General features: G+C 35.0%; 1 pseudogene; it reads left to right on the forward strand.

Moving 5' to 3' along the window:
• The first annotated feature begins 31,486 nt into the window (after window positions 1–31,486).
• LOC101715411 (eukaryotic translation initiation factor 5-like) lies at window positions 31,487–37,978 on the forward strand (annotated as a pseudogene).
• Window positions 37,979–72,089: the final 34,111 nt, after the last annotated feature.

Genomic DNA, 72,089 nt, shown 5'->3' on the forward strand with positions numbered 1-72,089 from the left:
GCTCCTCTCTAGATTTATTAATCATGTCTTGCACTAGGAGCACAATTTCTCCTGTTATCTGAGAAATTATTTCTGATTACATTTTTTCCAGATCCCCTTTTGTTGCCAGTTCAGTGGGTCCAGGTGGTTGAGTATCAGAGTGTTCCATCTCATTTCCCTTGGTGGTTGCTGTAGGTGTTCTGGAAGTCTGGTTTTGAGACTTATTTATGTATTTTCTCATTTCAACTGGTCAGGGGGCTGTTGGCACCTGCCCGGATTACCTCCTCTGAGCTGGGTGAGGTAGGACAGGGGCCAGGAGCAGCAGTAGGGATGGTGGCCCAAAAGCCCTTTCCTCTGGTCCAGGAGCAGTGGGATGGCGGCTCAGAAGCCCCTACTTCTGGGCCCGGAGCGGTGGGAGGGTTGGTGTCCCAGAAGCCCCTTCCTCTGGGCCAGGAGCTGTGGGACAGAAGGTAGCCCAAAAGCCCTATCCTCTGGGCTGGGGGCAGTGGGAGGGATGGTGGCCAGGAAGCCCCTTCCTCTGGACCGGGAGCAGTGGGATGGCGGCTCAGAAGCCCCTACCTCTGGGCCGGGAGCAGCAGGACTCAGTACCGTGTTCTGGTGGTCTGGTGTCCTCTGCATCTTTGTAGTGTGGAACCAGGTGGCTGTACAGAGGAGCAGGGGTGGGTGTCCAGTGGACTGTTGCTGGAGCGTGGGCTGATTCGGCATGTTCCGTGCAACTGGGGACTTCAGTAGGGAGTGCGCAGACCTGCCTGTCTGCAGCAGGCTGATTCGGTGTGTTCCACGAGACTCGCTCCTGACAATTAATCAAAATTCACTTATAGCAACTCATTGAATCCATCTACAGTGTTGTGAGATAATATTTTAAAGTTTGGTTTTACTGATGAAACCAAAGCTCCAGATAAGGATGTATCTTGTATGACTTTTAAGAAAGATTTTTAGAGGCAAATCCAGTCATCTTTCCAGGCACCACAGCCCTTTCCACATAGTGTTTACTTCTATGTAAATAATGGTTCTCAAGTGCTTGAAAATCATTTGTTCCCTTAATATTCAAACATTTTTCTTTCAATTGTATTAATTTACTCAGCAAACTTAATTCTCAATTTCAAGCCAGCTGAAGTTGACTTATCAGAAATTTCACACCCTTTAGCTCTTAATTAATGAAGCTTGTCTTTATTCTTCTGGAGTGAGCCTTGGCTTTTTAGTGAAAGTAATGCCTAGACTCTGCTGGAAGTTTATGCAGATTATGAGGAATTGTACTTTTTAGCTGGACTAGAAATGGAATTCATGTGTTAATTGAACTCTCTATTTCAGCTCATAACATAAAAGACACTTGTCTTTACTTTAATGCAGATTCATATATATCAGTGCAGAAACATTAAAAACAGAAAAGGTGCACATATAACTATTTAGAATATTTTGTATTCCTTTTATGGAAAATGATTCAATACATCCTATGACAAAATATCAAATTGACTACTGGGTATTTTAACATTTGACAAATCACATTCCCTTACCACTTTATTCCCTTGGGAGTATGCCTTCAATTGTAAGCTCTTTTTTTAGGCCATGACAAACTGCCTATGTTTTTATAGTTTAATAAAGTATGAAGAGACTTTGGCAGATATTACTGAACCTGTCAGTTTTAAATGCTTGTAAATTCAATTAGTTGGGGGGAAAGTGGCTCTAGAGAATATATCAAAATTCAATTAGTCATTCAATTGGGGTTGTTAGCCTACTCTTTAAAGTAATCTATCAAGAGGGAAAGGGTACTTGACATCTATGATCAACTAATTAAATGCATTAAGTCTTGATGGGATAGTTTTTTTTTTATATTCACCACCATCTCAAGTACATTTGGCCAGAAAACCTGGTATGAAAGTGTCTCAGCAGTAGGTATTATATAAATAAGTGTGCACAAGTAGAATGGCCAAGGTATAGGCAGAAGGTATTTGCTTGCCACCTACCTTCCTATAATTTATTGAAAGAGCCTGACACTAAATTTTATACATTGTAATAACTATACCAGGTAATGCTAGCATGGCTATTTTATTGTATAGTTAATACTTCATTATGAAAGTCTTATTGATCACAAATGAATATATTTTTAAATGCAAATAAATATAACTGAGTGAAGTACTTATACAAGGACATGACCAAATAACTGTGTAATTTTATAAATATCTTTCTTTAAAACAAAAAAACTAATTTCCTGCTCAAATTATCAATTCTAATAATTCTGTAGTTGTTGGAGTTTCAATTTTCACATAGAGAAGTTTGAAATTCAGAAATATATTTTGATCAGCAAAATTATGTGGCAAATGGTGTGCAGACTCATTCCTGGATGCTCTTATGTTCTCTCTGGACAATAGCTAAAGCAAGATATCTTGGTTCTATAACTATTCTTGTCTAGATTTTTGGCAATACAATTTCCTTACCTTGAGCATAGTACCTTGTTTAGTTCCCTGCCAAGCATTAGCCCTATCTATTCCTACTCCTGATGAAAGAGAGTAACTGTTCATAGTAGGGCTCTGAAAAGATTTTCCATAGAGAAAAATAGTAAATAGTTTTATAAGCCATAAGTCTTTATTAAAATTATTCAGTCCTGCCATTGTAGCATAAAAGCAGCCATGCACAATATGTTAACAAATGAGCTAGCTGTGTTACAATAAAATGTTATTTATGTGCACAGAAATTTGAATTTCATATCATTTTCACATGTGAAATATTCTCCTTTTAGTTTCTATTTAGGTAGTTAAAAGTGTGAAAAGAAATTCTCAGCTCATGGGCCATAAAAAAATAGGATAGACTGAATTTGACCTGCTGGTGCAATTTTTGAGCCTCTGGATTATAGTAAGGCTATCAAAAAGGAGAAAGATCTATGTTTATGCTTCACTCTACTTCCTTTGCTTAGTGTGCTCTTAAATTGTGAATATCAGACTTCTTTGATAGTTATGTTTCCTCACTTAAGGTGATAACTGTGTCCATGTGTTCAAAATATGAGTAAACCTTGACTTGAAAAAACTAGAGGAGGCAGTTTCTATTTTGTCTCTCATATTATTTTTTTAGTAGTATTCAAAGGATATTTGAAAAAACATGAATGTTTAAACTAAAAAATTATAGTAAAAGGTACATTGCCATTAATGACTGCCTCAGCTTCCTGAGTGCTGGGATTACAAATGTGCACTACCATGCCTGGCTTGAACTCTTTTCAATTGTTAATGGTGCTATATTTGTTACTTTTAGTAGAGATTTATTATATGTTAATATTCAGTGTGACTTTGTGCCTATGTTGTTATTGTAGATCTCTTTTCTATTGTTAATTATGTTTAGTTGTAGCTATTATTTGTTCTTTGGTATGTCAATATCAGTTTATTTGACTATTATTATTGCTGAATTTTTATTGTTAATGGCTGTTGCTTTTAATTGGCTTTTACTGTATGCCAATATTTGTTATGTATTTGTGTTGTCAACATTACTGTGGTTTGTTTTCTCTTTTCTGAGTGGTGCTAGGGATTAAACCCTATATGTTGAAGATGTGTAAAACACTAAAATATAATCAAACCCAAGGAGACAACACAAGAAGCCAGAATCTAACTAAAGAGGACTCCACAGTAATGACAATTTCTCTACCCTAACTGATCTTCAAGGCACAGTTTAAAAACTTTAGAAATATGAGATAATGAGTTTAGAAGATGCCTCCTCAAACTCCTAACTCCCCAAAAGCTGATCTCATGGACACTTAGGAAGCTATAGGCAAAGCCCCAAAAATGAAATGCTCAATATACTTGAAGAGATAAATGAAACATATAAGAAAATACATAAGATGTTTAATCAATTCAAGGGAACTTAAACAGATAAGGTATTTTACCAATGAAAGGTTTGATGAGCTTAAAGAAGAAACAAGCAATAAGGCTAACTGAGCTAAGTAAGACAATATAAGACATGAATGATCACTTTACAAAATAATTAGAAAGTATGAAAAGAAAGCAAGTAGAGATAGATGATATGAAAAATTCAATGGGAAGTATGGATAGCAGATTAAACAATGTAAAGACAGAGTGTAAGAAATAGAGAATAAGGTGGATGTATTAAATGATAAACTCAATGATACCTTAAAAATGACAAGACACTCTGCAAGCTAGATCCAACAGCTGCTATATGACTCAAAAAAAAGGTCAATATCAGGATTATAGGAATACAGGAAAAATTAGAAGATAACTCAGAAGGTATCAATAATTTCTTCATTGAAATTATAGCAGAAATTCTTCCAATTCTAAGGGAAGAATTCAATATTCAAGTATGAGAGGCATCTAGAACCCCATATGCCACAATCAGGAAAAAAACCTCTTCACAACACATCCTAATCAAATTTCCAGAAATTCAACAGGAGAGAACACTAAAAGCTATTAGAGAACAGCAAGTAACCTATAAAGGCAAGCCCATCAAAATAACTGTGATTTCTAAGCACAAGCCTTAAAGGTCAGGAGACCCTGTAGCAAAATTTTTCAAGCCCAGAAAGAAAACAGCTGTTGATTCAGACTTTTATATCTTGCAAACTTAGCATTGAAATTTGACAGAAAATAATTTCCATAACAAAGAAATACATGATCACTAAATCAGTTTTGCAGAAAATAGTTAAGGGAATCCTAGGCAGAGAAAGGGAGGCAACCAGCACAGAAGAGCCCAAAGGAAAGCATGAGTAGTTAAACATAAAAAAAAATAATCAGCACTAGAAAAGTAATGCAATGACAGGATTCAATAAAGACTTTACAATAACAAGTCTCAATGTCAATGGTCTCAATTCCCCAGTCCAAAGACACAGACTGGCAGATTGGATAAAAAGAAATGAAGCCATATGTTGCCTATAGGAGATACGTTATATCCAAAAGGAAGTAAATAGAATGAAAGGATGAAAAACAATACACCATTCAACCAGAACTCAGAAACAAGCAAGAGTAGCTGTATTTTCAGACATAGCATACTTCAAACCAAAACTGATCAGAAGAGAAAAAGACGATCACTTCATAGTGGTAAAAAAAAAATAATAATAATTACAGGCCCGGGGATTTAGCTCAGTGGTTCTGCCACCTGCCTTGCAAGTGCAAGGTCCTGAGTTCAATCCTCAGTACAAAAAAAAAAAAAAAAAAGTTAAAAAAAATAATTACACAGGAAGAGATAACAATTGTAAATATCTATGCTTTGAATGTTGGCACATGCAGCATCATAAAACAAAGTAACTCAACTGAAAAGGACAGATAGATGTCAATATAATTATACTGGAGGACTTCAATAGTCCACTCTCACAATTTGATAGATGCACCAGACAAAAAAACAACAAAGAAACAGACTTAAACTACACCATTGAACAAATGCATTTAACTGTTATCTGTAGTGTTTCATCCAAAAACAACAGAACACACATTTTTCTCTGTAGCACATGGCACTTTTTCCAAAATAGACCATATTTTAGGTCATAAAGCATGCTTAAATAAATTAAATTAATATAAAAATTGAAATAAGTCCCTTCATATTATCAGCTCATAACAGAATGAAGCTAGAAATCAAAACAAAAAAGCCACAGAAACTATTCAAACACTTGGAGGTTAGATAATATGATATTGAATAAACAAATGTTCACAGAAAAAATCAGGGAAGAAATAAAAAGCTCCTAGAACCAAATGAACATGGAAACATGATATACCAAAACCTATTGGACACGATGAAAGCAATTCTATGGGGGATGTTTACAGCTGTGGTTACACATATAAAAAGAATACAGTGATCCCAATTAAATAACCAATTAAATAATGTATCTCAAGGTCCTAGAAAGACAATAACAATCCGTATCTGAAGCTAATAGAAGAAATCATAAAGACAGAGAAGAAATTAGTGAAATTGACACTAAAAATTAATGCAAAGGATCAATGAATCAAAGGTATTTGAAAGAATGGGAAATTGATCTTGGAATGGGGGAGACAGGAAAGAGGGGAGGGAAAAAGTTGGAAAGGATCATGATGTGAAATATATATATATATTTATATTTCATATATATATATTTCACCATGATGAATGTATTTACTATGTATTGCAAGCATATACAATAAAAAGCAGGTTCCCTTTTTTTTAGGTTCCCATTTTTATTAGTATAAATATTTACTGAGCACTTATTACATGACACAAGGGAGGCATGCGATGTGATCACTGTCCTGCCAATAGCCTTTATAATCTATTGAGGAAGAGAATAGTAACATACAAAACAACAGCTAACTACAGAAAATGTCATCACTATAAATATATAGCCACAACTGTAAGTGTTGTAGTTTAATCAATGATGACTTCATGGACAAGAGAGGTTTGGATTGGGCCTTTCAGGATTGGGAATAATGTAGAAAAGTGGGAGAGAATCCCAACATAAGGAAAAATAAATATGTGTGGAGGGAAGAAAGAACTCAGTTTGCTTCTAGAACAGTGATGGCAAAACTTTTAGAGCTTTCAGTCATAACAGCCTACTGTGGCACACATACCATAAGTTCACCACCGCTGTTGTAGGACAATGAGGAAGCCAGACCTACTACAGAAAATGGTGTTTCATGGAAAAGTAGTAATGAGTTTGGATAGAATAGGTCACAATATGAAGCATAATTCACCGAAGATACTGAGGATGCAAATTTGACACAATAATAACAGTGTCTGAGAAAGATGCCACAATTGTCAGCTATACAAAGTTCTATCCTGAACAACATATTCTCATTCCCTGACTGCTAATTTAGTCATGTTCAATTCCTTTGGTGTAATTGTCATTTCAGAAGTCAAAATATGTGAAATGTGGACAGATAGTGAGGAAAGAATGAATCAGTCAAGCATAATGAATCACAATACACTTGGTAATAAATGGAAGAGAAGAGCAATATTAAAGGGGAGAGTGCACATTATTTAAATTTGACCTGGCAGGTTGGAGTAGTTGGTTATAGACTTATATTCTCTGCCTAATTCCTTCTACTTGAACTTAATATCATTTCACTTTAATTGTTAACAAATAATTCCATTAATTCCAATTGTTACAATAATAATTCCACAAAGGATAACTAGTTCATTCCCCTATTAAAGAAGTAAAATAATAAAAGTTAATTTTAAGGAAATAAGCAAAATAGCTGCAATTCAATTCAGAGTGCCAATGAACTTTGGAGATAAATTAAAACTTTAAAAATAGATTTTGTTTCCCATCTTATATTTTAAAAACATCTTTGCATTTTGATAATAAATGGACTACCATAATGAAACAGAAGTAATTATTGATTGTTCTGTTTGTCTAGTTGACCCAGAACTGAATATCCAACCCTGTTAAGCCAATATTAAAATGGAAAAAGAAAAATGCTGTGCTATAATAACAATGTTTCTCAACAGTATGGAGGAATCAAGTTTAGAGTATCAAGTGACCTCAATAAAATACTGGCAAAAAAAATCAGCAATATATAAAAAGCATTATATACTATTACCAACTGGATTTACCCCAGGGATTTAAGGGCATTTAATATTTAAAAAAAACAATTATTTCAGTACATCACAGCAATAGAACAAAAATAATAATTGCATTATAACCATCTTAGGAAAACATTTGATACAGTAACCTATCATGATAACACAAATTTTTTAAAAGCTAGCAACAGCAGGAAATTTCCTCAATCTGATAAAGGACATCTACAAACCACAACTAACATAATATTTAGTGGTGAAACACTGGATGCTTTTCCCTAAGATTGTAGCTGTAAGAGAGAGATAAAGAGATAGAGGATAATATCTAAAGAGTACAATATCTCTTTTCAAATTGATTAAAATGATCTAAAATCTAAAACCAATGGTAATGATTATACATGCATGTGAATATACTAAAACACTGAATTATAAAATTTAAGTGGATAAATCGTATAATAGATGAATTATATCTTAATAAAATATTTTTAGGAAAGGGTACCAAATAAAAGAAAACAAAAATGAAAGATCATTGTGATAGCTGACATAAGAACTGTGTCTTTTTTTTCTTCAGCGGAGTTGAGGTAGAGTAAGGATGCTGACTATTACAATGGAGAAAAGCCTCCCTTTCATTGTGTTGACTGCACTGGGAGCATTCAAAACAACTTGTAGCCATGGGAAAAATATATCATTAAAAAAATCTGCAAATGGAAAGTAGAATAAAGTCTGTCCCTAAAGTTTTCATATGAGAATTGCATTTAATAAAACTCTCCGTCTTCTTCCTGTCAGAGAAAACCAGCACGTCACATTACTGAACTGAATCTTTTTTTTTTTTTTAATGAGAACCTAATCCAGGATATATTTGACACTAATGACATAGTCTTTTTTCCCATTAAAGCACTGGATGACAATAATATATCCTAGTCTGTGTGGCTAGTGTGTCTGTAATTTCTTTCTCTGAATTAGGGTAATAGTAGTTTTCTTTTTCAAGAGGGTAATTAGTCATGTAATTGCCAGGCACAGACTTATTTATCAAATGCCATTCATAAGTACTAGAGAATGAAGTAGCTTAAGAACAGTTACAGGATAAGTGATATTAGTGCCTACCATTTTGCTTTTTAGCAACACAAAAGGACCACCAACCTTTCCAATCACCTATTTTCCTCAGTTAGTGTTGAGTTCTAACATAGATATAAGTTACTAATCAAAGGCACTTTCTTTTCTTCCCATTGAGAGTGACCTTGTACTTGTTCTGGAAAATTTATTTTTATATTTGTCAAATTTACTTCAACTGAAGCCACTGTTCCTTTCTTCTCCCTCTCCAAAGGAAAGTGAATATACCCTGCAAGTTCTATCCTACTCAGTATGAATGGTAAGCAAAAGCAATATTCTCTTTAAATTTCTTTACATGCCTTACAGTGAAAATGAATGGTTTCCTATTTAAGGTGGGCATATAATTTACAGTTCAAGCCAGACATTTTGAGACTAACACTATTAAATATTATACCAGGGCAAAAGCATAAAAAGGCTGCTTGAGGCAAGCTAAGATGCATAATCATTCCTCTGGCATTACACATATCTTTCATTTTATAAAGTAATCTTTAAATTTCTAAATTAACTTACAATGAAATTGACTTTTTATTATATAGTTCTATGAATTTTAATACATGCATATATTCACATGGACAGCACCATAATGAGGATACAGAACAGTCCCATCATTCCAAAATCTACCTCATGCTATTCTTTTGTAATCACTCTTCCTCAATTTCTTTTTTTTTCTTTTTTTATTTATATATATATTTATTGGTACATTTTAGGTATAAAATACATTCACATTTATCATTGGGTGTTTGTACCAGAACATGATATATCTTAGTTCTTATTTTTTCTCCCATTACGTGTGCACCCTTCACCCCCTCTGCCCTTTCCTATTTACACAGAGTTTGATTCCATTTTTCTTTCTTTCTCATAATTTTTCCTTTCCCTTCTTCCCTTTACCCTTCCCCTCCCACCGTATCCAAACCTGTGGAACATTTCTTATTTCAAATTATCAATTATTCATTATAATCACTTTCATCCTTATTTACAATTTCAATTTCTCACACTAGAGAAACTATTCGTTATTTACACATGTGTGTCCTATTTATTTCACTTGAGTATGGCCTCAATATGCATCCATTTAGCTATAAACGTCTCTAGTTTCTCATTCTTTATGGCTGAGTAGTACTCCATTTTATAAAAAAAACACATCTTCTTTATCCAGTTTCCAGTCAATGGGCACTTGGGCTGTTTCCAAGCTTTAGCTATTACAAACTCTACCGCTATAAACATGGGTGCACATATATCACTGTGGTATGATTCTTTTAATTCTTTGGGGAAGATTCCCAGTAGGGAAAGAGCTGGCTCAAATGGGACCTGTAGTCCTAGTTCTTTGAGGTATCACCATACTGATTTCCACAGTGGTTGCACCAGTCTGCACTCCCCCCAGCAATGGAGAAGGGTTCCTTTCTCTCCACACCCCTGCCAGCATTTGTTATTGGTTGATTTCTTGATAGCAGCCATTCTTTGTGGGGTGAGGTGGAATCTCAGTGTTGTTTTCATCTGCATCTCTTGAATGACCAGTGATATTGAACACTTTTTCATATATTTGTTTGCTGCTTTTACTTATTTGTCTGAGAAATATCTGTTCATTTCAGATGCCTATTTTTGAATTGGGTCTTTAAATTTGGGGGGTCTGATTTTTTTAAGATCTTTATATATTCCAGATAGTAGCCGTTTATCTGAGGTACAGTTGCTAAACAATTTTTTTCCACATTGTAGGTTGTCTGTTAGCTCTGTTGGTGGTTTCTCTTGCAGTGCAGAAGCTTTTTAATAAGATGAGATCCCAGTTGTTGATTCTTTGTGCTAGTTCCCATCCTACTGAGGTTTTGTTCATAAAGTCTTTTCCTATGCCAATGTCTTCAAGAGTTCTACCTAACTTATCTTCCAGCAAGTTTAGTGTTTCTGACTAAATATTTAGATCTTTAATCCACTTCGATCTTAGTTTAGTGCATGGTGATAGTTATGGGTCTAGATTTAATCTTTGGTAGGTTGAAATCCAGCTTTTCCAACACCATTTATTAAATCGGCTATCTTTCCTCCAATGAGGGTGGTTGACTCCTTTGTCAAAGATAAGGTGGCTTAGTATGTCTGGAGTTGTTTCTGCATCTTCTAATTTATTCCACTGAGCTTCGGGTCTGTTTCTTTGCCAGAACCATGCTGTTTTTATCACAGTAGCTTTGTAGTATAGTTTCCAGCCACGACTCTGTTGCCTAGAATTGCTTTTGCTATTCTAGGTTTCTTCTGTTTCCAAATGAATTTTTGGATCATTTTCTCTAGTTCTGTGAAGTATATTGTCAGAACTTCAATTGACATTGCATTGAATCTATATAGTAGTTTTGGAAGTATGGCCATTTTCACTATATTGGTTCTTCCTACCCAGGAATAAGGGATATCTTTCCATTTTCTTATATCCTCTTCGATCTCCTTTTTCAGGTTGCTGTAGTTTTCAGTGTAGAGGTCTTTTGCTTCCTTTGTTAGGTTGATTCCTACATATTTCATTTTTTTAGATGCTATTGTAAAAGGAATTATTTCCTGAATTTCTCTCTCTATGGGTCTGCTATTTGTGTATAAGAAGGCTATTGATTTCTGAGTGTTGACCTTGTATCCAGCTACTCTACTGAATCTGTCAATTAGGTCTAGAAGACTTTTGACTGAGTTTTTTGGATCTTCTATGTAAAGTATCATATCATCAGCAAATAATGACAGTTTCACTTCTTCCTTTCCTATCTTTATTCCTTTTATTTCTTTGTCTTTTCTAATTGCTATGGCTAATGTTTCCAGAACAGTATTGAACAGGAGTGGTGATAGTGGGCATCCTTGTCTTGTTCCTGATTTTAGCATGAAAGTTTTCAGTTTTGACCATTTAGTATGATGTTGGCTGCTGGGTTTTCATAGATAGCCTTAGGTTGAGACAAAGACCTTCTTTTCCAATTTTCTGTAGCGTTTTTATCATGAATGGGTGTTGGATTTTGTCAAATGCTTTTTCTGCATCTATTGAGATGATCATGTGGTTTTTGTCCTTGACTCTGTCAATATAGTGTATTACATTTATTAATTTACGGATGTTGAACCATCCTTGCATACCTGGGATAAATCCACCTTGGTCAGGGTGTATGATCTTCTTGATGATCCTCTGTATTCTGTTTGCCAGTATCTTGATGAGGATTTTTGCATCTATGTTCATTAGGGAGATTGGACTGTAGTTCTCTTTTTGGGTTGGGTCTTTCCCTGGTTTGGGGATCAAAGTAATGCTTGGCACCAGGAATGAATTTGGAATCCTTGCTTCCCTTTCAATTTCCTTGATGTGTTTAAAGAGTAATGGCATTAGTTCTTCTTTAAATGTCTTGTAGAATTCAGCAGTGAAGCCATCAGGACCTGGGCTTTTCTTTGTTGGTAAGTTTTTTATTACATTTTCAATTTCACTCATTGTAATTGGGGTGTTTAGAATTTCTATATCTTCTTCATTTAATATTAGCAATTCATATTTATCTAGGAATCTGTCCATTTCTTCTGTGTTTTCCATTTTATTAGAGTACACATTCTCAAAGTAGGTATTGATGATTCTCTGGATTTCTGCTGCATTTGTTGTGGCTTCACCTTTTTCATTCTTAATTACACGGATGTGAGCCTTTTCTTTCCTTTTTTTGATAAGGTTTGCTAAAGGTTTATCGATTTTATTTATTCTTTCAAAAAACCAACTCTTTGATTCATTGATTTTTCGTAACGTTCTCTTAGTCTCCATTGCATTGATTTCTTCTCAGATCTTTATAATTTCTTTTCTTGTAAGAGTTTTGGGTTTGTTATGTTCTTCTTTTGCTAGGAGCTTAAGGTTCTGCATTAGGTTATTCAACTGAGTTCTCTCTGTTGTCCTAATATGGGCATTCACTGCTATGAATTAACCACATTGAACAGCTTTCATTGTGTTTTCCTGTATGTTGTACTGGCATTATCATTTACTTGTAGAAACTGTCTAATTTCTTCTTTAATTTCCTCTGTCACCCATTGGTTGTTCAGGAGGGTGTTGTTCAATTTCCATGTGTTTGTGGGAGTTTTGCGATTTCTTATGTTATTGATTTCCAAGTGTATTGCACTATGGTCTGATAATATACAGGGGATAACTTTGATTCTTTTACATTTACTTAGATATGTTCTATGAGCTAGCATGTGATCTATTTTGGAGAATGACCCGTGTGTAGTTGAGAAGAATGTGTATTCTGATTTTGTGGGGTGGAACACTCTGTAAACATCTATTAAGTCCATTTGTTCAATAGCTTGGTTCAGTTATAGAATTTCATTGTTAATTTTTTTTCTAGTTGATCTGTCTATTTGTGATAGAGGGGTGTTGAGGTCCCCCACTACAACTGTATTAGTGCTTATTTGGTTTTTCTTTTCCATTAATATTTGTTTTATATAGTTGGGGGCATTCGTATTTGGTGCATATATATTTAGGATTGTCATCTCTTCCTCTTGGATTCTTCCCTTCAGAAGGATGTAGTGACCATCTTTGTCTCTCTTAATTAGTTTTGGTTTGACTTCTACTTAGCAAATAAGATTGCTACGTCTGCTTTTTTCTGGGTTCCTCTCATGTGGAGAACTGTTTTCCATCCTTTTACTTTCAGTCTATGGATTTCCTTTTGAGTTAGGTGTGTTTCTTGTTTACAGCATATTGCTGGGTTTTGCTTCTTAATCCATTCTGTCAGTCTATTTCTTTTGATTGGTGAATTGAGGCCATTAACATTGATAGTTATAATTGACAAATATTGACTCATCCTTGTCATGATGTTTTACTGTTTTTGGCTCTTTTAGTTCTTATTTTCCCCCCTTTCACTTTAGTGTCTTAGCTTCTGTGGTGCCTTCTCTGTGCTGGGCCTCATGGAGTTGTGACCTTCATTGTCTTTTTCTAGGATATTGCTTAAAATTGTTTGGAGTGCTGGTTTGGCGGTCACAAAATTTCTCAGGTGTTCTTTGTTGTGAAGGTATCTAATTTCCCCATGGATTTTGAAAGATAATTTTGCTGGATACAACAGTCTAGTTTGGAAGTTATGTTCTTTTAGGACTTGAAATACTTCACTCCAGGCTCTCCTTGATTTGAGGGTTTGTGTTGAGAAGTCTGCTGTGATTCTGATGGGCTTTCCTTTGTAGGTGATTTGTTTCTTTTCTCTAACTGCCTGTAGAATTTTGTTCTTCTGTTGGGTTTCTGGAATCTTGTCTATTATATGTTTAGGTATAGATTTATTTTTGGTCATGGCTGGTTGGAGTTCTATATGCCTCACTTATCTGTATGTGCAATTATCTACCTCTGTCTGGGAAGTTTTCTACTATTACTTCTGTGAACAGTTTTTTTATGTCAGTTGTACTTTCTTCTGTTTTTTTCGTGGACTCCTATGAGTCTTATGTTATTCTTCTTTGCATCATCTAGAAGCTGTTGGGTTGATTTCTCATGGTCCCTTACTATCTTTAAGAAATCTCTGTTTTTATGGTCCTTAGCCACAATCCTGTCTTCTATATCTGATATTCTATCTTCAGATTCTCTTAATCTGCTCTGCATGTTTTCAATGGAGTTTTTAATCTCCTGAATATCTGTTTGAATCTGTTTCATGGATTCCATTTCTTTCTTATGTTGGATGATCATGTTTTCCATTTCTTTCTTATGCTGGTCATTCATGGTTTCCAACATGTTTCTGATCTCATTTATTTTCTTACCTGTTTCTGCTCTAGAGCCTCTAATCATGTCTTTCACTCTGCTCACCATGTCTGTATTTATCTGGGAGATTATTTCTGTTTTCAATTTTTCTAGAGCCCCATGCCTCTGCTTCGTTACTTCCTGTGCTATCATTTCAGGGTGTCCAAGTGGTTGCTTATCAGACTTTTCCCCCTCATTTCCACCAGAATTTCCTTTTTGTGGAATGGAAGCCTGTGTTTGTGCCTTGCTTAAGTGTCTTCTCATTTTTGTTTTTGGTACTGTCCTTGGTTTAATTCCTGGGTTGATATTTCAAAATTGCTTAATGTAGGTATCTTTGTTGCTTATGTTTAAAACCCTTGTGGAATGATTGCTTTTCACAGGTGTCTTCCAGATATAGCTTGTGTTTGGGTTTTGAGACTCTAATGACTCTGAGGCTATTTTATTTTCCTTATACAAGGAAGGAAAACTAATTAGATCCATCACAACATGTTAGCCCAGATGACATAGTCAGCAATACCATAGCATCAAGTGCAGCTTAGAAAATGACCATTTGTGGTAGTTATTAATCTATCCCATTTAACTATGTGAGTTAAATTTAAACCTAGGACCAACCCAACATAAGTTTATAATGAATAAACTCTTCAATATAACAATTTTCCCCTTTGGGGTGGGGGGTTAAAAGGAGTTGGGGAGGGAGGGAGAGGTAGAATGAACAGGTAAGATTAGTGGTGAAGCCAGAAGACACAGAAAGATCACAAAACTCTAAGAAGTTGTTAAAGGCAAGAGAAAAAAGCAGAATGAAAGAACAAAGTTGTGAATAGAATCACCTAACAGCAACAGGGAGGCTAGATTCTAAATTTACTTTCCTTTAAACTTAATGATAAGAGAAGGAAAAAAAGAAGAAAAAAACAATAAGAGAGAAATCTGAATTCAATACAGAAAGGAACAAATGGGGAGATGAGGATCAATGTGGAAAAGCTAGATAATGAGTGAGAGAGAAAAAGAAAAGATAAAAGAAAGAAAAGAAAGAAAAGTAAAAAATTGAAGAGTAAAAAAGGTAAAAATTAAGAATTAAAAATAAGCGAAAAAAATTTTTTTTTCTTTTTTGCAAATAGCACTCGAAATTATGGGCCTCCTTCAGGGTATGTCTCTGCTGTTACAGTAGGCAATATAGGAATCCGTGTGCATATATGAGTCAATGAGTCTCAGCAAGCCAGCAGCAGACCAAGTACAGTGGTCTGATGTGCCTTTATTATAGAGATTCTCTTTACTTTTCTGCTGAGCTTCAGTTTTCATGGAGGAGCCTGAGAAGCTCTCTTTCTGTTACTAACTTCTGCTCTATCTTGTGGCGCTCAGGACAAGGGTCTTTAAAATCTCCTGTGCCTCTGTAGTGTGTGACCAGGTAGCAGAAAAGCCAGAAGGCCAGAGGCGCACATGGTGGTGGTGGTGGGGGGTCTGGGCCTTGAAGGCACCCGCATGGCTAAGTGGACCTCACCTTGTCATGGGCAGGGCCTGGGACCACCACGGAGCTTCAAGCTGCTTGTCTCACCTGGCCGGTCCCAGCTTGGAGAGCCTCTTCCTCAATTTCTAAGCCCTAGCAACAACTCTGTCATTGTAGCTTCATCTTTTTGAGAATGTCATACAAATAGAATCATAAAGTATATAATCTTTTGAGATGGGATTCTTTATTTCTGCACATTCCCTTTGCTATTCATCCAATGTGAAATGTAAATCAAAAGTTTACTTTTTTCTTGTCCCTGAGTAGTATCCCATTATGTGGATATACCGCAGTATGCTTTACCCATTCATCTGTTCATAGAAATTTGGGTTCCTTCCAAGTTGGTGTCATTAGAAAGAAAGCTGTTATACACATTTGTTTACAGGTTTGTGTGTACACATAAGTTTTCATTTCTCTTGGGTAAATGCCCAGAAGTGAAATTGCTGGATTGTATGGGACTAACGTGTAGTTTTACGAGAAACTGCCAAAGTGTTTTCTAGAGTAGCTATATATTACCGCTGACAATGCATGCAACTTTCAGTTGCTCTGTATTCTACCTTGCACTAATATTCTATTTTTATTATTACTTATTTAATTTTTATTTCATAGTCATAAACTTAACTCAGCAACCCAGGTAGACTTGAACGGGAATAAGGGAAATACAAAATATGAAGAACTGCAGCAAATGTATAAAGACTATAGAATATTTTGAGCAGACAGGGGGGAAGAGCACTCCCCCGAGCTACAGAAAGAGTGATCTAGTAGATAAGATAAAATACAAGTCAAATATATTAGTCTTTAGTCAGAAATTGTGATTGCCCTGCTGGTCTTGCCATTCCTAGACACACAGTACTTTATGACTTCTACAATATTCATGTCCTCTCTTACTTTCCCGAAGAGCATAAACTTGCCATCCAAGCACTCCATCTTGACAGTACTTGGTCTAACATGTGTCATGGATAAGATGCCAGGATCTGTATGCCTCAAAGACAAAGTTCATATCATGAAATTTCTCTCCATATTATGAGCTTGCCGCAATTACCATCATGGTACCTGACATCACCATCTAGCACATAAACCCTGGCATAATTTTGTGAAAAGAGGAATCCATATAACCAAATCTTTTCTTTTCAGTGCTCAGAGTATGAATGTTTTCTGATGTCTTTGGAACGCAGTCCACAAACTGCTCTAAGAAGATACACCCTAAGGAAGTAAACTTGACAACAAGGCAAAGAACATAGATTTACCATAGGTGATGTGGGCAGCTCTGGATGAAAACAGCATTTGCAAAGTACTGATGTGATAATTTTAGTTAATGTTGTAGACATTTTGATGGATATGTAGTGGTACTGCAATACAAGTTTAGTTCATATTTCCCTATTATCTAATGAAGTTGATAATGTTTCATGTATTTATTTGCCATCTTCAAATCAACAGTGGTAAAGTATTCAAATATTTTGCTTATTTTTAGTCAGGTCTTTGGTTTTCTTATTGAGTTTTGAGAATTAATTATATATTCAGGATTCAAGTCCTATGTTAGATATGTGACATGCAAATATTTGTCCTATGCAGAGGCTTGTTTTTTTATTCCTCTCACAGCATCCTTCCCAAAGTAAAATTAATTTTTAGGAAGAACTCTTTCCCTAATCCTAGATCATAGAAATAAACTCCTGTGTTATTCTGGAAGATTTATAATGCTGTGTTTTCTACTTAATATCCAGAAATGGTACTGAATTATATTTCATATTAATAGCATGCCTGAAAATTATTTGAAGATTTCTAAATTTTTTTCTCATTCTCTGTAATTTTGGGGTTGTTTTTGTACCCAATACTCATAACTTATTGTTCTTTGCATAGAGCTAATGATATCAGGCAATATTTTTTGTTGCAAATGGCTATTGATAAATTACATTATCTTGAATTGAAAAGTTGTTTTGTATTCCTAGATTACTAGTAGTTTTTAAACATAAAATATTATTGAAATATATTAAATGCCTTTTAAATCTGTTGATATGACTATGATTTTTCTCTTTAAGGTGATCAAAACCAATAATTTTTAAAAAGTTAAACCATTCTTAAATACTTCTGGTATAAATCCAAAATGGTATGACCTAGGGCAGAGAAGGTGAGCTAGTGCCAGCACCCAGAAGGAAGCTCCTCCACTGCCATCCCAAGCTCCTAGGGAAGAGAAGCTGAGCTGGTCCCAGCACCTGGAAGGAAGATCCCCCACTGCCATCCCATGCTCCTAGGGCAGAGAAGGTGAGCCGGTCCCATCACCCGGAAGGAAGCTCCCCTGCCACCATCCCAAGCTCCTAGGGCAGAGAAGGTGAGCCGGTCCCATCACCCAGAAGGAAGCTCCCCTGCTGCCATACCACACTGCTAGGGCAGAGAAGGTGAGTTGCACAGGTGCCAGAAGCACCCTCCCCTCTGCGTGGAAATGAGAAGACACGTAAACAATCCTCAAAAAAAGATTTCCAGATCACCTACAGCAACCCCAAAGGGAAACGAGATGGAACAATCTGATACTCAACCACCTGGACTCTCTGAACTGGCAACAAAAGAGGATCTGGGAAAAATGAAATAAGAAATAATTACTCAGATAACAGCAAAGATTGTGCTCATATTGCAAGACATGATTGATAAATCTATAGAGGACCCAGATAAAAAATAGAGGATCTGAGGAACATGATGGAATCCCAACATAGAAAATAAATAGAATCCATAAAACAGATGCAAATAGATTTCCAAGAGATTAAAAACTCCATCGAAAGTCGGCACAGCAGAATGAATCAATGTGAGGAAAGTATTTCAGATATAGAAGATAAGATTGCAATTAGTGAGGAGGAAAAGAAAAACTGCTTTAAAATTGTAAGGGAACACTAGAAATCAATCCAGCAGCTGCTAGACGATGCAGAGAGCAATAACATAAGACTGACTGGAGTGAATGAAGAAAGAGGAGAGAGTGCAGATGACATAAAAAACTCTTGACAGAAGTGATGGCAGAAAACTTCCCAAGGAGGGGGAAAGAACTTGACATACAGATAAGTGAGGCATATAGGACTCCAGCTAGCCTTGATCAAAAAAAGTCTACACATAGGCATGTAATAGTTAGGATTCCAGAAATCCAACAGAAGAACAAAATTCTACAAGCAGTGAGAGAAAAGAAACAAATCACATACAAAGAAAAGCCCATCAGAATCACAGCAGACTTCTCAATGCAAACCCTCAAGGCAAGAAGAGCTTGGAGTGATGTATTTCAAGCCCTAAAGGAAAACAGCCTCCAACCCAGATTGATGTACCCTGCAAAACTATCTTTCAAAATTGATGGAGAAATAAGATACTTTCATGATGAAGAGCACCTCAGGAATTTCATGAATACCAAACCGGCATTCCAAAAAATTTTGGACAATACCCTAGGAAAAGACAATGAGGATCACAACCCCAGGAAGCCCACCAGAATGAATTTGTTGGGCATGACAAATTAGACACAAAGGGGGAGAATCCAACAAAAAGAAAAAGTCATGACAAGGCTTTTAAAACTTTGAACTTCATCTCCCTAATGAGTGTATAATTCAATCTTGTTATTGTACTGATTAGTATTTTTCTGATTCTAGAGTTGCACACCTTTCCTTGTGCTATACTGGCTATTTATCATCTTATGTCTACTTTTTAATTGGGTTGTCTATGAATGAGCTGCTAGAGTTCTTTATATATTCTGGTCATAGGTTATATGCATTGGAAATATGGTCTGTTTAAGGACTACTTTTCATTTTAATGATGTCATTTAAAGTTCTAAATTTGGATGGAATCTCATTTATCAATATTTTTCTTTTATACATCATGTTTTTTGTATCCTAGGAAGTTCTTGCCTACCCTAAATTCATAAACATTTTCCCTTATAATTTCTTCTTAAAGTTTCATGCCTTTAGGCTTTCATATTTAGGTTCATAGATCCCTTCCAGTTATTTCCATGTATGGAAATAAAAGGTTGAGGTTAATTTTTTATATACAGATGCCAGATGTTCTAGTGCCATTTGCTGAAAACACTATCTCTTCCTTGGTTCTTGAATTGAGTTTATATTCTATAAAATGCTAATGTTAAATAATCTTTCAAAACTCAGTGGACCATATATGTGTGGTTCTATTTCTAGATTCTCTGTTTTATTCCAATGATGTATATGTCTTTCCTTACACCAACATGGCCTTGATTACTGTAGCTTTAGAAGAAGTCTTAAAATTAGGTACTAAATGCCTTTCAAAACTGTTTTTTGTCTTTTGTCTTTTTTTTTTAACTTTTCTAGGTCCTTTGTACTCCTACATGACTTTTAAATTTCAATATTCAATTCTTCATTTATAGCAAGTATACACAGACCTGAATTTTTATATATACCTTGTGTTTTCTAATCCTGCTAAATTCAAATACAAGTTCTAGGGTCTCCTAGAGATTTCTTAGTAATTTCTCTGTAGATGGTCATTTCATCTATATATAAAGATTTTACTTCTACCTTGCCAATCCTATCCTAATTGTGTCATTTTGTTGCCAGACTATTTTGGTGAGGCCTAGGTTTCAAAGTTTAATGGACAGATGAAGAGTAGGCATATCTGCCCTTGTTCCCCACCTTAAGGAGAAAACATTGTATCTTCTCCATTCATATAAGGCATTCTTGCTGGAAGTATGGAGTACATATCTTTAATCTGTTGAGAAGGTTCTGTTCTATTTCTAGTCTCCTGATACCTTTTACCATGAACAGCTGTAGAATTTTGTCCAATACTTTTTCTCCAACTACTGACAGGATCATATGGCTTTTTCCTTTCCTCTGTTAAAACGATGACTTATGGGGGTGGATCTTCCAATGCTGAACCAACACTGCCATCCCTATAACAAAACCACTTTCTATATACTACCAGATCTGACTTCTAATAGTTTGTTTTGTTAAACAAATTTCTATCTATGTTCATACATTTTTCTTCTATTATCTTTATCCAGTTTTAGGATTAGCACAATGTTGATTTCCTAAAATGAGGGGAGAAGTGTTCCTTCTTTTTTCTGCTTTAATTGTTTGATATAATTTATCAGTTAAAGTGTATATGAGCCTGCTGTTGTCATATAGGTAGGTTTTCAAGCTAGGAATATACTTTCTTTAATAGGTGCTATTGAAATTTTATATTTCCTCTGTAGTTTCATTAATCTCTCTTCCAACGTACTTCTTAGAAGTTTTCAAATTTATTTCAAAAAAGATTTTTGTAATATGCTTTCTATATCCTTTTAAATTCTGTAAAATCTGTGGTGATGTCTCCTAGATCTTGATAATGTAATTTAAAAATGTATAATTGATAATGTATAATAGGAAGAAAAGGTCTAAAGGAGCAGGGGAAGTGGGAGGGGTAGGGGAAAGGAATGAAGGGAAAGGGAAAAATATGAGAAAAGAAAAAAAATGGAAACAAGTCTTTGCAAATAGGGAAGGGTGGAGGGGGTGAAGGGAGGGCAGGGGAAGGGAAAAAAAAAAAAAGAACCAAGATACTCATGTAATGGTACAAGATCCCAATGATGAATGTAACTGTATTTTATACCTAAAATCTACCAAAAAACTTAATGAGGGAAAAAAACCCAAATTGATATGAGTTGATATTTCATTAATGAACTTCTTTAGTTCATTTAATCTTTTAATATTATATTTATGATTCTTTGCTTCTGTGTAAGTAACTGAGATAATTCTATAATTTATCTTTTCAACGTATGTATCTCTCATATATTCTGTAGATAGATGATAGCTAGATAACAAGACTATATAACTAAAAATTGGCTGAGGGAAAGTTTTCTGCTTTCTATTGTATGAAAGAATTTATAATTTAAAATAGAGACTTATTTAAAAATTTGATAAGGTGATTTATAAAATCAGCTACACGTGAGGATATTTTGTGTATAGTTTTTTTTTTACTCTTAATACAATTCTTTGCTGTTTATAGATGTATCCACATCATTTGTTTCTTACTGAGACAGTGTTAAAAATGTTTATTTTTGAATGAAAATACCCATTGGTCTAATTGTAACCAATTTATTTAGTTATTTTGATATTATTATTATGCTTTTAAATCTGTCCTCATGGTAATATCTCCTTGTTCATTTCTAATAACAGTGATTTGTGAGTTCTCTTTTTCAGATTAATATAGCAAGTTTATTTTATTAGTCTCATTTGTCATTCTTTTCAAAGGTGGGATTTTGGTTTTGTTTGTTCCTTTGCTATTTGTTTTTTAATCTCATTTATTTCTGCTTCTACTTTATTTCCTTCCTTTTTTGGAGGGAGATCAACTCTGCTGTTTCTTTTCTAACTACTTAAAGTGGACACAATTCTTTATGTTAGTATTCCACATTTTTAATTTAATTTATTTTATTAGTAGTACATGTTTGCAGTGCATTTTACAATAATCTTGGGAGTGGGTACATGTAATTAATACAGCTTGATTCACTTTTTAATCCCCTTTCCTCCTGCCTCCCTCCCTCCTCTTCTAACTTGCATTTCCCCATTTTTATTCTTATTGATATTACTAATCTTATCTCATGTTCATTGAGGTTATTGGTTTGTGAACATGGTATGTCAATATTCTACTCATTTCTACTTCCTCTCCCCCTTGGTCTTCAGGACTTCTTCCCATTTGCAAGAAATCTATCTCCTTGTCACTCTCTATCCATTCTTTTTTGTGCTCTTTGTCCCTTGTCTTATTTGAATGAGAGATACTATTTAACCTTGTGCTTTTGATTTATTTCAGTTGACATACTTTCCAGGTACATCCATTTTCCTACAAATGTTGTGAATCTGTCCTTCTTTATAGCTGTGTAGTATTCTATTATGTACAGATACCACATTTTCTTTATCCAACCATCTGTTGATGGATATGCAGGTTGCTTCTAGGATTAAGCTATTATGAATGGTGCTGTTATAAACATTAGTGTGCATGCTTTGCTGTAGTATGATGCCTTTAGCTCTTTGGGGAAGAACCACAGAAGGGGAGTATCTGGGTCATGTAGAATTTCTAATTCTAATTCTTTGAGGAGCTTCTGCACTGATTTCCATAATAGTTGAACTAGTTTACATTCCCACCCAAAATATGGGAGGTTTCCTTTTTCATTTTAGCCATGCCAATATTTGTTATTTATTGACATCTTGATGATTACCATTCATCCTGCTGTAAAATGGAATCCTACCATTGTTTTAATTTGCATTATTCTAACAGCCAGCGATGTTGAACATTTTTTTATATATTTGTGGGCCATTTGTACTTCCTCTGAGAAGTGTCCATTTCATTTGCCCATTTCTTGATTGCATCTTTTATTTTACATGGTGTAATATATTCTAGACATTATATATTGGATTTCTTTATATAGTCTAGACATTAGTCTTCTGTCTGAAGAATAGCTGGAAAAAAATTTTCCCATTCTGTAGGTTGTCTCATCACTCTACTAATTGACTTCTTTTCTGTACAGAAGCTTTTTGACTTGATGTAATTCCACTTGTTTATTCTTGCTGTTATTTCTTGTGAAATTATAATCCTATTTAGGAAATCCTTTCCTTACACCTATGACTTCAAGTTGTTCTTATCTATTTTATCTTCCAGTAGGCTCAATGCTTCTGTTTTAATGTTTAGATTTTCATCAATTTTGACTTTAGTTTAGTATATGGTGAGAGATATGGGTCCAGTTTTAATCTTCTGCAAACAGATATCCAGTTTTCATAGTATCATTTATTGAATTAGTTCTTTCCTCCAACATATGCTTTTGGCACCTTTATCAAAGATCAAATAGCTGAATGTGTTTGTACATGTTTCTGTATCATATATTCATTCCATTGATCATTGTGTCTGTTTTTGTTCTAGTACCATGCTGTTTTTATCACTGTTGCTTTGTAGTGTAGCCTGATGTTAGGTAATGTGATACCTGCTGCTTTGCTCTTGTTTTCCCAAGATTGCTTTTGCTATTCTGGGTCCACTTGAATTTCAGATCCATTTCTCTAGATGTGTGAAGTATGCTATTGGTATTTTGCTTGGGACTGCATTGAATCTATACACAACTGGACTATGATCATTTTTACAATATTAGTTCTGTCTATCCATGAGCAGGGGACATCTTTACATTTTATGATGTTCTCTTCAATCTCCTTTTTCAGAGTACCGTAGTTTTCGTTGTAGTGGTATTTCACTTCTTTGGTAAGGTTAATTCCTAGGTATTTTTTTATGGTATCATGAATGATATTGTTTTCATAATTTCCTTCTTATTGAGTTCATTATTGGTATACACAAAGGCTATTGATTTTTTTTTTTTTTTGGTACCAGGGATCGAACTCAGGTCCTTGAACTTGCAAGGCAAGCAACGGAACTACTGAGCTAAATCCCTGGCCCAGGCTATTGATTTTTATGTGTTGATTTTGTATCTTGCTATTTTGCTGAAGGTTGTTATTAATCCTAAGAGTCTCTTGGTGGAATTCTTTGAGTATGCTATATAGAGTGTCATGTCATCATCAAGTAATGATAGCTTGTTTTTTTCCTTTCCTATATGTATCACTTTTATTTCTTTTTCTTGCCTGACTACTTTGGATATTCTTTTGAGTACTATGTTGAATAGAAGTGGTGATAGTGGGCATTCTTGCTTTCTTTCTGAGTTTACAGAAAATATTTTTAGTTCTCTTTCCCATTTAATATATTGTTGATTGTCATAAATACCTTTTATCAAGTTCAGCTATGGTCTTTCTATAACTATTTTCTTTAAGGTTCTTATTATGACAGGATATTAGACTTTGCCAAAAGTCTTTTCTGCATCTACAGACATTCCTCATTTAATGACTATGTTCTGTTTCTGTGATTAGATCACTAAATGAAGAATTGTATGTAGTATGTATCATACAATATTCAGAACAAAGGAATGGTCAAAGGAAACTCTGACTTGATATCTTTGTTTTATTTGCATTATGATACTATAATTTATAACAGAATATAAAACTACAGTACTGTGCTATACCGTACAATCAGCAGAAATCAGTTCTACTATACTGTAGAAGAAACCACCATCAGACCACACTGCTGCTCATGTTCCTCCATTGTAAGTTTGAATGCAGGTTGTAAATCCAAGAGGCAAGTGATAAGCCTGAAGAGCGCACCTTGGTTGTAAGTCCAAACAGTTGTTAAACAGATGGCTCATTAAATGAGGAATATCTGTATTGATATAATCATGTGATTTTTCAACCTTGCTTCTATTTATGTGTGATATTACTTTTATTGATTTGGTTATATTTAACCATCCTTGCATGTCTGGGATGAAACCTACTTGGTCAAGATGTATGATCTTTTTGATGATGTGCTACATTCTATCACTAATATCTTGTTGAGGATTTTTGTATCTATTGTCATTAAAATAATTGGTCTATGGTTTTCTTTTTTAGTTAGGTCTTTATCTGGTTTTGGAATCAATGTGATGCTTTCTTCCATAAATGAATTTGGAAGCACTCCATCCCTTTTAATTTCTTTGAAAAACTTGAGGAGTATAGGTGGCATAGTATCCTTAAAAGTTTTGTTGAATTTAGCAGTGAATCCATTGGGTCTTGGAATTTTTTTAGTTGGTAGATTATTTATTACTGTTTCAATATCATTGCTTGTTATTTAGCTTTTCAGTATTTTTGTATTTCCTTGGGCTAGCTTTGGTAATTTATATTAGTCAATTCTGTAAAATTTTCCCATTTGTTGGAATACAATTTTTCACAGTAGTTACTATCTTCTGGATTTTGACAATGTCTGTTATGATTTTGTCTTTTTCATTTCTAATTGCATTGATGTGAGTCTTTCTCTTTTGCTTTTGGTAAGTTTGGCTAAGGGTTTATCTATTTTGTTTATTCTTTTGAAGAATCAGCTGTTCAATTTTTTGATTTTGTGTGCATGTGTGCGTGCATGTATGCGTACATATGTTTGTGTGTGTGTGTGTGTGTGTGTGTGTCTCAATTTCATTGATTTCTGTTCTATTTTCCTTATTTCAGTTCAGGCTTGGATTGTTGTTGTTTTTTAAGCATGTTAAAGTTTCTCATAAGGTTATTTATTGGAGCTCACTCTGCTTTCCTAATTTGAGCATTGACTGCAATGAATTTACCTCTTAAGACTGCTTTCATAGGGCCACAGAGGTTCCAGTGATTTGTACTGGCATTGTCATTAACTTCTAAACATTTTTTAAATGTTTTCCTTGGTTTCTTCTCTGATCCACTGATTGTTGAGGAGTGTATTATTAATTCTCCAGGTGTTTCTACATTTTTCTTGATTTCTTCTGTTGTTAATTTCCATTTTCATTGCATAGTGGTCTTACAGTAGACATGGGTGATTGTGATTCTTTTATATTTATTTAAGCAGGCTTTGTAGACTAGCATGTGATTTATTTTGGAGAAAATTCCATGTGCTGTAAGAATGAATGCATACTCTGTTGTAGTGGCATGAAATACTCTGTAAATATTTATCAAGTCCACCTTTTCAAGGATGTGGTTAATCTCTGATTTCCTTTGTTCATTTTTTGTTTAATTTATCTCTTTGCAAAAATGGGGTGTTAAGATTTCTCACTATTAATTTGTTAGTATTTATTTGATCTTTTATGTTTAACAGTGTTTATTTTATGAAGATAAGTGCTCCAGTATTTTGTGTATAAATAATTATAAGCATTATTACTTCTTGTTAGATTGTTCCCTTAACTAGTATATAATGACCTTCTTTATCTCTGCTAATCAGTTTTACCTTGATGTTTACCATATCTGAGATTAAAATTGCTGTCTCTACTTGTTTTGGGATTCCTGGTGCATGAAGTATTGTTTTCCATCCTTTTGAATTTTAGTATATGAATATCTTTTTGGGTTACATAATTTTTTTTGTATTAAATTCTTTTATTGGTACATTGTAGGTATACAACACAATTACATTTCTCATTGGGAATTGAAGGTTACATAATTTTTTTAAATGCAGGAGACTGTATTCTGGGTTTTTTTTTAATCCAATCTACTAGTCTATGGCTTTTAACTGAAGAACTGAGGCCATTAACATTGATGATCATTTACTATCATTGCACTCTTTCTCTGTTGGTGACTCCTTTGTTTTTCTTTTCCTGTCATTTGTTGTTGATGTTTATCCATTGATCTTGCCTGGTGTTTTTATTTCATCTGGGATTTTTAACTTCATTGGTTTTGTCATTCCTGTCTGGGATATTCTTGGAGTATTTTCTGAAGTGCTGGTTTAGTATTCATATATCTTTTGATTTTTTTTCTCCATGAAATGTCCTTATGTCTCCATCAATTTAGAAGGAAAGCTTTGCTGGGTATGCCAATCTTGGTTGAAAGTTGTTTACTCTCAAGGCTTAAAATACTTCATTCCCAGGTCTTCTGGCCTCCAAAGTTTGGGTTAAGGAGTCTGTTATAATTCTAGTGGGTTTACCTTTATATGTGATTTTTTGTGTTCTTCAAGCAGGTTTCAAAATTCTGTTTTTTTATTGGATAGCTGGTAATTTAATAAGGATATGCCTTGGTAAGCTTCTATTTTTAGCAGAGTTGTTTGGTGTTCTGAAAGCCTCACTTTCTTATTTGTTGAACTCTGTCCTCATATTTGGGAAATGTTTTGCAATGATTTCTGTAAACAAATTGAAAATTCCATCTGTATAATCTACTTTTCTGTAACTCCAGTTACCCTTAGGTTGGTCTTCCTAGTGATATCTATTAGCTGTTAGGTGGTCTTTCCTTGTTCTCTTTGCTTTTTGTGTGTGTCTCTGTTGATACTTCTTCATAATGTACCACTTTATCCTCAATTTTAGATACTCTGAATTCACATTAGTCATTTCTGCAATTTATGGATTCTATACATTTTGATTTCAGATATTTCCATATGATATATGATATCTATTTGGGGATTTGATATCTTTGTTGAATTTGTCATTCGTGGTTTGAAGCATTTTGATCTGCTCATCCAATTTTTTACTTATTTCTCCCAAATCCACATTGGGCATTTTGAGTAATATTTTCATGAAATTTTGGTTCATTTCCTCTTTGAAGTCAAGTTTCTTCATCTTCTCTATAACCTTTTCATAGAGTTTGACTGCCTGTTGGTTTCCTCTCTATTTGTGCCTCCTTGATCTGGCTTAAGAGAGTTGGGAGACCTTGAGGTTCTTCTCTTACCTTGGTTTCCCACGATTCTTTTTGTTTATCCATTTTTTATTGTTTATGTACCCTAGGCAATGCGATATTGACATAGAGAGAAGGCCAATTGTTAGCTACCCCTATGTTATCTTGGCTATAGTGGTAAATTCAGTGACAACTATGACATTGAATGTTAACTGGATATTGACAAACCCTAGGAACCACTCACAAATATCCCTTAGAAGAACAAAGAGGAATATAATTTTAGTGAAGACAATTAGACCACCATACATCAGTCCACAAATTTTTGCTAGATGTAGGCATTAGTGCCAGAACTCAAATATACCACTAGACTAAATGCCTTCTTCTGGACTCCCCCTCTGATGATTACACTCTCCAAACCTGGCCTCTCACAACAGAATACAGGTTCTGTGATCTTCCTGGTCTGATCCTGCACCTTCCAGGGGATCCCAAGAGTTCCCTGTTTAGTTCTCACCAACTCTGGCCCTATTTCCCAAGGCTGTCTCTCACACAGTTTCTGTGGTGGGGTAACACTTGTGTCCTGAGGTGAAATTCTCCTCCTGGGTGTTGGTCTATTCTTCTATCAGGTCAGTCATTTGGTTGTTACCTCTATTGTCCTTTGCTATGGAGGTCCCTGAAGCAGTGGGCGACATCTGCTGGGGTCCTGAGTCCCTCTTGGGTCAGCAAACAGGGTGTCCTTCTATCTTCTTTTAAACATTCATTTGGGCCTGAAATTTTTTTCTAAAAATTTCTTTAAGGCCATACTATCTGTTTTGTAGTATCACTGTTCATATCTAAGTAGTCTCTAAATTCCCATATGATTTTTTCTTAATGACATACTATTTTTTTTTAATTTCAAAACTTTCAAGCACCTTTTGCCATTTTTAAATTGATTTTCTCTTTATTGCAGTGTATTCAGAAAAAAAATTATTTTTTTCTAGATCTGTAGGAAAACTTTTTGAGATTTGTAATCTAGTATACAGTCAATTTTCAGAAATATTTCATGCATAAATGAAACTTAAAAATAATTTTATCTAATTTTAAAGCCCAGAGTACTATTCATGTCTATTAGATCTACAGTATATCTCCATAAAGTTGTGGTTCAGTGTTTGTGGCCTCAGTCGTTTGTGGATTTTTCTTTAGAATCTAACTAAAAATTGTTTGTGGAAACACTTTCAATTTCATGGAAAGTGCAAATATCCTCCACAATTGTTTTTTTGGCAGGAAGTTTGCAAGTAGCCAATCCAAGTGTTATTTAGTTTTCCTTGCTACTGATTGGCTACTGCTCTGTATTCCATCTCCGACAGATGCACCAGCATTCCCCTAACATAACAGATTGATGTACCATGTGTAGCTATCTCAAGTGTTCTTGGTTTTGTTCTTAAAGCTCAAAGAGCCCTAAGATGCCACCAAAATGCTCTGTACCTTCTGAGGCTTTACTAATATGGTATTTTATTAGGTTAAATTACATAACTGCAGGAGACATAGCATATTTAGGGTTTAAACTATAAAAATAGGCATTTTTCTGACCATATCTGAAATTTGCAGTTTTTCACAATTCACAGGTACTCTAGGAATGTAACCCTAGCAAATTTTGAAGGTCCACTGTAAGTCTATACTAATGTTTCTTTTTACTGCTTATTCTATTGATTATTGAAAGAGGTATATAAAAATCTTCAAAGATATTAATCTAGCAATGTTTCCTAGTATTTATTTTAAAGCTTGTGTTATATATTTAAAGCTAATTTGCTTCTAACATATATTTTTCAACTGAATTTTGCCCTTTACCATTAAGTAGTGATTTTTCTGATTACTAATGCTTTATTGCATTAAATACTTTTTCTTATATTACCATTGTAATGTCAGATTTCTTTTACTTTGTGCATGCCTCATCTCTTTTCAATCATTTATTTTCAAGTCTTCTGTATTATATTTTGTTTCCCTTCTCAATAGATTATAGTTAATTTTTATAGTTCAATATAAGCTTCTACACTTTTATTATAAATTTAGATCTTTTACATGTTGAACTTAATTATATACTCATTATTTCTCTCATTGTATCTTGTCCTTTTTATCATTATTTTTCTTTCCTTCTTATTCTCTCTTCTTGCTTTATTAATAAGTTGATTAAGTTTTTGCAATACCCTTTACTGGTTTAGAAGTAAATATTTTATATACACTATTTTTTATTCCTCCTCAACTTTTAAAATGCATACTTAAAGAGCAAGTTGATCAACATCTCTGTTTTTCCTCCTAGCCTATAATAAAGAAGATTTAGAAAAAATGTAACTCTTGATTGCTCTTACTGGTTATAGTTTTGTGTGTTTTAATTCATTTTAAACTTTATATCAGATTCTAGTCCTATTATAAGAATAATTGAATGGTATAAAATAGAAATTTATTGTTTTACACTTCTGGATAGAAGTCTTAAGGTCAAGGTATCAGCAGGGTCATTCTTTCTCTGCAGTCTCTAGGAAAGTATCAGCGCCTAGTCCTTCTCCTAGCTTATTGTGATTCCCATGACAAATTATGTGGTATATAATTATAGTCATCACATGGCATTATCTGTGTGTGTGTGTGTGTGTGTGTGTGTGTATGTGTTTCTGTGTGCATAACCAAATTTATCCTTTTTATAAGGACACTCTCAGATTAGGGGCCCACCCTGTCCAACATGAGTTAACCTCATCTCAACTAATTATGTGTGTAGCAAGCCTATTTCCTATAAATAAGTTCACATTAAGAAGTACTGGGACTTAGAGCTTCAACATATGAATTTGGGAAGGGGATACGACTCAAACCATAACATAACTGGCAATTTAATTGTTAATGTTACTATTGTTTTACAGTCAGTACTTGTTTATAATTACCTGTGTTTACCAATTTTACTGTTTACTATTCAAGTGAGTATGAGGCCAGCTTGGATTACATAGGGAGACAAAAACCCATAAAAAATAGTTTAGCAATAATAGCATGCAATATACTACATAGCTAAATTTAATAGTTTGATAGCAATAAGAATACAGCTGGGGGAGAGGAAAAATTAAAAACTGAAACAGAAAGAAAAAGATGAGGAGGGCAGAAAAGTGAGATAAAGGTGAGTCTGTGGGAGGCTGCAGCCAGCACCCCTGCCCTGTGCTCTTACACCTCCACCCACAGGCGACCCATGTCCAGGTGTCCCTCAGTAGTCCACAGCTGTGCTGTGTCCCCACCAGGTTGCCAGGCTCCATGCTGCCAGTGTAGACATGAAAGTTGCTAAGATAGCCCTTCCCACTGCTCTGCAGCATCTGCCAAGCTGCCTCTCCACTTGCCCCCTACTCCACCACTCCAGACCCAGTTTCCAGCATCTCTTCCTCACAGTCCTGGGTGAGCCACATTGGGTTTATCTCTGTATTTGATGAAAACAAGCTGTTGCATTACCACAGTGCCTGTATTGGTGAAACAACATACAAGCAAGAAGCTTTCAGCCTCAATGGTGAAAATTTTTCATGTCAGAGACAGAGAATTCTTCCAGTTCTTTATATCATTCCTTCTATTCTAGACAGAAGATACCAAAAAGTTGCAATCAAAGATCTCTTCATCTTATTGATAAAGTCATTAATAAGCCAAAATGTCGGTCAATGTCAACCATAGCATTTCTGACCAGTTCTATTACTGGAAGGTGCCATATCTGATTGCCAAGTTTGAGGGAAATGGAAATGGAATCAAGACAGTTATAGTCATCATGGTAGATGTTGCAAAGGTGCTTATTTGGCCTCCAACATATCCCACCAAATACTTTGCTTGTGATCTGGGAGGACAGACACAATTTGATATAAAGAATGACCAATACATTGACAATGGATCTCATGAGGCAAATGAGCAGCAAGACATGTCGGGTGGATTCATTAAAAAATTTGTTCTCATCGCTACTTGGCCTTTTGGCTAGAATGAAGTGTAAAAAATTTGTTCTCTGTTTTGAATGTGAAAATCCTGAAGCAGATCTGTATGTGAACTTAAAGAAGCACACAACAGGTAATTCTTGTAAGGCCTGTGGCTTTTGAGACATGCTTGACACACACCTTAAACTTTGCACATTCATTCTCAAAAACTCACCACAGAATAGTAACTGTGGTACAGGAAAGAAAAAAAAGGAAAAAAAAAATAGAAAGGGCAAAGACAAGGAAAATGGCTCCATATCCAGCAGCGAGACACCATCTTCACCACCCCCAGGTGAAATCTGTCCAGAAGAAGAAGAGGAAGAAGAAGGAGGAGAAGGAGAAGGAAGATTGGGGTGAGGATATAACTGAGGAAGCTCAGAGTGCAAAATAGATGAAATCAGTGACCATACAAAAGTCCTGACACTCAGTCATGATTTGGATAGAATCATAGAAGAGCACATGAATATCCTGTTTGATTTTGTTAAGAAAAAGAAGACAGGAGGAGAAAAATGGTGGAGCAGAGTGTCAGCTACTCAGCTTCTCCAGGACAAAGTATCTACAGTGCGGAAAACAATAGTGTGGAAAGGAATCAAAGTGAGTCGAGGGTACTTGGGAACCACAAGGGAACTGACAGAGGAAAAGAAAATGGGATTAAGTAATACAGAAGAAATAGAGCATTGCAGAGGAAAAATCATGTGGCGCTGCGGACAGGAGGCAAAGTGAAAAATAACAACTTCTCATGGAGAAACAGAGATCTGCACCAGGACCAAGGGACTCTTATGCAGTTGGATACAGCAAGGAAGAACATGAGACAGTGTTTCCTGGCTTTACAGAGTCAACAGTTCATGAATGACTAGATACAAATGCCCAAGAAGAGTCTGCCAAGTTCGCAGAGTGGGTGAGGGAAGGACAGTCACAGAAGATTGCAGGCAGTTGGAGAGCACACTGGGGAAATCCCACTGAAAGGCAGGGACTGGGTGATCACAGACTTGGCTCCTGTGATTAAAAGCCAGTTTTAGCCTGAGCCACACAGGAAAGGAAGCTCACAATAGTGGCTTGTTCCCACTGTAAGTGGACCTCTATAACCAGCACTGTTCTGGCCACAGACTGCCACCTTATATTTCCAGGGAGAATAAAGACACATCTTACCTGGAGCTCTGCTCCCTAACATGAGCCTGAGGAAAGGAGTCATGTGTCCTACACAATAGAAAATTTTCTTTCAGTATTCTTTATTTGTTGTATTATTTTTTCATTTTGTATTTTTATTGTACTTTCAATTTTTTTGGTTTTTATTCTTTGCTGTTTTCCTCCTCCTATACATTATCCACCACACTTTTATCCCATTATTTTACACTATTCTGTTTTATAAGTGTGTCTGTGTATCTGTTCTTTGCCTACACTTACTTTTCTTTTTCCTCCCAATATAAGTAATAGAGGGTGAGGGAACCCTCCCCAGTTCATTTATATGCCTTCCTACTTTTACCCATATCTCTTCACCTGAACTCTTTCTCCTGTGTTTTATGCATTCTCAATTTTACTTTTCTCTCCTCTCCCCTTTTTAAATTTTCTCCCTTTAATTTTCTCTAATTTTGTACACAGTTTTCCCTGTTATCCCTCTCTAAATATATAACAACATACCCTTAACATCAGTAGGACCTGCCCCAATTTCCATACCACAGAGCAGAGGCCTTAACATTTTTTTTTCTATTTCTCTTCTCTTCCCCCCTCTGGCATTACCCAATCTCCCAACTCCTTGGGCTTTAAATAACTGATTCTATAAAATTACTGGTGAATGCAGTTTTTCATCAGGAGGAGAGACACAGCCATTGCATTTAGTGCATATTAACTATGGATAAAGACTTGAGTTGTTATGATGCTTTACACTATAGCTGTGGATTTCTTCTCTAGACTAATGGGAGACCCAAAACAGGGTCTCATGGTGTGTTATTTCTCAACTAGTCCTCATAGATTCCACAGTAATGGATTAGCCTGTTACTGCTGTAATTGAATTGATTCCATAAGAATAATCCTGATTCAGGGAACAATTGAGTTCCAGTGAACTTGTCACCATCACATCCAGGGAGAGGGACAGCAAGAGTTCCTAACCCAAGAATTCAGACTTGATCAGACTCCAAGAATCTCTGAAACATGGCACAAAGGAGGTCTTGAGTCTGAGTTAACTTCAGTATTGCAGTTGAGGGATCAGAGGAATTACTAGGGTATGAGCACTCAGATTCTCTGGTAAAGACACTACTTGGGAATCACTTATGCAGTGTCTCATTTGACTATTTAATTTATGTTCCTATGGACATCTTATTGGTTTAAGTTTTTGCATGTTTCTTGATTTATTTAGAAATGTGGGGTTATGTTATGTTCCTTTATGATTTCGTGTATTCATGAAGTTATTATTACTCTTGTATATTTGTCCATTGGCTCTGATATAACAGGTGTCTAGGTTCTTCCCTTGCCTCAGCTCTTTCTCTAGTTTCCTCTCCTCAACCCTCCAAGACAATATTATTAACTTATTTCTTTTTTCTTTTTCCAAACACAAAAACTACTCCTCACGATTTCTTTCTTTTTAAAAATAATACATTAAGTTTATTGGTATATTTTAGGTATACAATATGATGATATTCATTGTTGGGAATTTGTACCTTTATATAATCTCTCTTGGTTCTTATTTTTTCCCCATTCCCCTGCCCTCCGTTCAATCCCTCCACCCCTCCCTATTTATAAAGACTATGTTTCTGTTTTTTCTTTTCTCATATTTATTCCTTTCCCTTCTTTTCTTTCCCCTACCCCTCCCACTTCCCCTTCTCCTTTGCAACTTTTCTTCCTATTTCACATTATCTATTATACAATTTGATCTTCATTTACACTTTCAGTTTCTCACACCAGAGAAACTATTTGGTATTTACATGTCTGTCCTATTTATTTCACTTAATATGGCCTCAATGTGCATCCATTTAGGTCCATAAATGTCTCTAGTTTCTCATTCTTTATGGCTGAGTAGTACTCCATTTTTTATTTTAAAAAACCCCACATATTCTTTATCCAGTCACCAGTTGATGGGTATTAGGGATCTTTCCAAGGTTTGGTTATTACAAACTGTGCTGCTATGAACATGGGTGTGCATATATTGCTGTGGTGTGACGCTTTTAATTCTTTTGGGAAGATAACCAGCAGGGGAATAGTTGGGTCAAATAGTACCTCTAATCCTAGCCTTTTGAGGTATCTCCATACTGATTTCCACAGTGATTGCACTAGTATACTCTCCCACCAGCAGTGGAGAAGGGTTTCCTTTTCCACACAACCCTACCAGCATTTGTTATTGGTTGATTTCTTGATAGCAAACATACTTTCTGGAGTGAGGTGGAATCTCAACGTTGTTTTCATTTGCAGCTCTCAAATAACAAGTGATGTTGAACATTTTTTCATATGTGTATTTGCTCTTTCTACTTCTTTGTGTGAGAAATATCTCTTCATTTCAGATACCCATATTTGGACTGGGCCTTTAAATTTGGGAGGTGTAATTTTTTAAAGTTCTTTATAGATTCTAGATAGTAGACCTTTGTCTGAGGAATAGCTGGTGAAATTTTTTTCCCATATTGTGGTTGTCTCTTTACTCTTTTGGTGGTTTCTCTTGCAGTGCAGAAGCTTTTTAATAAGATGAGATCCCAGGTGTTGATTCTTTGTGCTAGTTCACATGTGACTGGGGTTTTGTTCATAAAGTCCTTTCCTATGCCAATGTCTTCAAAAGTTCTACCTAACTTCGCTTCCAGCAGATTTAGTGTTTCTGTTTTAACATTTGGATCTTTGGTCCATTTCCATTTTAGTTTAGTGCATGGTGAGAGATATGGGTCTACTTTTAATCTTTGGCAAGTTGAAACCCAGTTTTTCCAGCATCATTTATTAAAGAGGCTATCTTTCCTCCGGTGAGGCTGGTTGGCTCCTTTGTTAAAGATGAGGTGGCTGAGTGTGTCTGGAGTTGTTTCTGCATCTTCTAATTTGTTCCAATGATTCTCAGGTCTGTTTATTTGCCAGTATCATGCAGTTTTTACCACAGTAGTTTTGTATAGTTTCAAGTTGGGGATTATGATACCCCCTGCCTTGTCTTTGTTGCCCAGAATTGCTTTTGCTATTGTAGGTCTTTTCTGGTTCTGAATGAATTTTTGGATTGTTTTCTCAAGTTCTGTGAAATATGCTATTGGAATTTCAATTGGGTTTAGATTGAATCTATATAGCAGTTTTGGAAGTATACCCATTTTCACTATATTTGTTCTTCCTTCCCAGGAGCAAGGGATGTCTTTTCATTTTCTGATATCCTCTTTGATCTCTTTCTTCAGAGTACTGTAGTTTTCAGAGTAGAGGTCTTTTATTTCTCTGGTTAAATTGATTCCTAGGTATTTCATTTTTTTTGGATGCTATTGTGAAAGGAGTTTTTCTCCAGTTCCTCTCTTAGTGAGTCTGTTGTTTGTGTACAGGAAGGCTATTGATTTTAATGTGTTGACCTTGTATCCAGCTACTCTACTGATTTGCTGATTAAGTCTAGAAGACTTTTGTTGGAGTTCTTATGGTCTTCTATATAGAACATCATGTCATCTGCAAATAATGACTATTTAACTTCTTCATTGCCTGTCTTTATTCCTTTTATTTCTTTCTCTTTACTAACTGCTGTGGCTAATGTTTCCAGAACTATATTGAACAGGAGTGGTGATAGTGGACATCCTTGTCTTGTTCCTGATTTTAGCATAAAGGATTTCAAATTTTGACCATTTATCATGATATTGGCTGTTGGTTTTTCATACATGGTTTTTATCAGGTTGAGGTACAGACCATCTATTCCAATTTTTGTAGGTTTTTTATCATGAATGCATGTTGGATTTTGTTAAATGCTTTTTCTACATCTATTGAGGTGATCACATGGTTTTTGTCCTTGGCTCTATTGATATAGTGTATTACATTAATTGATTTGTGTATGTTGAACCATCCCTGCATCCCTGGGATGAATCCCACTTGGTCAGGGTGTATGATCTTTTTGATGATCTGCATTATTTTGCCAGTATCTTATTGAGGATTTTTGCATCTATATTCATTAGTGAGATTGGCCTATAGTTCTCTTTTTTGGTTGGGTCTTTCTCTGCTTTGGTGATCAAGGCGATGCTTGCTTCCAGGAATGAATTTGGGAGTATTGCTTCCCTTTCAGTTTCATTGAAGAGTTTAAACAGTAGTGGCAGTAGTTCTTCTCTAAATGTCTTGTAGAATTTAGCAGTTCTCAATTTCTTAAATCTACCATACTTAGCTCCCTCTCAGTTACTTCTATCTTTACTATTATAATTCCTTGATCCTCCCTATCCTAAGCCTTTGGCTCTTCCATATCTTACTGACCTCCCTATATGCAAGGTCTGATAACTACATAGCTTATCATAACAACAAAGGGAAGACAGAAGAGGGAATTATTGACTCATCTGACAGAGGAATTGTTTCTGAAGCAGAAAGACTAGATGTAAAACCCATGGGCCCTCTTCTTCTAATTGAAGGTCGTTTTAATGAGATTACACAACAAATTAAGAAATACAGACACTATTTCCTCAGATTCTGCCACAACAGCAAAAAATCTCAGTGGTACTTTCTTCATGGTTTAGAATGTGAGGTGGCAATGCATTAAGCTCAGCTGTTCTCCAAGATCCCACATGTCTTGAAGGAGATGCACGATGCAAACCTTTTAGAAGAGAAGGTCACCATCAGCTGGTTTGAAAAGGCCTCTAAGAAGTAAGTTTCAAAAGAACATGCCAAAGAGATTCATGTCAAAGTGGAACCATTTAAAAAATGGTTGAAAGAGGTAGAGGAAGAAACTTCTAGTGGTAAAGAAGAAGATGAAGATGAGAACATTGAGATGGTATATTTGAAGACTGACAGTGTACAGAAAGTTAAAACTGTGAAGTCTGACCATAAGATCAATGACATTGATATTGATACCATTTGAAAGGATGGCTGCAACCTACTTTTAACAGTACTCAATAATTCTGAAAATTTTTCTCCATTATCAGCCACAAGTGCAACATATATTTACAGAAGCTAAAATGGCTTAACATCATGCTACACTTTATACTAAAAATCTATATCTGTGAGTGGTCTATAATTAAGCCCAGTAGGACATTTAGGGAGTCCAAACACACATCAATGAGCAGATATATTTTGCTTATTTATAGCATGTTTCTTTTGGAAAAACTAGTGGTGGACATGTTTGGATCACATTTATGCAGTTACAAAAATAAAGATTTGATTTTGGTCATTCTTCAGATTTGGGGCTCTGAATGACACTAAGTAATTGGCTCCTGTTTAAAATGTTGCACCATCATTTATCTTGATGGAGTCCTTGGAGCCTGGTAGATGCTACTAAATACTGAGACCATACAGAGGTGTTCAGGTATAAACACAGACTAACTTGGAATTACTTTACCCAGCCATTTAGAAAGATAGTATTTCCAGTGTTTTATTTCCAGTCCCTCAAATTGATATATGGTATTTCTTGTGCTGAGGTACACTGATAATCAGATGAGACTGCAACATCTTAACTGAAGGGTAAAAATGACGTGTGTGTACTATGTATAATTTTAAGAGCGAGTTTTAACACTTGGAATTGTGGTTTTTCAGCTCACGTACACTTGTCCCAATTGTAGTCTTCAGAGTTGTGTGCATTGCACATTGAGTGAGCCAGGGAAGTTATATATTAACAAACAAGTGTTCTATATGTACATAGTGGTTGTTTTGTACCGAGAGAAAATTCAAACATTTGGGAGTGGGTAAATAAACTTATGATTTTTGTTGGAGGGGAAAGAAAAATGAGATTAAAAATCTAATTAAAGTATAAAATAATGTTAATAGAATTAGGTAAAAGTAATGGAAAAATACAAATAAAAAGAGATAAAAATAAGAAAAAATAAAAACAAAGAGCAAAAGATAGGAAAAAAGAAATGGAGGAAAAAATAAAAAGAAATGAGTTTTTAAAAAGTTCCTCTGTGTGTTTGGGTGAGTGGTTTCTTTCCAGGGCCTGTGTTTTTGGAATACAGCAGATATGGATAGGGAATAGTGGATCACAACTGGGACCCATTTTGTTTCCATACATACTTTTTGCTGTGGAAATGCTGAGTCTTGCCCTGCCTTTCCTTCTGAGCATGTTCAGTCAATGGTGTGATATCTGCTGTAAAGTTGCATTTACTTCAGCGCAGCTCTTAATGTTTGTGTAACCCAACTTGCTGCTATCTCTGATGAGCTTTCTGGCCTATGGGCTTGTGATGTATTCCTCTTGCCCCAGAGGTCCCTCTGCCTATACTGTACATCCCAGGATTTGGAAACCACTCAAGTCAAGGTATATCCCTGATCATATTGGCAGATGGAAAAAGCAAACAGACCCTGAGCTCTGTGCTGGAAGTAGGCAGACAGTAGGCCCAAGCAGTCCACCAGATTTAATGTACTTTCAGACTCTGTTCCCTCAGCAAGACCATACAGGACTAGCCTGGTCTGTCTCTGCAGAGGAAGGGACTTCTGTGTTCTTCACAACCTGCGGTAACTCCTGTTGAAATTTTCCAGAGGGTTTACAACTAGCTCTCCTCTTCATGACTGTCTCTTGTGGCTGGCTCTCACCAGTCATTGTGGTAGGGTGACCTCAGAGACCCCAACATGTAGTTGTTCTGTGACATCTGATTCTCAAAATAGCTCAATCTTAAAAAATAAACTCCTTTCTCAAATGGCTTTTGATTATATCTCTTCTAACTATGGCAGACTACAATGAATTTCCTCTCAAAATCTAGCCTGCCATGAAGAAAGAATCACATGTCACAGTAAAACTGTATGCTGTATGTGCAGCAACCATGGGTTTTTCTTGGGACTAGCACTGCTTGTCCATCATTTCTCCCTGGGAGCTGGGGTTAGCATTGTACACTGCTTCATTCTTTTCTCTCTGTTGTCTTCAGTTTCTCTGTAGTTTCTACTTTTCTGGTCAGATGTTTCTTGATTCCTGGATCTCTACTTCTTTTTCTCTTCACAAAGTTGTTATTTTTCAGGTTTCTTGATTCCAGATCCTGGAGAGATGGTATTTTGGTCCTGTCTTTACTCTTCCATTTTTAGTGTCCCACAGTAAGTATTTCTGATTGATTGAAATATCCATTCAAAATTTGATTTCTCTGTTTTAAACAATTACTTAGAAACAGGTATTCCATGAAATTATTTTCTTGATTTTCACTCTTCAGTTAAAAGTCAAATGTGTTTTAAAGATATGAGACCAAGATACTATATCCACCACAAAGCCATTATACAGTTTTAGGCCCTGATCTGAGTTTCCTGGGGTCTGTCTATTTCTCTCTCTCTCTCTCTCTCTTTCTCTCTCTCTCTCTCATAAAAAACAAGCACCAAAAGCAATTGTGACTTTATGAAGCATTAAAAAATTACATTTTGTCCTTCAAGACAGTATAACCTCTGCTCAAGGACAAGTAAGTAACTTCAAATTTGGGTCAAAGTTTTGCCAAGAGCCTGTAGCTCCTTCAAGCTTCATGCCATAATCATACTAGTGGTTGTGGTGATTGTGATGTTAGCAAACTTGACCTGAAAATGTGTTAATGTAGACATAGTGAACTTTGAAGTGTGCCGAAACAGTGGATGGTTATAAGTGATAGAGGAAAAGTAAGAGGTCAAAAACCAACTTAAGATCTTGGCTGAACCAAGAGATCCTCTGAAGGTTTGAGTCATTACAACTTGGCAATTAAAATCCAACCAGTGTTTCAGGTATAGCAGAAATCACAGAGGTCTTCAAAACAGCAACAAGGAGACCTTCATATTGGAATAGAGTTCACTTCATTCAAAACTATTTCATTTACTTTCCATTTGGGTAAGAGCCAATCTAAGTTCTAACCAGTTCAAGCATATATAAAATCAAGGTATGTGTCACAATGTGTTTGTAATGGTATTATGAAATCACAGAAAAAAACCCTTTGCATTGTAGCAAAAGAGCATTCTAACAAGATAATAAGAATAGACTGCTGCAAGCAATATGTATATGCAAGCACAATATATTGTAAATTGGAATGCAGAGTTTCTGTTCTGTAGCAGATCCAATGACTATTGATTTGATACTGCTGAAATAAGAAGTTATTCATGCATATAGGTTTTGTTTGGTGCAATTCACAACCCAATTGATTAGCTTCTAATAAAGCAGAAAAACAGGGGGAGGGGAGACTCTGCTTTAAATAATCAAAAATCATTACAGCTTATTAAGATATGTATTATTCTGGCTTGAGAATTGAATATTTCTTAACATTTCTGCCAGCATAGAAAAGCAGACCATCTGAGAACAAAAATCATGTTAGAGTGGGTGAATAGATGGCAGTTACTGTACACAGTACTCTAATGGTAACATTTGGTAGATATTCAAGACCTGTCAGGACTTGGTCTTTCAGCCAGTGAGATGTCTATTGACCCTCTCAAGCAAGGGTGAGAAGCTTCTTATTATTCTTTGGCACTAGGCAGTGTCTGTGTGTTCATGAATCCTTTAGCTTGTTCTTTTTTTCTTGTTTTTTTTTTTGGCAGCCTTTTTCTTATTCTTCTACAGGGTACCACTGCTCATATTTTTCTCCCTTCCCATCCTAGATACTTTCTCACTTCTTGTCTACAAATCCAAGATTTTCTCATCCTTTAAGGCTAAGTAGAAGTCTGAATCTCAAATCACTGTATGATTATTTCTATGTGTTCTGCATTCTCCTTGTTCTAATCTTCTAGTCTGCTTTGACAGGAAAGTATTGATCAGCATTCAGTCATTGAAATTTTTGTTTCATAAATATCCTCACTTAATTGAACTTTAAGGTGAATATTTAAACTCACTCATATTTTTGTCCAATGCTTCCACAGTTCTAGGAACCACCATAATTACATAGCTATTTACACACACACACACACACACACACACACACACAGACACACCCCACACCCCAGGTTTGTTTTGGGCATAGGATTATTCCTATTCCCAAGGATTTGTGAAGGATTTGTTGTCAAAGCCAAGATACTTTTTACAGTAAGAGTGGGTGGCATTAGTAATTGTGCTGGTCTTCCTCTGAAATGCTTGTAGAAATATGATGGGCCAAAAGATGGGTAGAGAAAGGATAGCTCTCTGCACTTGTGTGATGAAGCAAGTGCAGTTGCATGATAATGGAAGATTTTAGGTGATGGTCACAGTAGAATCATTTCAACTTTTCTGTATGCTTGAAATGTTTCATGAGACAATATTTCAGAAATTTAATTAGGCTGGGACAACACGGATAAACTGAGGTGCCTGGTCAACCCTAGCACAGAGCTGCTATAGCATTGATCTCAGAAAGAAAAACATGAGTATTTAGAGGGAGGAAAAAGAATAAATGGAAGGAAATGTAGCTAGTTGGGTTGGCATGTTATAAACTGACAGATTAATTTAAGACCTGAGATTAGAAATCTGCATCTAACTTCAGGAGTGACATTCCATCCTACTGAACCAGAGTTAGGAGGTTTTGGTTGTTATATTTTGATGAGTTGTAAGAGGAAGCAATAATATTACCAGGGAAAAGAACCTGGAAGAAGAAATTACATTAGTCCCCAACTTTGCACTAGTTGTGCAGTGCCATACCTCTGTGAAGCACCTGTCCTCAGAAAGAAAACCTTTTGGTATGTTGAGTTTAGTAGTGACAAGTGGCTTATCAGGTGGTTAGAGTAAAAATATTTTTATTGAAAATCTCCAGGAAATCCTAGCTAGCTTCTTTCTTACTTTGCTTTATCTGGCAGGTGTGTTTGTGAAAAGAAATATATAGATTTTATGTATTTTTAAAAACCAGGGTGCATTTTCCTAAGAACTCATTCAGTGATTCTCAAACTTGGTTTCATATTGTAAACATCTTGATAGTTTCATCAAATTCTGGTGCCTGGACTCACACCCACCCCCTTTAGATTGTGGTGTAATTGGGTGTGGGTTATGGCCTGGGAAATATGATTTTTTAAGTCTCCCCAAGTGATTCTTAAGTATAAGAACCAACCCTTAATGTTACTCAGAGATGCTGACAGGTCTTCAATTTGAAGGACCTCTTGACCATATGAATAGCTATCCAATAAGGCTAGAATTTTTACTTGGGGGAGAAAGTGGGTCCAAAGAGAAGGTGTTCCTGTTTCTGGGGGAGAATGTATGAAGAAAGAGAATTGTGTGAATTTTTTCCATGGACCAAAATTTAAACTATAGCACTGCTTCTATCAATTTACACATGTCTTTTATCCTACCTCCTACAATCTGTAGTCAAAAGTAATCATTTAATTATGATGTTACACTCCCAATTTTTTCCTTCTTGTATATTTGAATATTAATTGCTTGGATTTTCTCAGACTGAGACCCACCCATTGTTTGAAAGCATTATTTATCTAATTAGCGAATGCAATGCAATACACCTGTTTCTTATCATGGCTAATGATGAAACATGGCTAGAGGAAGTGGTGAGGAACATTGTACTGTCCTGTTTGATCCTTTTGCTGGAGTTGTCTTAAGAAGTGGATAAAGGTATTATTTTATTAGAAACTATCAACAGAAAGCAGATAGTAAACAGTTTGTTTTGGGCACCTATATTTTTCTCCTCCCTGGATCAGTACTACCAGTCACTACTTACATTACCTATTGTTTATTTATTATTTCCTATAACAGTGACATAAACATCCTCTTTGAGAAGTCTTGGTGGTGGCTGTAGGCTATGAGGAACCTGTGACTTGAGTGGTTTGGTCACTTGTCAAGTAAGAATGTCACGGCATAGACAATGCATTTGATTTGTTGACCAGGATCTGGCAATTCTGGTTTCAAAAGTTGTTACTTCACAGGAAATATCAACTGAGTTACATTTTGGTGATTTTCAGCTTTTGGGGGACTTTAATTATTAGACCATGAAGTTGCTGTCTCTATTAATATCCATTGTATATTATCCTTAATATGATTTAAAATGTATTAAATTTATCTCTTTCAAGTACATTTTCAGAATAATAACATGACTCTTAACAGAATTGACATTTGTGTGTGGGAAATTAAAGGTTTTGCTATTATAAAAACCCATTCTTTCTGCCTTTCCTTTTATTTTCCTATTCATCTTTTTACAGCTTGGTTTAGAGTAGATATTCTAAACTCAGTCCATTATTTATTATAGAAATTCAACATTACTTTTAATTGGCCTTGGGTTTATTCAATAAACTAATAATTTGATTTTTATATAAAATATTCAATCATGCTTTATCATATGGTGAACATCATTTATACATGAAAGTACTTGTTATTCTACCTTTGGAAATCATTAGGGAATCTCAGTAAGAGTTTCCTAGCTATCTGATTCTCTTTTCAAACCTTGTGTTAACATAGACATCTGCAGTGGTGACTCTAGGGTTATAAAACTCCAGTGGCCAGTTAAATGCCCTTTTACACAACTCTCTAGAAATCAGGTCTTTATGAAGATATCACTTGTATGGATTTGATATCAGTGTGTCCCAAAGTGGATTTCCCAGGCTTACTGCAAGGGTTCTTATGCCCGTCTCACATGTGTCTGTCTTTTCAGTAGGGTATCTCTCTCTCTCTTTTTTTTTTTTTTTTTTTTTTTTTTTTTGTTTTTGTGATGAGTCTGTAGTCTCAGCTACTTGGGAAGTTGAGGTAGGGGGATCATTGAAACGCACAAATTTGAATTGAGCCTGGGAAACATAGAGAGGCCTTATCTCAAAAAACAAATCAACAACAGTAAGACTCAAACTCATCAATCTGATTAGTTGTATACTTAATCACACTACTAATATCTTTTTACATTGTTGGAAGTCATTTTCCATGGAATTTCTTAAAAATTGGAATTCCTCTAGAGCATTTAAATACAAGTTTATAAATCTGTGATTGACAAAAAGTGGAGAGGCTAAAGGGCTATAAACTGCCAACCAAAGTCTAGAAAGGGAAACAAATCATCTCTTATACTGTAATATAAATCAATGCAAAAATGGTTTGTTTTGGAAAAATTCAGTATTGACTCAAATTTTAAGAAAGTCATTTATGGCACAGGGTGATGAATATTTCCATTTGGATTAATGGTCTCTTCATTTTTTTAAACAAATGACTACCTCCTTTAGCTGTAGAAGGAAAAAAAATGGAAACAAAGTCTGTGTAAATAGGGAAGGGTGGCGAGGGTGAAGGGCACACAGGTAATGGGGAAAAAATAAGAACTAAGATACATCATGTTCAGATACAAACACCCAATGATAAATGTAAATAAATGTATTGTATACCTAAAATGTACCAATTAATATATAAATAAAAATTTTTAAAAAATAAAGGAAAATGTGTAATGAGATATGAAGTAGACCTATTATCTCTAGCATCTATATTCATTTTTAGTTATATCTGTGCATTTTTATTTATACTATTCATAAACATTTTACATGTGTAATTATATCTATACATTTTCCTTTGTAATATAATCCTATTCCATTTTGATTGCAATAAGTAAAAGTGATATCAGAAAGCAAAGAAACAAAATAAAGAACTTTTCATTTCTGTTGTTTCAGGATTGAAGTTTAGTAAAATGACTTAATATCCACAAAATGATTACTAAATTATTCAGTTATGAGAGTAGCTTTTAAGTATTATAGCTAGTAGCATCAATTTTGAAATTCAGTGCAGGAAAAAAATCACTTTCATATAATGAAATAATATGGCAGATAGTGAGATTCCTATAAACCTGTAATTCATGGCACTTTACACAGCTATTTTGATCAACTAAATCAATTGGTGAGAAGCAATAAAAGGTAATTTTCTCATTTTTTCAGAGTTTTTCCATTCTCTCTATCACTAGATACAGATTTCTGGATTAAATTATAGGCACAGAGTAATACTCAGGGTTCATGAGGAGACAAAGCAATTTAGTGGCAGTTTTGTTTGATTAAATACTGAAGCAAAGCTCCTGAACCTGATACTCACAAAATCTGTTTGTTGCCAGCATAATCTTGGCAGTGATGAGTTATGTTCATATTATTTGATGAGACAAAAGAAGGATTGACTATTTTTTTCAAAAACATTTTTCCTGCTTTATAAGCATTTGGAAGTGCTTACTGTTACAGTATTTTCTTGGGTCTCTCATTGACCTTACATGTGAGGTATATTCTAAAGTAAATAACTGTGGGAGATTTTATTGGCCTAAAGAAAAGAAAGTGCAAGCCCTCTTAGATAATCTTTACACTTCACTAAAGATTGAGTGTGTTGGTAAACATACAGCTTTATCATGTTTCCTTGGATAATTGTAAATGCCTCAAGGCCCAAAGACGGGTATCTCAGTCTTTCATTTATAGTAGTTGGAATTATGCAACAATGCTAGGCTAACTGTAGTAGGCACTCAGTAAATGTGTACTTAATAATATTTGAAAATACGTCACAAAGTGTCTATCATGCTCCATCCACAATCAGAAAATACAGTCAATTTTTTTATAGTAAGCCAAGTCGTTCACTGCTTAGAGATTTTGATTGGTAATAAATACTGCAAAGGCACCTATTCAGGCTAAGTTCTCAATATTTCAAAAAGTGCAGCCAATATTTTAATCCCAAATTGTTGATGCTTAACTGTTTCTAACCCTAAGGAAGATCTTTAACCCATAGTAATAGGATCTTACTGGTAGAATGGAGAAAGTTTTTGATATGGCTGCAGAATGTAGCAGTAAGTTTCATTTTTTGATTTCAAAGTCAAGTAGGGAATGTAGAGAAGTTAACAGTTGATATTTTAAAAATAATGGCTTCAGTATAACACATTTCAATGATAATTCTAGTGTCTCTTGTGAATACAGCCAACCTGCTTGGAATTAGGTAGTTATTCTGCTTATAGTTTTCATAACAATATAGACAAATTAATTACTCTCTTCTTAGAATTATGCTTGAGACCAACTCAAAAGGCTGATCAGGAGCTGGCATGGTTCATTAGAGGACTTAATTGACTTTGAAATTCAATGAGATGTGTGTATTTACTCTCCTTTTGAAGGGTTGTGTTTATTCTAGGTGACGTTTTCAGTAGTCTTAAATATACAGTTATATATTTTTCAAAGTTATTGCTCTTATGATCCCTCTTAGAGGCCACTTGTTCTGCCTCTTCTGATTTTAGTTTCAAAATCTTTTTTTTACATTTTTATTATTCTTCTACAAACATAATTGAAATTGGTTTAGAGAGCCTTTTAAAGAATGCTTTTCAAGCTCAGTGTTTACCTCCCTCTGGTTGAAAATCGCAGTGGAACAATGGAGGGAAAGTAAACACTGGCTTATATGGTAATAACTACCACTTTAAAATGTAAAAATTATCATTAATTCAAGGAAACTTCAAATGCTCTCAGGTCACACAGCATAAAATTTTAGAACTGCAAGAGTTCCTATGGTCATTTGGTGGTTCCCTGGAGCCTTTTGGAAATTTAATAGTTTTTGACCTTTCCTTTAGCTTGAAGGACAAAAGGATCCTGCTGTTCACTTCATTGGGTTTAAAAATAGTGGGAAAAAGAAAATCTTGTGCAAAACGCAGCACATATGCAAAGTCTTTCATATACAGATAATTTTACAGACTTCCTTTCAATGGGAAGGATGCTTTTTTTCCAGTGGTTAGGCAAGTTGTGCTCAACCAATGACACTCTTTTGTGTGCTGTCCATTTATACCCAGGGGACATAGTCATCAGATGATGGTGAATATTTTAGAACTTTCTCTTTTTTTAATGTGGAAAATATATTTAATTGTAAAATAGAAAAGTAGGCCAGAGTACAGTTTTAAGGGTAACTGCTTCTTTATACAGTATAGGTAATCTAGAGGGATTTTCAGGTTAAACATTTTCATAAAGCAATAAAACGTTAAAAAGTAAAGCAAGAAAAAAGGGCTTGATGTTTTACAAAAAAAAAAAAAAAAAAAAAAAAAGAATGAGCAGTCTACCAGAATTAATAAATTGAGGACTTTAACAATATTGTGGTGAGAGCAAGTCACAGAAAAATGCGGAGTTTTCACGGGGAGAAAGAAGAGGTCCATTAGCCATATCTATATCATCACTGTAGTACGAAAGTTCTTGCTCTACATAAAAAAAATTTCTTCCATAAGATTAATTTCCCGGGGAAGGGGGAGGCTAAGTCCATGAAATATTGCAGAAACCCGTATGAACTGAGTTTTCCAAAAACGTGTCATTTTAAAATCCGGTGCCTTAAAGTGCTTTCATGCGGAAATCATGTTGGAAGGCACAGAATACAGTTTCACATCCCCACAATGAAATTTTCAAAACAGCATAGATTTCGCAGACTTTGTAAATTCAAGTTCTCTTGTAAGCTGCTCCTTCCAAGAACATTGTCGTTCCAATAAAACCAGCTGCCAGCTTACTTAGCTTCAGTGACTATTTTAGAACTTTCAATGATACCAAACATCCCAGTTCGGTATGGGTGCCATAGGTTCACCACGCCTGGCCTACAGGTTCAGAGCTACAGGATTAAACTAGAAAACTGAGAAAAGGAATCCAAGCCTATGCAGGAAGCAAGCAAAGAGCTTTGGTCTCATTAAAGCCCACTTGCAAGCAGACAACAAGCAAACCTAACCACCGGGCAAGTGCAAGGTCCCTGGGATGGAGGTGTGCTCTATGCTGAGAACCAGAATTCAGTATACTGAATGAGGCAAATACATAATAGGATTGGTGGCTGGGTGGAGATGGAGTAAAGAAATGGGAGTGAGACTAGTAAATATGGATGGGCAATGTGGACTGAATATATTTCAAACAGTCTTCATCATTTTGAGAAGAAAATAGTGAGAAAGTAGTATGAACTGTGAATTTTGAATGTATTTAATATTGTTTAAAATATTTTTTCTACGTTAATTATTAAAATATTCTGGAAAGCAAAGGAATGTATTCAATTTATTTTTACAAACTTCTCTTGGAAGTTTTTGGCCATATAGGCAGCACAAACAAGCTGCTCAATGAAGCCTAGTAGATTAATTTTCCTGTAGCTTCATAAAGTAATGTATTTTTGTGCATTTTTAAATGCAAATGTGGTTATTTCTTGTTTTAAATTGCAAATATAGTTATTATTCAGATTAGCTATGAAACTAATAGTATGTGCTCTTTGCTGATTAGTCTTTTATTCATTGACTCAAAACTATTTATTGAAAACCTAATATGTATACCAGGCACTTTATGTAAATGTACTACAAAGATCTTTTTCTCTTTTTCAAGTCTCTCATTCTTTCTGTGGCTTTTCAAGCTTTACTTTGCAATTTTTTGGGGGTTTTTTGGTACCAGGGATCGAACTCGGGACCTTGTGCTTGCAAGGCAGGCGGCAGAACCACTGAGCTAAATTCCCGGCCCTAGCAAAATCTTGTTTAAAAAAGGAAATCCCAAACAAGACAGTTCCTTAGTGTCATTTGAGAAATACAGAGAAACAAAGATTGAGTTAAATGAGTTGGTTGATTTAATAGTTAAGGTGTGACCAGACTGTTTGAAATATATAAACTAAAGAGGTGAGAATTTTATTGTATTCTGAAGGGCAACTAGAATAGCTCTAAGCATAGATTAGATATTTAACAGCTAGCATTGTCTCTAGCACATCACACACATTCAATAAAAGTTTGTAAAATTATTTCTTCATGATTAATAACTTAAATCATTTAAAATATTATAAAAAGATATAATATGCCAACTTCCAAGTCAAGGAAATTCTGTACTTTATTTACAGTACTGAGGAAAATAATAACATTTATGGAATACTCAGAGATGTACTGGGGATATTACATACATTCTTTTGGTAGCTCTCCTGACAACTCATTAAATAATAGCATTCTAGCAGAGATGAAGAAACTGAGCCTGTATCAGATTGACTGCATGGCCATATATTGTGTAGCTAGTCTGATTCCAATGGTCTCTACTTTCCTATGTATCACAGAATCCATATTATTTCATTGAGTATCAGATAATTCCATTGGTCCTTCTTGAAGGTAAATGATATTTCTTTTGGTAACTAGTACCCATTTATCTAAGAATCTAATTCAGAATTCCATAAATGTTTGGCACAAAAGTATGAATTTCTAAATGTAGAAAAGATACTATCTCATGGGCCGGGGATTTAGCTCAGTGGTTTTACCGTCTGCTGCAAAAGCACAAGGACCAGAGTTCGATCCCCGGTATCAAAAAAAATAATAAAATAAAATAAATTTTAAAAAGATACTATCATGAAGACTGACCTCTGCCAATGTTTTCCTCTTAATAGTACATTATCCATTTATATTTTTTTAAGGAGTGATTTTCTAACGGCCTGGATTCCACAATTCATGGTTGTGTGCAGTGTGTCAGAACCTTTTTTTCCTCAATGTTATTCTTTAAACTTGAACACAATTCTATCTTCATTCATGACAGGTTTAAAATTTAAATGACATAGTTTAATGTTACAATTTTTCCATGCTAGTGAAAAGTAATGAGCAAGGACTCTTAGTCTCATCTCTTCATTTTTTAGGGGCAGAGCAGAGACATAAACCCCCAAGTTATCCCATTTATCTCTCATTCTGCTTGCCTGGGTAGGAAATTATGAATAAGGACAAGAAAAAAAACAATCTTGATACCCATACTTTCTCTCCACTACAATGGAATATTCATGTCTTGTTTTTTGTAGGCCATAATGATTTGGAGAATTTAGAAAACAAAATTTTTCTCTTCCACACCTATGTCATCCTTTACCTCAAAATATATATCCTTATTCCTAATTTACTATCCATGCAAGTAGAATGAAAATTATCTGGTTTCTGTTTACCCCATCAGGCATGTTTCTGTCTCATCATCAAAACAAACTAGTTCTATCTAACCTGACTTGTGTACTTAAACTTTCTCCTTTGCCTATACCTTCCACTCCTTTTCTGTAATGTGCTCCCAGTATTGCCCTCTATTCCTCATCACATCCAGTTATGAATCTTTTCTTTTAAAGTCCAACTGAAATTTAATCTTTTCTATAGATATTTCCTCTAAATATTAACTAAGAGCAGTCTCTTCTTAGTATTCCTGTAACATTATGTTTCATTGTCTGTGTCACCTCCCTTGTTTTCTTCTTTTCCTTCAACAATTACTTCCTATGTGTCTGTGAATCAGTATGATATGTACTTGCTTCTAGGAATACAACAGTTGTCTCAATCAGACATGTGTGTTATCCTTATGAAGGTCACACATAAATGAATCAAATAACCATAGGTAAAAGAAACAACCAATCGCTGCTCTCAAGTAAAAATTAAAAAAACCACATGATTATAAGAAAGTAGGTAACAAATGGACTACACAGAATGTCTGTCTTGCAGACAGAGTCAGTAAATGCCTCCCGAGGAGGTGACAATTCAGCTGATGTCTAAAGTTTGAGTAGTCGTCAACAAGAATGTGGGGTAGAGGCTGTGAAGGGGATTGGAAAGGGCTGGGGATGTAGCTCAGTGATAGAGTGCTTGTATAGCATCCACAAAGCCCTGGGTTCTGTGCATTTCCAGGAACACATACACAAACACACACACACACACACACACACACACACACAGGATTGAAAGCATAGAAATGGCATATGGAAAGATCATGTGATAATGATGAAATTACAAGTGTACTTACGGAACTCATTTTTTGTTGTTCATGCTCTCTCTCCTCAAACATACTATGTGATGTGATGCTTTTGTACAGGAATGATTTATTGTAATTATTTTTACTTAATTCTTTTGAAAGAACTTTAATCATCGTTGAGTTCAAATTCTGGTAGGCCCAGAGATGTTCAGTGAAGGTTACAACCATAGAGATACACATCTCCTGTACACCCCCTCCCCATGCCCTGTGTTATTTCATTGAAATGATTCTTTATAACTTTGTAAATAGTATGTCTTTGGAATAAGCCTCTGCATGTGGGAGATAATGGGGAAATCCCTTCATTTACAGTTGGTAACTGTGTGATCATCTTTAGAATAAAGGAGATCAGAAAGCTGTAGAATCTAAAGGTGTTTCCTTACATGGAAAAATTTTTTAGGCCAAAGAAGTACATATTAGGAAGGAAATCCACATTTTTAAAGTTCCATGGTAACCAAGATTTGGATGCATAGGATAAAAATTCAGCCTTTTAGGAAAATTTCTGTAAAATAAAAGATGAAGGGCAGCATACTGATTAGAATTTACAATCTTGAATTTAATATTATAAATAAATTTCTTAAGGCTGTAAGACTAATTGATAATAATTTGGTAGTAGCTACTTTGGTGTGACTATTTTAAAACATCACCTTAAAATTCTTTGACATTCTGAGTATCAAGAGGTATAGGTTTATATCCTTTCCACTTGAATCTGTTTGACCAATAGAATACAGGAAAAATGATACTGTCAGTCCCTAGGTCTGGCACTTAAGAAAATGGCACCTTCCACTGTCTCTCCTTGGGAAGCTCACTCTGACAACCCAGCTACCACATTGTGAGAAAACCAAACAATCCAGAGAAAAAATCCACATGCAGAAGAACCAAGGCCACTGGTCCTGGGCTCTGAGTGAGCTTCCAGAATGTACTTACAAGTTCATATGAATAAACCATCCTACAGTCCCCCAATTGAGCCATTCCAGCTTATACCTTGTAGAGCAGAGACAAAGTGGTCCTGCCAAGACCTGCCAAAAGTTGTAGATTTATGAACAAAATAAATGATCATTTTTGTTTGAGGCACCTGAGTAATAGAGTATCTTTTCTCAACAATAAATGGTAATATATTTCGGGAGATTCTTCAGAGCTGATGAACACTGAAAAGTTAGAAAGATCTTAGTTTTCACATAGGATCCTTCAACTTTAGAAGTGGGAAGCAAATTGGGGATAATGAGAACAAACCAGTAAATTGAAAGAACATCCAAACAAACCCATCAATCAAAGAGAAATACAGCAGAAAGGATTTGATTTAGGGTGAGTGCGTGAAAGATATGGATAAACTAAAAAAGCAGTGTTATAATTCCAAGACAGTAATGTTATGAAATGCCTTACCAGGTATAATTTATTTAAGAGCTTGGGGAAAATAGAATACAGCCAAATCAGTTCACCAGCGAAGATATGTCCTAAGGTTCTTGACTATATCATTATACCTGGTAGTGTCTCTTCCTCAACCTGACTTGGGGAAGTAATCTCTGACTCATCCCTCCATTCTTAGCTCATCTGCTTCCTTATAGTCTTGATACATGCTATATCAGGCTCCTTGGGGGCCCTGAGGACTTCAATTTACACAGATTGATTGAGATTCCTATCAGTCCATGTATCTGAGCTTGAAAATTAATAAGAATATGGAGAACAGAGTCAACATATTTTAAAATTGCATATCAAGTAGAGACCATATTTTGAAAGTGGGATTTACTTACACACTCATAAAATTTTTCATTTACATGCAGTGTCAGTGTTTTCAATGAACTATATATGAGGTGAGGATGAATTGATGCAGTTTAGAGTTAGAGTTAAAAGAAAAACAAATCCAGAAAAAAGTCATTCTTAGTTTCAGAAAGGTGGAATATATATCCCTTTTAGATTTTAGATGAGATTGTCTTGACTAAAATTATGAGTTACATAAGAAATTGTATTATGTTTAGTACTAAGTACTTTCTGTTTTTCATTTTAATAGGTGAATGCATATGCAGATAAATAGATAATAGATTAAGACAACTGAGCAATGGATAGTGAATAAATGTATTACTGTGGACAAAATGCTTTTATGTTTGACTTAGTTGGGCCTTTGAGCACACAATCACTTCATTTGTCAATAGTTCAGGAAAGTTTAGCATTAGCCTGATAGGAAAAGTTGCCTGGCTTGGAACAGGCAATGGAAGATACAATTTTTAGAGTATTATGGAGTAATTGATTCTTCTGAGAACAGGTTGATATTTATACTATTCTGAAGTTCACTCCCCAGTGTCAGTGCTATTCTAAATGGAGTGCTTTACAAATTCCAGACATATGCCACATTCATTTTATCCAGATAATAAATGACTTATTGATAGTCAAGGCTTTGTACTATTGGAGACTCCAGTTCTTTTAATTGCCATGACATCACTGATAATACACTTACTCAGACAGATGTTATTAATGGTCACTATTCAGCTTTTTATTTGCAATGAAACCAAAGGGCAGTTGAAGGGGGATGAGGTCAGCTTGAGTTACTGATTCCTTGAAGTTATTTGTGTGTTGCCATTTGGGGATCCTGTGAAGAAATAGAAGCCAATCTGAACACTGCCACACTTCAGATGAGTTTCCATTTGAAGAGTTCCAGAAAATTCCACAAGTTCAGAAGTGTTTTCAGGAGATTGACAAAGACTGTTCAGTTTTACTGGCAAGAATGTAAACAATAAGCAGAGGTTTTTATCAGAGTGGAGCCTATTCTGGGAGACCATCTCTGGTACAGTCAATAAGAAATTTTGGCCAGTTTAGAAAAAAGGATGCTAGTTCAGAACAAAGATGAAGGAAACTGACTTGGACCTGTACCTGCTTAAAAATAGACATACACATTTTAGAGTTCCAAGCCAGTAAAGTAAGTTCAGACAATATAGATGCTAATTAATCTCTTGAACTTTGCATGAAAACTCTGGCGCTGTAACTAATCTTGTGGCAACTTGTTGTTATTGTGGTAATGGTTTGGTTTTATTTGTTTTCTTGTTTTTCAAAATATACTTCACTCTCACAATTTTTTAAACTCCAAATAATTACAAATTCATAACTGCTTTCAACATCAACTGATTACATGACCTTAAATGAGTTCATTTCTCTAATTTCACTTGCCTCAAATGTAAAAGGAATAAGTAAATGAGGATATTTTAAATCTACTCCAACTTATTTGGACATAAAGCTATAAAATAATGAACTGGAGAGACCAATATTTATAAATCCTCTCTGAATCTCTGATTATTAAAAAAATGAGAAGACCATAGAACTCCTCAATTGGCAAAGTAATTAACAATTAGAGCTTTGAGGGTAAAATTTGCATGTGTGTGTCACTGCTCAGAGATGTATTTACCCAGTAAATATTCATTGAGCAAAACTGTATGCTAGGCAATGTGTTCGGTGCCAAAGTTACCACACTGAAGAAAATATGTATGGTCTTTGTCCTCAGGGAGTTTAATGTTTTGTTGAGCTACAAATGCTAAATACTATATATAATATAAGTAAGATAAACATAAGAAAGGGAATAAGAGTGAGACAAGAGTTTGAATGAGGTCATGAATGACTTCCCTTAAGAATATATTATCTCAAGTATTATAGGTCCCAGTACAAAGAAGTTCGCACTACAAACTTATTTGTTAAGCTGATTATTTTTGCTCTGCTCCACAACTCTAACTCCAGGCCATAAATTCCAAATCAGCTCTAGAATTCCCACATGGATTTGAGGTAAAACAAGTAGATGGCCCATGGAAAATCATATCTGTAAATAGAATCAGAATTTACAAAGACCACTTTATGATGCAGCATTGGGAGACATTTTGCATATGAGGGTTAATGGAAATGCGTACTTCTTTTTATTTACCACAATGAGCACTTGTAAAGTATGTAAAATTTTTATGGATGTCTGTGAACTGGGACCTGGAGTCTGTAATAGAATAGTGATTTAAAGAGTGTATTCTTGATTAAGATTGTACATGTTTAAGTCTTGTTTTAATCTTTCTGAAAGTGTGCGAATCCCCCACAGGAAGGGTTTAGCATAGCACGTGGTATTTAGTAAAAGCCAATAAACAGTAGCTATTGTTGCTGTTAGTATTTTACAGAAATAATCATTTTCTCTTTCTCTGTCTTTCTGGGAAAAGAAATTTACCAAATAATAATTCCTTTATATACTTCCTACACTGAATAATGTATGTGAACTTGAACAATTTTAAAAGAGGAATAGCAGTGGGAAAATGGCTGTGGAATAGAGACAATTCTTGCTATTTTTTTATATGGGAAGAGACTAAAGTTAATCCAGAGTGATATTCTAGATCTGTTGTTGGAATCTAATTTTAAATGCACTAAGATTTTATACTATTTATAATAACATTTTTTGTTGTTATGCATGTGTGAGGTTGGGGCAAATTGATTTTACAAAATAAAATAATATATTTGATTATCATTTATAGAATTTTGCTTAAAATAGGATTCACTTATTATGAAGAAGTCCTGATATCCTTTCTTGAAATCATGGCTATAATTTACCTATCTAGCACAAGATATGTACATATCACATTCTTACATATAATCACTTATGATGAGAATAATGATCTATTTGAGTCATGTCATATGGTTTAATGTTGATTGTAATATTTGAGAAAGTATTTAGCATTTAGCTTGATATAGTTCTTGCTAGATTTGCTGTAGCCCTCTGTTTGTTATGCTATGAAGTAAATAAATGCAACCTATTATATTTTCTTCCTCAGAACAAGTGTTAGTACATTTTCTTGAAATTGTAGATTCATGGTCACTTTCTCATTTGCAACTTTGTTTCCAAAATACTCCTTTTCAATCCCTGATTGAATATGATTTTATATTTCACTTTGAAACCCAGAAAGATCTCACCTTTGGTAGGACTGTCCCAGCCCTTCAGATTTAGTTTCTCCTATGCCAACACAGACCCCTTACTCAAGTCATAAACTTTCCACATGGATAATGGTCATTATCATCATCATCCATAACTTTACTCATGTGTTCTATATACATGGAATTATTTCCCAAACTCTTAGCTACTTTTATTCAATCATGTAGGTCCCCTTTCAGTTCAAAGTCCTTACAAAAAAGGAAGAACAGTGACTTTCTTCTGGTCATCAAGCTGTGTGGAATCTCAAACAGAGCTGGGTTTGAGATATTCTAAGGTTATGAGGTCAGTGTAAACACTATTTAGGACATTGAAGTGTCTTTGTTTGGCTGTCACATCTCTAGCATAGCTTATGCACTGAAGAATTAGGAGGCCAGAAAAATTGATTTGACTTTATTATCCAATGAATTTGATTTTAAGGATATCAGTTTGGAGAGTAAGTTTTCCTGAAGACTACATACTTTATCCTATAATCTGACAAGTATAAACAACAGTATATATTGTATTTGTTTTGTGACCATGAGAAAAGGGCTCTGATTTGTGAATACAGCATATAGTTTAATTTCCTTTTCTTTGATGGAGACGCTTGGAAATACAAAGCACATTTATCTGTGGGATATTGAAATATTTCAAACTAATGTATTTGCAACATATTTTCTAGAGAATTTTACTTGTTAGCAAATCTAGCTAAACTTTTTCAATTTCTATGACTTTACTTTTTCAGGTTGTTATTGTCTAAATTTATAAGACTATTTCTTCAAATTGTATTTTATTTCATTTTAAGGAATAAAGAAATTGAGTTTCTTCTAAGCACTTTTTAGATACTATTTGCTAGCACTGGATAAATGAAAAATTAAATGACTTGCTTGGGGTTCAGAAAAACATTAGCAATGGGACAAAGACAAGATTTCTGTCCCTTTTGCCAATTGCCTCCACTAATGAACCTTTTGGCAATAGAGCAATCTTCCAGTGTTTGAAAGGAAGCAGTTAACTAATCAAGTAAAGAGAATGCTTTTGGCAATTTCAAAAAATGTTTATCTTGTTCACATTTTCTCTCAAAATGCATTTTGAGTGTGTGGATCAAGGAGATGGCTTTTATAATTTAAATTTGATAGGCACCACTGCTGTAAAATGAAAATATTGCCACTGAGTATTGAAATATAATTTTAAAATTTGGTAATCAAAAATCTTCTTAGCATTAGTGCCCATTTCATGAGTTTATAGTGCTTTAAATTAACATCGATTAAAAGATGAACTGGCTGGAGAGAAGCCACTTACAAATTGGAGATGCAGAATGGGGTCAGTTGTGACAATTTCTCTGCCGGGGTAGAAAGGCTCATTAATGGACCAAATGGAGTGGAAAATTCATGAAGGGCACTATCATGGATGACTGTTTCCATTACAATGAAATTGGTAGGCCAGTAGGTATTATAATATGATATTTATGACTGTTTTTTTTTATGTTATTGTGGAGGTGAGATCTTTTTACCAGGGAAGTAGTTTAGCAATTACAATGGGTTATTTTAATAAGATTCCTTTGTATGATGGCATTTGGCATTTTATATGAATTGTAAATGTTAACCAATAACTAAGTCAGATAAGAAGTACAAAGGAAGATTATTTTCAAGTAAAAGATGGTAGTATGTCAAGCATGAGTTTCCTTAGCTAATTGATAGTATGATGCACTTGTTTCCTTGAGTGCCTAAGAGCCAGCTTAAGGTACAGAAATGCTTACACAGTAACATCAAGCCTACTATATTGTACAATCTGAGTGATTACAAAAGTAAGGAAACAAAGATACAATCTACAGCCTACAACAAATCATTTAAAGTACCATTACTGAAAGCACAACTAAAAATGTTTCTTCCCACAATTTATGTTTTTACTCCAAAACTAACCAAATTTCTGAAATTATCAACAGCATCATACAGTATCTTGTAAGAGACATAGTAGTCTGAGAAGGGAGTATGACAGCATTCTTCTATCTGGAATATCAAGGAAAAGTTACAGATAACTATCCTAGAGTTTGCTTTTTTTCATCAATCTTGTGGGATCCCTGGGATGAAGGAAAGGAGAATTATTTCCATTTTGTAGGTTAGGACACTGAAGCTCCAAGAGGTTGTGGCGAAATCAAAATATGAACCTGAATGGTCTGCTCCCAAGCTCAGTGTTTGTTTTTTCTGTAGTGTGTGAATGACATGAATCAGAATTATAATTAAAATTCTCAAGTCAAATTTATGTCAGGGCTTCAATTTAGAGTCTTTTTAGATTTCTATTTTCAAATTTCTGAAAAATGCATAGTTTGAAAAATGGTTTCTAATTATTCCCTGCAGCTACTCAGACTAGCATAAGGTCAGGCTACTAGACTATATTTTTAATTTGTATTTTTATTAGTACATGTTTACATAACATAATGATTACATTCATTGTGGTGTGTTGGTACATGTACAGAACACATCTTAAATCTTTTTGCATCCCCTTCTCCTCCCCCCAAGATTAAATATTGCATAGTTTCTCTTCTATAAGACATCCGAAGTTTAAATGAATTAAAGAGCAAAATAAATGGTAGATAATAGGAAACAGGGAGATAGATCTTTTGCAAATGGGAAGGGGACCAAGAGCTACTAGATTATATTTTGCTGGAGTTGCTTTGTATTATATCCAGAGTAGGGAAACCTTTATTTAAATAAATGTAACATAACAAAACCTAAACCTATATCCTAGATAATATGCCAAACAGTTGTATAAATAGGAAATTTTACTTGTATATTTTAAATCAATTTATAAAAATGGATTATCTATCTCTGGGGAGTTTGAAGGAAACACATTTATTATATAAAAGAGAATTCACCTATACTACCTAACAATCATACAAAAGTGATAAATAAGATTGTTTTTCAAATTAAATCTTAACTCTAATGTGTGTGGGTTTTTTGTAGCATATAAATAGTGATTAGAACACTCTTCCCTAACATCCCCTGATATGGCATCTAGATGTTTACAAATGATTGTAAGTTTTGATAGCAAAATTACATCAAACAGATTCATGTGGATTTTTTTATAGTTGGATATACAAGGAAATGTACTGTATTGTTTAGAAGAAATTCAGTGTAAGGTACTAGATGACAAAAAGGGATGCTTCCTAATGCATTTCACCCAACGTATTCCTTGCTCAAGACAACTTTTATTTAACTTGCCTCCAAATAAAGCTCTGAATGTTATGTATCACATGAAGCTATTGGCTTTTAGGCTGATCTTGATGGGTATGATAACATTTTAATAGCCACCGTGAATTGGGTGTTTTCCCAGCAAATGCTCAACTGATGATTTTTTTTAAATGGAATCTTATTCATTGTACAGAGTAAAAATTCTAAAAAGAAAAAAAAAATAAGGACGGGAATCTAAAGTGCCTGAGTGAACTCTGAGATAAAGATGCAAAGGAAGAACTTATTGTGCCCTCACCTGAAGAAAGTGAGGAATCAAGCCATAATATCGGGATATCAGGATATCAGGATTAAGGATATCAGGATTATATTCTAAGCATGGCTGTGGTATTTGAGGAACAATAGTGAAGTCAGTGTGTTCAGAGGACACCGAAAGTATATAAAAAGAAAAGATAAAGTCTGACAGGTAACTAGATATCTGTTGGCAGAAAATTTTGGCTTTCTGAGGTGTATGCAGATATAATTTATGTTTTAAGATGAGCATTCAGATTGCAGTGCTTGTAATAGGCTAAACAGGGTAAAAAAGAAGCAACAAGACTGGTTAGGAGGCAATTTCCGTCATCCAGGTGAGAGATGAAGGTGGTTTTGGATGGTAATAGGATAGAGTACTCAAGATTTTCTTATGCAATGTATGTGGGATATCAGTGAAAAAAGGAATCAAGATTTTGAGGTCTGAGTGACTGGAAGGATGGTATTTACGCACTGGTGAAATGAGGAAGAATACAGAGGAGGAGCGTTGGAGATGAAAAATGTCAGGGCTTAATTTTGAGGATATTTGATTTGAGATGGCTATTAAACACCTAAAAGCAATCTTGTAAAGGCTTTGAATGTATGATTTTGGTGGATATTGTACATGGATATTATTCTGGGTATATATTATAAATTTAAGATTCTTAAACAATGGATGATATTTAAGGACACAAGATTGGGTAAGTTTACCTAAGGAATTAGGATTGAAAAAATGAGGAAGACGTATAATGAGACAAGAAGACAGATTGCAAAATAGCATACATATAGTGATCTCTTAGGAAAAAGAATGGAAGAATACTAAAATAATTCCTGGGTATTAGGAATTTCTTTCAAAAGAAGAATGGAAGAATACTAAAATAATTCCTGGATATCAGGAATATTGGTGATACTTATCTTAGTCTTTTATGCTTTTCCATATTTTCCACATTTTCTTTAATGAAAATACATTACTTTTATAATCAGAAAGTAGAATTAAGCAATAACTGCTGTTGAGAAAAGAATTTTATCTAGTGTTATTTTCTAATGTTTAAAGTAAAACATTTATTTGTGTACTTTCACCCACATGCTTACATACACAAAAACCCACAGAGAAAACGTGATGATATGAGGTTATTTGAATCAAATTATACATGACATGAATAGGACTTTTCATAATTACATGATTACAAATGTTTTTGTCCTTACATAGAGTTGAATTAACACAACTGAATAAAGAAGGATAAACTTGAGCCCTTTGAAGGAAAATGAATTCACTATGAGACCAGAATGCTAAGTAAAATAAGTCAAAAACCCAAGCTGAAGTATCACATAGTTTGTTATATTAGAAATCCAAAACATAAAGAACAAAATAAAAGATAGGTAATAGAAAATAGGGAGATAGATCTTTTGCAAAAGGTAAAAGGACTAAGAGATGGAAGAAGGGGTTCAAAGGGGAGAGAAAGAGAAGGAGATGAAAAATGAATTAAGATGTGTTATGTACATATACTAACTCTCCATGAGGAATGTAATCATTATGTACTGCAAACATGTACATTGGATCCTTGAGTTACAACCAGCCTCACATGTGAACAGCTTGGCATATGATCAGCATTTTAGTTTTAACTTACGACCAAAGTCTTGAGTTATGACAAGAATGCTGGTCTTTCCTGTGTGGCATTAATTGAGAAATCCTAGGCCAATGTCTCTAAGGACACTGAGAACTGCCTGGAAGAAAAAGTGGCCTAAAATTATGCAAGAGAGAGACTTTGAAGGCTGTGTAGAAGAGCCTGAGCTTTCAATTGATCCTGTGGTTGATGACTATCACTACAGCAGAGTCCATAGGCTTGCAGGTAGATAGTGGTGATGTTGAGGAACTGGTGGAGGAACACTCAGAGGAGTTGTCTATAGAAGAACTTCAGCAACTTCTGGCTGAGCAACAGAGAATGGCAGCTGAGGAGCTTTCTGAAGAGGAGGGGGACTATCAATAATCAGTGCAGCAAAGTTCTTCTGAAATAAAGGAAATTCTAAAAAAATGGACAGAGCTACAAACACTTGTAGAGAAGACCCACGCAGAGAAAAAGCCAATCATTGCATTCACTTGCTTAATGATAATGACCTGCCATACTACAGAACAGTGTTAAAGAAAAGATAGAAACAGACAACCTTAAACCAGTTTTTAGTTCTGAAAAGGTTGAGATCTAGTGAGGCAGAAGCAGGTCCTAGTGGGCTACAGACTCTCTCAAGGAGGGAAAGGACACCAGAGAGTCAGATTCCTGATGTTCTTATGGAAGGGGACTCTCCTTCAAACAATAACCACCTTCCATTTTATCCTCCCTTCCTGCAAGCCAAAGATGTCAACTTGAATGGTGAATACAATATGAAATTGTTGTTTCTGGTAAACTAGGCACATTTTATATCTTTTTGGTGAATGCACTAGGAAAATTATTGGTGTTTTTGGTAAATTATGCACATTATACAATCCTTTTTTATTATGACAACGTCAGTTAAGGAGTGCTTTGGGAGGTTCAGAATGCATTATGGGTATTTCCATTATTTCTTATGGGAAAAATAGTCTTGATTTAAAACCAACTTGAATTACAACCATCCCTCGTGAATGAATTAAGTTTATAAGTCAGGGGTACACTGTACTATTAAAAAGTAATTTAAAATGTATCTGGACAGTAAAAAATATGAAGACCTCAGAATAGTTAAACCCAACAAAACTACATCCAATCAAAATAGATTGGAACCCTTGGAGCTGAGCCAAAAGTATATCCTTTGGGAAAGGATAATTAATTGAACTCTTGTCCTACTCTCTTGTGACATTCTTTACCCTAAAGGTCTTTTGACTTTTTCTCAAGCAACTCCCATTCAGGGAACAAAGTATCTGCTAATTCAGCAAGCTATTCTTAAATGTTAATAACTTTCTCTTGGCTAATTTTTACTTATAAGAAAGTATATCATCTTATGTTGAATTTTGAGTTTTAAAGTTCAGGTAATTCCTATTTGTTTTCCTTTTGGACACAGAAACTCTAATGATTCTTTCTTGCATTCTCTCCCTCTCCCCATTTAATTATAATAAGGATTTCCCTCTTCCCTTCCTGGTGGTGACTCAGACATATCTAAAGGGAACTTTTCTCAAACTTCTTATGGAAAAGAGGAAAAAGTCAGTGTTTGGCCTGAGGTCAAACAGAATATTTTAGCTAAGATGCAGGATGGTTGATGCAGTTATGAGTGACTAAAAATGGAATTATAATAGAAAAGACATTTGCATTTTGAGCTGTAGCATTCGCTACTGTGTTAGCACTTTGTTAAAAGCGTAGACATGCATGGTGAGTTTTTGAACCAGAAACTTAGAAAGTTGTTATAGGAATTTATTTTTGCATATGCTTGCCCTTCCATCAAGTAATAAGTATAATCCTCTACCAGATGATATGATGACCTACTTTACTTCTATTTTTTTGTCCTAAGAGTGCTCTGACCGAATCTCCAAATTTCATTGTATGAGAATAAGAAATATTATTCCCTCTTGTAGATTCCAAAGGTCAGAGCAGGCTTCTTGAAATATTCTATTAATTTTGCTACTTTCACCAAAGTCAGAATAATAGTAGAATTTACATTCACCCCCACCTCTTGCTTAGATTTACATAACACACACACACACACACAAACACACTCAAACACACACCCCCCACATCAAAGAAAGGAATTTCTACCTTTACCTTCTACTATTAATTACAGAGATTGAGTCCAAAAAGAGCCCACACTTATATATGAATTTGAATCAACAACGTAATGAAGACATAAAGTTGTGAGCATTCTGTGTAAAATAGACCTGAGATCTTAGGGAATAAGCATGAGTCTTGAAGTTTTATAATCTAATTATAAAACTTGTGTCTGCTACTTACCAGCAGAGCAATCAGGTGAACCACTTACACATTTATTTAACTCCAAAGCTTTATATATCTGCTCTGATGGTAACCAGTGTGATGGACATTGAATTCAGCCAGATCTACTTGGACAACTCAAATTAAGTCATTTATTGCTCTAAAGTCTGTTTTCTTGCTTATGGTGTAAGAATAGTACTTTCTTTTTCAGGGCTATTTTGAAGATTTAAGAAGAAAATTCATATAATATGTCTAGGGCCAGTGTTTGAGACATATGCTATATTAAACATTTTATCTCTTATGATTATTATTGTTTTTACCCTACTTATTTTGGGTTTTTTCCACTTTTTTTGCTACTGCATAATGGTGATACTGATTATGAGATTTAATTTAGGCAGTATTTTACTTGCACATAACATACAGATTACTAGCTGGGTGTGGTGGTGCACACAGCAGGCTAGGGCAAGAAGATTGTGGGAAATTAGAGGCTACCTGGAGCTACGTACTGAGTCAGGTCCAGCTTGAACTATATCGTAAGACCCTCTCTCAAACAAACAAAAAAACCTCTACAGATTACTACATTTAATTTAATCAGATTTGTACATGCACCCCCATCACCCCTGCTTCCTTGCAATACATGTATTCTTTTGCCCGTGACAGCCAGAAGCTTTTATCAAGTCAAATTAACCCTCTTGCAGGAGAAAAACTATAGAATCTCAAAGTCAAGTTATCAGTTTAAAAGCAGTTGTTACTTAAATGAACCAGAGGAAGACATTGAGAGGGAGCTGGAAGAATCTACCATTTTTGAGTAATTACAAAACAAAGAAACAAAAAACCCTTTGGAGGCCTGCATGAGACATGACAGATGTAAAAGTTATACTTTGCAACTAAGAGTATAGGAGTAAATCCACAGCTACAATTTGTCTTTGGGAAAAAGGCAACATATTGCACATCACATAATAATGGTAACTTGATTCCATTTCTACAAGGAACCTGTGTATCCATTTCCTCATCTTGTCTTCTTTTAGTTACTCTGACTAGGAGGAAGGGCACAGTGATTAAGAGGCTGGACTCTAGAAACACAGGACTTTGATTCAAAACCAAAATTTGCTACTTACTAAGTATATGACTTTAACAAATCAACTTTTTGTTTCCATTTGTAAAAGAGAGATAAATATAATACCCACTCCCATCTAGAGTTGTAATGATTGAGTAGACTTTGGTAAAGTGCTCTGAAAATTGCCTATGATGCAGTAAGTCGTACATCCATATTTATCGAAAAGAATTATTGAAAGGAACTTTGAAATAGTTGATTTGTAGGCTTCTCTGAACTAACATCTAAGGATGTAGGAGTCTATATTTTAAGCTCTCCCAGCTCCATTAGCTTAGCAAAAACCTTACCTTTAAAGTTAAAATCACCAAATTTCAGGGAATTTCTTTATACAGTGGATTGTGATTTGTGTGTATGTGTGTGCATGTATGTGTGAATCTAGATTCTTCTCTTCCAATTTCATTAAAAATGTACACAGAAAATAGGTAAGATCTTTGAGCACAGTGGAGAAAAATCCAAAGAAATTTTTTTTTGGATTTTCTGAATTGGTTTGGATTTTAAAAAGGAAAACCCTGCTAAGCTTTTGCTTGAGGAATTATTAATACAGTGGCATCTCTAGAATGTTATACTTTGTATTTTCCTTACAGAGTCAAGGTTATGGTAGTAAACACATGTAAATAAAGGCCACTAACTCCTTGTCCCTTCAGTAGGGCTACGGTGAATGGATAAGTGTGATCAGGCCTTAGAAATATGCACATTCACTATACATATTTTTTATCACTTGCATTTTAGATTTACTTTGTTTTGTGTGGGAGAACCTCATGAATCACCTATGAAAAACATTTTGGAGATGACCACTCACTTGAAAGAGTGAGAACAATCTTTATAGCTTCTGTCAAAGGTGCTGCATTGTCTTTAGTAGACCTGAAAATTGAAAGTAGTTGCATCAGTAAAAATTGATCCTGGACAACTCCACTTCTCATACTTCACTGAAAATATTTGCCCACTGTTTCTGAATGATAGAAATATTTCCTTAAAAGTACTATGCATTCATGGCACATCATCTTGGTAAATTAGTTCAAGGCTCCATCAATCTGTTTTCCAAATGCTTAGTGACCTACTCAGGCCATTCAGATTCTGATTTTCAGCCAGGCCTTGTTCTTTTGATATTAGGTTGGAAGAGTATAGAATAAGAACTGACCCTCTGAATTGGCATGGTAAGAGAAATCTTGGTGGCTCAGCACTCATTGGTCAGCTAATGAAACCCATCCAGTAGAGATAGTACTTTATTAAATATTTGTAGTAGTACTTACAAATATGAGAGGTGATGAAAATATATTGAATGTTTAAATTAAAAAGAACCTTTTTTCTCTCACCATGCACTAAACTAAAATCGAAATCGATTAAGGATCTAAATATTAAAATAGAAACACTGGATTGCCTGGAACGGAGGTTAGGTAGAACTCTTGAAGACATTGGTGTAGGAAAAGATTTTATGAATAAAACCTCAGTTGCCCGTGAACTAGCACAAACAATCAACAAGCAGGATCTCTTCTTATTAAAAAGCTTCTGAACAGCAAGAGAATACAACAACAGTGTGAAGAGACAACCCACAATGTGGATAAAAATCTTCACCTGCTGTTACTCAGACAAAGGTCTACTATCTCAAATCTATAAAGAATTTTAAAAAAATCAGACCTTCCAAATTTAAAGACCCAATCCGAAAATGGGCATCTGAAATGAGCAGGCATTTCTCAGACAAAGAAGTAGAAATAGCAAATAAGCATATGAAAAAATGGCCAACATCACTGGTCATTCAAGAGATGCAAATGAAAACAATGCCGAGATTCCACCTCAATCCAGAAAGAATGGTTGCTATCATGAAATCAACCAATAACAAATGCTGGCAGGGCTGTGGGGAAAGAGGAACCCTGCTCCACTGCTGGTGGGAGTGTAGACTGGTGCAAGCACTGTGGAAATCAGTATGGAGATATCTCAAAGAACTAGGACTGGAAGTCCCATTTGACCCAGTTATTCCCCTGCTGGGGATCTTCCCCAAAGAATTAAAAGAATCATACCACAGTGATATATGCACACCCATGTTCATAGCAGCACAGTTTGTAATAGCTAAAACTTGGAAACAGCCCAAATGCCCATCAACTGGAGACTGGATAAAGAAAATGTGGATTTTTTTATAAAATGGAGTACAACTCAGCCATAAAAAATAAGAAATTAGAGACATTTATAGCTAAATGGATGCACATTGAGGTGATACTTTTAAGTGAAATAAATAGGACACAGATATGTAAATACCGAATAGTTTCCCTAGTGTGAGAAACTGAAAGTGTAAGTAATGACTAAAAGGTATAATAGATAATGTGAAATAGGAAGTAAAGTGCAAAGGGGAAGGAGAAGTGGGAGGGGTAGAGGAAATTAAAGAAGGGAATGGAATTAATATGAGAAAATGAAAAAATGGAAACAAAGTCTTTGTAAATAAGGAGGGATGGAGAGGTTGAAGGGAGGGCAGGGGAAGGGGGAAAAATAAGAACCAAGAGAGATTATGTAAAGGTGCAAATTTCCAATGATGAATGTCATTATGTTGTATACCTAAATTGTACCAATAAAATAAAATTTAAAGTGCAAAAAAAAAAGCTGAAAAAAAGAACCGAATACATTGCCAAAAAATGTTGGGATAAATATGCTCAAAGGAAGGGATATTATTTTGAAGGGATTAATGCCAATATGATTTTTACTGTAATAAATTGTTTTAATTAAACATTCACTGTATGTTTTGAACATCCTTCATTGATCAAACATTTGTGATAATTTCTGTCAAATAAAAATATTATGGTGTGTCCTAATTTACACTATTTGCCAGATCTGGTACCATGAAACTTTTGGCTTTTCCCTGAAATCAAAAGGACCATGAAAAGCAAATGTTTTGAATTGAATCAGAACATGGAGGCAGCCACGATAGCACAAGTAAAGATACTCATGAAAGAGGACATGCAGAACTGCTTCAGAAAGTGGAAAGAATGATGGGATAAGTGTGTTTGAAATAAGAAAATATTTTGAAGGGATTAATGACAATGTGTCATTTACTGTAATGATAATTTTTTTAAAAAATTTAAACATTCAAAGTATTTTCTTGTCATGCCTCATATGTCATTATTTTATTTTTTTAAAAAGACAGGGAAAACTGTTGTCTGTTTGCCCTACTGAGTTGGGAAAGGTCTGTGTATCAAGTTTTTTAAGGCTCCATTTTGAAGTTTAAAAAATTTAAAGGAAAGGGTAGAAATCCTATTACTTTTTATTGGAATAACTTGTGGCTGGTCTCCCTTCCTTTCTCTTACATTCCCTCTCATATCAGATATCGAACTTTCACTTCGAGGATCTGTTTTCATTGATTTGGGGATATTTTTACCATACTGTGATATCATCATTATGGCTAGCATTGTGGGATACTTATTATGTACTACATATTGTTCTAAGTGTTTTATGGTACATATATTGTAGTCCACATATACTACATATATTGCTATGTACTACATATATTGTTCTAAGTGTTTTGAATATATTGTCTGATCCTCATAACTCTGAGATTCATACAATTATTATTCTTATTAAGGCATAGAGACACAATGTGCCAGAGAGGCCTTTCATTGAGTAAATGGTGTAACGAATACTCAAACCTAGGAGATCTGATTCCAGAGTCCATGATTATAAGGACTATGGTATCAACTATCACCCTCAAACAATAAATACGAAAAGATGATATAAATAAACCATTGTTGTCAGGCTAGGATCCATTTCCTTTGTTGTTGTTTTAGTATAGCACTGCACAAAAATTCTGTCAGTTAGCATTAGAGTTATTCAGGTTACACATTTGCCAGTGCCTGTGGGTGTAGCGCTGACTTAAAACTAGGGTGGTTGGATGTGAAATCAGTGACATTGCCAGGTAATATTTGGATGGAGGATTTTGCTTACCAGGCATGTCCTGGATTTTCATTTTCTCCCCAGAATTCATATGAAAATTTTTGTAATATGAGATGCACATTTTGTTTTTATCTGATAAACCTCATAAATTTCAGGGCATTAGAACCAGTGAGTTCCTGGGGGCCATTCATAGGTGCAACATCAGATGCTTATTTGTCACTGATTGGCAGTCTCTTTGTTTTACTATATCAAAGAATGAGAGAAATAGAAACCTCTTTTGTGGTTTTAGTGTCCCTGGAAGTTGATTCATGTTTTGATTATGATTTCTTTTACATTATATCTTGGGGTAGTACCTTGACTAAAAGGGATATTTTTCTAATGTATCTGCTTTAATTTAAAAACAACAAAACTGATGTTTTCCATCTTATCTCCAACACAAAAAATATGTGTGCTTAGGAAGAGAGAGAGGTGTCTAAGGAAAATACTGGCACAATCTCAGTACTTAGGTTTTTTTTTTCCATGTAGTTCATTGGTACATTTTAGGTATACAATAGAGTTATATTCATCATTGAGATCTTGTACCTTTAGATGATGTATCTTGGTTCTTATTTTTCCCCCATTCCCCTGCCCTCCCTTCACCCACTCCACCCTACCCTATTTACACAGACTTTGTTTCCATGTTTTTCCTTTTCTCATATTTTTTCCTTTCCCTTCTTTCCTTTCCCTTTCCCCTCCAAATTCCCCTATTCCTTTAAACATTTTGTTCCTATTTCATAACATCAATTTTACATTTTGATTCTTATTTACTCTTTTCATTTTTCACACCAAAGAAACTATTCTGTATTTACACATGTGTATCCTATTTATTTATTTATTTATTTTTAATTTATATATTAATTGGTACATTTTAGCCATACAATACATTTACATTTATCTTTGGGTGTTTGTACCTGAACATGATGTATCTTAGTTCTTATTTTTTCCCCATTACCTATGCATCCTTCACCCCACCACCCTTCCCTATTTACATAGATTTCATTTCCACTTCTTTTTTTTTCTTTTGCATAATTTTTCCTTTCCTTTCTTCCCTTTCCTGTTCCCCTCCCACCACCCCTCCACCTTTGGACCTTTTCCTATTTCAAATGATCAATTATTAGTTTTAATCATTTTCATCCTTATTTACACTTTCAGTTTCTCACACGAGAGATACTATTTCACTTAAGAGTATCAGCTCAATGTGCATCCACTTAGCTATAAATGTCTCCAGTTTTTCATTTTTTATGGCTGAGTAGTACTCCATTTTATTAAAAAAAAAAACCCCACATCTTCTTTATCCAGTCTCCAGTTGATGGGCACTTGGGCTGTTTCCAGGTTTTAGCTATTACAAAATGTGCCACTATAAACATGGGTGCGCATATATCACTGTGGTATGATTCTTTTAATTCTTTGGGGAAGATACCCAATAGAGGAATAGCTGGGTCAATGGGACTTCCAATCCTAGTTGTTTGAGGTATCTCCATATTTATTTTCACAGTGGTTGCACCAGTCTACACACCCACCAACAAGGAAGAAGGGTTCCTTTCTCCCCATAACCTCACCAGCACTTGTTATTGGTTGATTTCTTGATAGCAGCCATTCTGTCTGGGGTGAAGTGGAATATCAGTGTTGTTTTCACCTGCATCTCTCACATGACCAGTGATGTTGAGCATTTTTTCATATGTTTATTTGCTGCTTTTACTTCTTTCTCTGAGAAATGGCTGTTCATTTCAGATGCTCCTTTTTGAATTGGGTCTTTATATTTGGGGGGGGTCTGATTTTTTTTAATTCTTTATAGATTTGAGATAGTAGACCTTTGTCTGAGAAACAGCTGATAAAATTTTTTTTCCCACATTGTAGGTTGTCTCTTAGCTCTGTTGGTGGTTTCTCTTGCAGTGCAGAAGCTTTTTAATAAGATGAGATCCCAGTTGTTGATCCTTTGTACTAGTTCCCATGCTACTAAGGATTTGTTCATAAAGTCTCTTCTTATGCCAATGTCTTTGAGAGTTCTACCTGACTTGTCTTTCAGCAAGTTTAGTGTTTCTGTTTTAATATTTAGATCTTTAATCCACTTCAATTTTAGTTTAGTGCATGGTGAAAGATAGGGGGTCTAATTTTAATCTTTGGCAAGCTAAAATCCAGTTTTTCCAACACCATTTATTAAAGAGGCTATCTTTCCTCCAGAGAGGATAGTTGACTCCTTTTTCAAAGATGAGGTAGCTGAGTATGTCTGGAGTTGTTTCTGTATCTTCTAATCTATTCCACTGATCCTCAGGTCTGTTTATTTGCCAGTACCATGCTGTTTATATCACAGTGGCTTTGTAGTACAGTTTCAAGTTGGGAATTTTGATAACCCCTGCAATGACTCTGTTGCCTAGAATTGCATTTGCCATTCTAGGCCTCTTCTAGTTCCAGACGAATTTTTAAATTGGTTTCTCAAGGTCCGTGAAATATACTGTTGGGATTTCAATTGGGATTGCATTGAATCTGTCTAGCGGTTTTGTAACCATGGCCATTTTCACTATATTAGTTCTTCCTACCCAGGAACAGGGGATATCTTTCCATTTTCTTATATCCTCTTTGATCTCTTTTTCCAGAGTGCTGTATTTCTCAATGTAGAGGACTTTTGCTTCCTTCGTTAGATTGATTCCTAAATATTTCATTTTGGGGGATGTTATTGTGAAAGGAATTGTTTCCCTAATTTTTCTTTCAGTGAGTCTGTTATTTGTGTACAAGAAGGCTATTGATTTTTGAGTGTTGACCTTGTATCCAGCTACTCTACTCAATCTGTCAATTAAGTCTAGAAGTCTTTTGGCAGAGTTTTTTGGATCTTCTATGTAAAGTATCATATCATCAGCAAATAATGACAGTTTCACTTCTTCCTTTCCTATCTTTATTCCTTCTATTTCTTTCTCTTGTCTAATTGCTATGGCTAATGTTTCTAAAACTATATTGAAGAGGAGTGGTGATAGTGGACCTCCTTCTATTGTTGCTGATTTTAGCATGAAGGTTTTCAGTTTTTGACCATTTAGTATGATGTTGGCTGTTGGCTTTTCATAGATAGCCTTAATCAGGTTGAGATAAAGACCTTCTATTCCAGTTTTCTGCAGAGTTTTTATCATGAATGGGAATTCAATTTTATCGAATGTTTTGTCTGCATCTCATGAGATGATCATATGGTTTTTGTCCTTGACTCTGTTAATATAGTGTATTACATTTATTGATTTATGCATGTTGAACCATCTTTGCATCCCTGGGATAAATCTGACTTGGTCACAGTGTATTATCTTTATTAC

This window comes from Heterocephalus glaber, unplaced genomic scaffold (assembly GCF_053883595.1).
Source record: "Heterocephalus glaber isolate CG9 unplaced genomic scaffold, H.glaber_assembly_v1.0 deba00001613, whole genome shotgun sequence".
NCBI lineage: Eukaryota > Metazoa > Chordata > Mammalia > Rodentia > Bathyergidae > Heterocephalus > Heterocephalus glaber.